This window comes from Helianthus annuus, chromosome 10 (genome assembly GCF_002127325.2).
Source record: "Helianthus annuus cultivar XRQ/B chromosome 10, HanXRQr2.0-SUNRISE, whole genome shotgun sequence".
NCBI classification, from domain to species: domain Eukaryota; kingdom Viridiplantae; phylum Streptophyta; class Magnoliopsida; order Asterales; family Asteraceae; genus Helianthus; species Helianthus annuus.
The window spans coordinates 141,645,764-141,717,852 of record NC_035442.2 but is presented as its reverse complement, the minus strand read 5'-3'; the positions used below and the strand labels follow the sequence as shown (position 1 = coordinate 141,717,852).

Here is a 72,089-nt window from a genome sequence, read left to right as displayed (position 1 = left end):
CCGATGCTGAACCAGCTGAGACCGCTGCAGCAACTGCTGTTTGAGCAGTTGTGGAGGAGACGTTTCCTTCCCAGAGGTCGTTAAACGATGGGAAGGTATTTGTAGGAGCGGCTGTTGTGGGTTCCGTGACTTGGAAGAAACAGGTTTAGCAAAATGACTTGAGTGAATCCGAGGGGATGGCGCCACTGAAGACTCAAGAACCAGTCTGTCCGACCTGGTTAAAGTTATAACTTCAGATGATCAAGCAATGAACCTGCAAGATCACAAGGAAACAACACACCGTTAGCCTCGTCACAGGGAGGGGGGCCTCTCTGTGACCAAGCTCGGGCGTGAGAATAAGTACTTGTGAGGAGAAAGTAGGTCAGGGAGAGAGAGAGGAGAGTTTAGAGAGAGAAAGTAGCAGTTACTCGTTTTTGGAGGTTTAAGTAGGGTATTTATAGTCTTTGAGTGTGCTGATGTGGCAAGTTAGTTAGGGTCGGACCAGTCACTGTCATGGCGGTTATACTCGTTTTTGGAGGTTTAAGTAGGTTTAAGTAGGGTATTTATAGTCTTAAGGTGGGGAGGATGTAACAACTGCCACTAAAATCAATAGTTAGGACAATAACTAGTCAATAAGAAAACCCTAATTGAGACACCCAAGTAAATCTGCACTAGCCCTAAAATTTTCAGAATGATCAAAATCAGGATCAGGGCCCCTAAAACTCGAGGGGGGCAAACCCTAGTTGATAATAATCTAAAATAAAACGTTGCACACTTCTGATTGGCCAATTGTTTTGATTCACCCAAGCTAGTCCCGAGCCTAGGCAGCCTATATTTAGACTGCTTAGCTTACAGACCGTAAAGGGTTAGGCTTACGGTCCGTAAGGAAGTCCCAAAACTTGCTATAAATAGCCGACATTGGCACCTAGCTTCTGGTGTTAAAACGTTGCACAAACCTTCTATGAACGTTGAGTTATTCCGAAATCAGTCTAAACACACACACGATCACGAGGTGCTGCCGCAATCAGGGTAATAACTCGATCGCTATTACGATTCAACGTCCGATCGATTATAACTATCCAACGATTGTCCGAGTGCTGCTTACATTGAGCTTGTACTTTGTTATTCATTGTGATTTCAACTTGAATATTTGAGTGCTGTTCGAATTCGGACTATGCTCTGTCATTCGTTGTGAATCCATTGGATTATTAAGTATCGCACTTGATAATAGTTGTGAGGGTTTAATCTCGTGAATTGACGTAACTGCTGAATTAGTTACTAATCCCGTTTGTGTGTGCATTGTTATTTAAATTAGGTTAACAGGCTAATCAGTAAAGCTTATACTCTGCTCGTAAATCTGCAAAGTGAGTCATTCTCTTTTTATCAACTGTTTTACAAAACTCCAAGTTATTTTCAAAGTTATAATTACAGGGATTAAGTCTATGTAATCACCAAATTACAGCCGGTATGTGGGGTTTTGTATACATTACTTATTTCCCGTCACACTTGGACAAACGGGTGGCCAAGGGGTGATCTGACCACAGTCACAGACACCATTGGACAAATGGGCTAGCCAATGGATGGTCGAGTGACAAATACTGTGGGTAGTTGGTTTGATATCAGAAACATTGTAATTCCCCTTAATACTGTAGATTATAACAAATGTGTCGTTTTCAGTAAACTGAATGATTCACTCAGTATTTCCCCGCTGACAAAACCTTTTTCAAACATGTTTCAGGTGATCTGGTATGAGCAAAGAAAAGTGCCGTGGAGCACTCTCAGCTTAGAAAAGTGGCTCAATGTAAATAAATAAATGAACATGTTTTGAAAATAAAGATTTCCCTGAAAAATCACATTATTGTAAATTTCGGGAATTTATCCCTAAGTTATGAAACGAGCAGTTTATATTATTGAAAGATCCTGGGACTTCCGCTGTCGCCTAAATTAAGTACCACGGGATTCCTGTCCCGCGGCTCCTAAAACGGGTCAAACCGGGTCGGGGGCCGTGAAAGGAAAAAGGTGGTATCAGAGCCACGGTTTTAAGCTTACTAATTAAGCTCACTATTCTAATTGATTTAAGCCTATTACAATTAGAAAAATGTTTATTTATCATTCTGTGAATATATGTGCATTAACTTATTAATTGTTAAAATTACAGTATGGGTAAACAAAAGATTTCTGCTATCTACCGCAAATTAGATAGTACACCCAAAGAACAGGGAACCTCTTCTTCCAAATCTCCCACCAATTTAGAAGAAGGAATCTTTGTCCGTAAGGCAAATTATGAAAACCCACTTACACCGGAGAAAAGGAATTCAATCCTTAGAAAAGGTCAAGAGAAAAAGAAACCCCGAACCAAGAGACTGAGGTTTAATCCAGAAATTCAGGAAATTAGCAATAATCCACCAGAGGAAAATAACTTAGATGAAAAATGGGCAAATCTGTATCTGCTCGCTACTGTAGCAGAAAATGCAAATCTTTAAACTCTAAATCTAGAAATAAGTACTTCCCAGTAAATAAATAAATAAGATCTGAGTGTGTTCTGTTTGCTGTTATGTTGTACAAATTGGGGTACAATAAAAATGTTTATTTGTTAAGCTTTGTTCCAAAGTTTTAACTTAACATTTTGTGCATTTTGCATATATGCTGTACAGCATGAATGAGATGTTGGAAGCATTTCAGAACCTCAACCTCTATCCTGTGCCAATTGAAGTCTCCCACAACTTCACTGGTTACATTGCTGACATAGAGGAACCTCTGGAATTCCAAGCTCCCCCGCTGGAAAACGCAAAACCTAAAAAGAAGAGAAGATATGTAGGGTGGCGAAAGGTGCGCCGAAGGAAACCTAGGAGACTCCCTAAAATAGAAAATCCTGTGAGTGTGAGCAAGGGAAAAGAAATAGAAACCGGAGAAAGTTCCAAGCCAACAGAAATAAGGATAGACCTAAAGCAAAAGGGAATAGAGATCGGAGAAAGCTCTAAACAGTCTGAGGAAATCACATTCCAGGACGAAATAGACCGCCTACTGGATAATTGTGATGTTCTAGAGCCTATCAATGATAATCTCTTCTCTTATCCTGCTACAGCCCAATTCCCAATAAACCTAGGACCAGCTATTCCAGACCCACTAGTTCACACCCGACCATTAGGCCAAATGGAGGAATGGTGGACCAATGACTGGCAATTCCAAAATATAGTTTATAGTCCCTATAGTTTTCTCCCACAGTTTGATCCAGAACCTATCCCTAATCCGCCAATGAGCTATGAAAATTTAGCTGAACTACGTCAGTTTGGTGAAGAACTGATAGGCACCGGGAATAGGATTCGGGAAATGTGGGAGCAGATTTCTTGGAAGTACGACGAGAGGGAGCGTCGTTACTGAAACTGCCAGTGAACCAAAAGATAGGAGGGGTTTGGAGAAGTTTGTTTGTATTATAACTAATATAGTAAAACTGATTATGTAAAATGGGCAATAAAACACTGTAAAATAAAAAGTGTGTATTGAAGCAGGTATAATATATAAAACAAAACAGAAGGCGAGGCATCGACAATTTTGGCTATGTTTGCATGATATACTGATCTATGTGTTTATCTGTGATTTTGTTGTCAATAATTAGACACTAATAATTCCTATTAATACTAATTAGCAGATGGAAAACGCTAATAGTGAACCAGTTAATGAAGTAAATCAGTCTGAGCAAAATCAGGAAGATCAATATATAACTAGACAAGATATTGAGCACTTTATTGCTCAAGGGATAGCCAATGCTATTCCAGAAATTGTGGCTGCTGTTCAGAAACCTGCTGAACCACAATTAATTCCTAGTAAACGTATTCCGGAAGATAACGGCAGTAACAGCATAAATGGAGGCGGCAATCATCACGATCATGATCCGCAACAGGCCGCACTCCCTAAGAGAATGAAAGCTGCAACGCCTGGTTGCACTTACAAAGAATTTCTTGCCTGTAAACCCGCAGAATTTGCAGGTAATGAAGGGGCAACTGCAACACTGCGTTGGTTAGAGAAAACCGAAGCAGTAATTACAATAAGTAAATGTGTTGAGGAAGATCAAGTGATGTATGCATCAAACTTGTTCAAAGAAGGCACGTTAGAATGGTGGAACACGGTGCTACAAGCAAAAGGAAGAAGGGTGGCCTATGCGATGAATTGGGAAGAATTTAAGAGTCTTGTCGAAAGAAAATTCTGTCCCGAATACGAGAAGGAACAAATGGCAAACAAGTTCCTGAGTCATCGTATGTTAGGAGTAGACTGTCGAGGATATACTTCGACATTCTTCGAATATGCGAGAGTGGTACCTTCCCTGGCTTCGCCAGAACCGGTACTCATTTCCCGTTATATTTGGGGATTAATTGGAGAAATCCGTAACATCGTTAAAGCTGCGAGACCACGCACGATTGACGATGCTGTGGAATTAGCTAATACCTTAACCGATGAACTAGTCCGCACCCGAGAAGAAGATCGCAAGAAGGAATTGGCTCAGAAGATTACCCAAGGATGTCGTGTGGGTAATAATAGCAATAAATTCAAGAAAAGAGGAACCGGGCAATACTCGTCACTTCCTTTCTGCAGAAATTGCAAAAAGAAACACTATGGACAGTGCAATATATTTTGCAACTTCTGCAAGGCGAAAGGACATCGGGAAGAAGACTGCAGAAGGAAAACTAGAGTCTGTTATAACTGCAGAGAAACAGGACATTTCCAGTCTGAATGTCCTAAGTTAGCTAAACCAGCAGATGGTAGAGCTAAAACGACTGAAGGAACTACTAAGAAAAATGCACGAGCATTCCAGCTGACCACTCAAGAAGCCGAACTCATTCCAGACGTGATAGCGGGTACGTTCTTAGTGCATAACGTCTATGCAAAAGTATTATTTGATTCTGGTGCAAACCAAAGTTTCATTAATACTGCATTCTGCCAAGCTCTTAACTTACCTCTAATTACCCTTAGGCAGATCTTTACTGTTGAAACGGCAGATGGAAATTCTGTCAACATAGACAAGGTTTTGCAAAAAGGAAAGATAGAATTATTAGGCCATAAGTTTTCTGCAAACCTGTTACCTATGAATTTAGCCGGATTCGATGTGGTATTAGGAATGGATTGGTTAGTCACCAACCATGCTCGAATCCTGTGTGATAAGAATTCCGTAGAAATCCGTACCCCCACAGGAGAAGTAATTCTAATCACAGGAGATAGACCTCGAAAGCCACTGAAATTCATTTCAGTAATGAAATTGGCTAGTTATTCAAGGAAACAAGAAATGGTGTATATGATTTCTGTAATCATTAACACTAAAAGTAAGGAACTCCAGGACATCCCTATAGTTTCAGAATACCCAGATGTTTTTCCAGAAGAATTACCTGGGTTACCACCGGTTAGGGAAGTAGAGTTTAGAATTCATTTAATTCCAGGTACTACACCGATAGCTAAGACACCTTATCGATTAGCACCTACCGAAATGCTAGAATTGAAAAATCAATTAGATGAATTACTAAGCAAAGGATTTATACAACCTAGTTCATCCCCTTGGGGTGCACCAGTGTTGTTTGTGAAAAAGAAAGATGGATCAATGAGAATGTGTATCGATTATAGGGAATTGAATAAGGTTACAATTAAGAATCGATACCCATTACCTAGGATTGATGATCTTTTTGATCAATTGCAAGGAGCTAGGTATTTCTCTAAGATAGAGTTAAGATCTGGATATCACCAGCTGAAAGTGCAAGAAGAGGACATACCTAAAACTGCTTTCAGAACTAGGTATGGTCATTATGAGTTTACAGTCATGCCCTTTGGATTAACAAATGCTCCAGCTGCATTTATGGACATGATGAATAGGATCTGTAAACCATACTTGGATAAATTTGTGATCGTTTTCATTGACGATATACTCATTTATTCCGAAAGTCAGGAGGAACATTGTGAGCATTTACATGCACTCTTAACTTTGTTAAGAAAGGAAAAGCTTTATGCCAAATTCTCGAAGTGTGAATTCTGGCTACAAGAAGTGCAATTTTTAGGTCATATGGTGAATCACGAAGGAATTCACAATCCTGCTAAAATAGAAGCAATCACGAATTGGAAATCTCCACGAACGGTTATGGAAGTTAGAAGTTTTCTAGGCTTAGCCGGATACTATAGACGATTTATTAAAGATTTCTCTAGGATAGCTGTACCTTTAACTAAGTTAACCTGTAAAGCCGTTAAGTTTGAATGGGGATCTAGACAAGAGGAAGCTTTTAGGATTCTAAAGCACAAATTAACGAATGCTCCAATTTTAGCTTTACCCGAAGGAACCAAGGATTTTGAAGTATACTGTGATGCTTCAAAATTAGGATATGGATGTGTGTTGATGCAACGCAAAAAGGTAATTGCGTATGCCTCTAGGCAATTGAAAAAGCACGAAGAAAATTATATGACTCATGACCTAGAATTAGGAGCCATAATTTTTGCCCTTAAAATTTGGAGACATTATCTGTATGGAAGTAAATTTACTATCTATACGGACCATAAGAGTTTAAGGTATATATTTGGGCAAAAAGAGCTAAACATGAGGCAAAGAAGGTGGATGGAAATCCTAAGTGATTACGACTGTGATATTCAATATCACGAAGCAAAGGCAAACGTAGTCGTAGACGCCTTAAGTCGTAAGTATCATGAAAAGCAAAAGCGAGTCCGTGCTCTTAGGTTAAATCTACAATTAGATTTAATGGAACAAATAAAGGAAGTTCAGGAAACGGCAATCAAGGACGATGCCGAAGGAATGAAAGGTTACCTAAAGGAATTAGAACAAGGAAAAGATGGAATTTGGAGATTCCACAAGAAACGAATTTGGGTACCTAAGCAAGGAGAATTAAGAAATAAGATTTTAGAAGAATCTCATAAATCTAGGTATACTCTACATCCAGGAAATAATAAGATGTACCAAGATTTAAGAAATAATTTTTGGTGGATAGGAATGAAAAAGGATATAGCCGAATACGTATCTAAGTGTCTAACCTGTTCACAAGTTAAAGCCGAACATCAGAAACCTTCAGGACTATTACAACAGTTAGAAATGCCTGTATGGAAATGGGAACTCATAACAATGGACTTTGTTACTAAGTTACCAAAACCAGAAAAGGTAATGATGCTATTTGGGTAATTGTGGATCGATTAACCAAATCAGCTCATTTTCTACCAATGAAGGAAACCTTTAGCATGGAAAGGTTAGCCAAGTTGTATGTAGATGAAGTAGTATCCTTACATGGAGTCCCACTCTCCATTGTATCGGATAGAGATAGTCGTTTCACTTCCCATTTCTGGACAAGTTTCCAAGAAGCAATGGGAACTCGACTTAATTTAAGTACTGCATATCATCCTCAAACAGACGGACAAAGTGAAAGAACGATACAAACCCTGGAAGACATGCTCCGAGCATGTGTAATTGACTTTGGTGGTAATTGGGATAGCCATTTACCATTAATTGAATTCTCCTATAACAATAGTTATCATTCGAGCATCGAAGCTGCTCCATTCGAAGCACTGTATGGACGCAAGTGCAGAACTCCCGTTTGCTGGGCAGAAATAGGAGAAAGTCAGTTATCAGGTCCAGAGATTGTACAAGAGACTACAGATGTAACACCCCCAAAATACCACCTGCGGGAACTCCACGAGGCGTGTTACGCATCAGAGTCTGAGCCACCAATCACATTGAACCAACGATAAATATTTAAATAAAACATGTCGTTAATTACCAATAGAAAATGTCAAACGTAATATTAATTCCCAAGAGTTGTATAGCGGAAGCATGTTGTAAATCGTTTAACAACTGTTTCATAATAATACTCAAAACCAATGTATCGAATATAGGTTAATCCAAGAGCCTCGATCCATGACCACTCCAGCACTCCAGATAGCAAGTCCATATCACGAATTCTAACGACCTGCAAGCATGCAGATAAGTGTGTCCGACGACGCTGGTGAGTTCAAAGTTTTATTTACGTGTGATGTTACCAAATGTCTGTTAAGCCGATTCGACGTCATGATACGATGTTGCTTATAACATGCTAGATACCCTAGGGAGTGTGCCCATATGTATCCAGGGAGTGTGCCCCTTAATAACCTGGAAGTGTCCAGACCCCAATGCCCCTAACCAAGCATTGGTAATGATGCCCAGATAATTATTGATTCCATGTTCAATAATCAAAACCCAATTTAAATGTTTACCCAAGGTTCCCTTCCAATGTTTACTAGTTGTCCCAAACCACCGGGACGCATGCTTGAGAAAGGCAGTGAACTCACCTTGGTTTGCTCGGTAAGATACATAAAAGGTTCTTGAATTAAGGGTGGTTAACCACGTCCTAACAGGGTTACCATACAAGTCAGGTTAGGCTCAAGTAAGGCACGTACGGTTACACAGAGTTAACACGTTACAAACACGTACAGATCATGGCAACACTTAACAGTCAAGCAATACAAGTTAACAATCATAACCTATCCCAACTTGTACGATTTAAATAAGCCCATAGTTCCTGGCCCAACATGTTGTGCGATCCACAACATAAACCGGCCCAACATATAATTAAGCCCATCATAAAAATACCCGGCTCAGCTAATAACATGTAAATGCTTTGTGCGATCCAACAGCCTTGTACGATACAAACAGTTGTGCGATCCGAACAGTTGTGTGATTATGATTTGGGCTGTTCAGCCCAAATGACGTATCAAGTTCACTATCAGTGTGTGGCCCAACATCTTGTGCGATCAGCACCCGCTTGTGCGATCCACAAGATGTTGTGCGATCATGCTTAACTAAATCATCTTGTGCGTTATAACAACCCTCGGTAAAACCGACATCCTCATAATAATTCTGATACCCTAATATATCTTGAAATATATCTATGTGTCTCTATATGTACCCCGTATGTGAAAACCGAGCCCTCGAACTAGATTATATTATATAAAACAAATAAAAACAATAAAAGTTAAGTTGAGGCGGGCCGCATAGACCTCACCTCAACCTAACGCGGGCCGCGCGAGTAGTAACCAGGATTTGCCAAAACCTTAAGCCCAAGCGGGCCGCGTACATGGTGGATTAAGTCCATGCGGGCCGCGAGTGTCCGGAATTGTGGCGTGACCCGGAGCGGCCACGTGTCCAACGCGTGTCGAGCCTAGGGGGATGACCCAGCTAAGCTACGCCATTGACTTAAGTCAATGCGGGCCGCGTATACCCAGCCCAAATCCCAGGCGGGCCGCGTGGGGACGCGATTTCAGCAATATAAATAGGAGGCATCGGGCCTTCAGTCTGCTCGCTCAAATCTTTTCTTTCTTTCTTAATTTCTGAGTAGTGTACACTATACCCGGATATTATACCCCCTAAAATAGCGAGGTACTGCTACGATGTAAGTATTATAACCCCTGGAGACGTATTAGATACGCTGCCCGATTGATCTAGGGTTCCGTAACGGCTGTCGTGGTTTTGCCCGACGTAGTCGTTGGAATGCCGTCTCGGGGAGGGTATTGCTAATGTTAAATTGGGTTATTATACTAACACACGTGCATTTGTGTAAATTATAGATATTCACCAGGAAATCATAAAGGAAAACCCTAAAATAGCAATGTGAGTAATCTCCTTTTTGTTAACAGTTTTTACAAAAACCTTAACCTTTTTACAATGCAATTTAGCAGTGATTGAGTCTTTGTAATTCTACAATTACTGCCGGTATGTTGGGGTTTTGTATACAAAATTGGAGTAACGTTACCATTGGACGAAGAGTTAGCCAATGTGTAATATGACCCTCAGTCAGACTTGACACTACTGAATGAGTAATTGGGTAGATATAAACATTGTAATCGCCCTCAATACTGTTTAAGTTGAATTAATAATTCTTGATTAAACTGAGATCATTCACCAGTATTTTCCACTGACAAAACCTTTTTAAAACGCGTTTCAGGTAACAAAATGTGAAAGCCAAATAGAAGCCAGCTGGACAGCACTGAAGGCTTGGAAAAGTGGCAATAAAAATTACCTAAATAAAAGAAAGCGTTTTATTTCAATAAAGTGGGATTTATCCCTGTAATTCAGTTTGTAATAAAAACTTGGGTTTTTCCCATGTGGTTGATATTATAAAATAAGGTGGTTTACTCTGATTTAAATATTTCCTAACTACGGTCCTGATGAAAAATTCCGCTGCCAAATTGGATAAATAAACGTGATACCACCGCAACTGGCTCACGGCCGCCCGTTCCCGGGAACTAGGGATCGGGGGCTGTGACAGGAGGTGGTATCAGAGCTATGCCACTGATTCAGCCACAGAAGTGTTCTGCTGACATCAAAATTCAAAGTGTTAGTAAATAAATTATGGAAATACGTGTATAATTGTATTTCTTGCTCTGTGTTATCTGACTATTTGTTAGTTTACAGTATGAGTGACCAAGGACCTTCTGACGCCTATCGTCAACTGTCTGGTTCGCCTAGGAGCGAAGGCACCTCCTCTTCTCAGCCTGCCCTCTCAGGGTATTCTGCTGACACAGAAGAAGGGATCTTTGTGTTTAAGGCTCAGTCTGAAGAGCCATTTACTCAGAAAAAGAGGGGATGGTTCAGTAGGGGAGCGCACGAGCGTAGGAAAAGAATGAAAAAGTTGCAGGAACAGCGAGTGTTAGCCGCAGCAAAAAGAGAAACTGATGCTTATAATCAGGATATGCTCAATAGGGGTATCGCTAATATCCACATTTTAGCAACCACTGCTGCTGATCCAAACCTGGAACAAATGCTAGCACCCCAACCACAAAATCCTGATCAACCCATGGAAATAGAAAACCAGATAGAAATGCCTGATTTCAACCCAGAGGAAATACCTAGGGTACCTGCACCCAATCCCCTAGACCCAGATAATTACGACCCCTGGTGGAACGAGGTTAGGGATTATGTGCAACAAAACCCAATTCAGGAAAATGTGCCGATGCCAAATTTAGGAGCTTACCCAGGGTTAGATCCACAAGATCCCTACAATATTACTGATGCTTATGTTAGGGAAATCTTAGAAAATCCATACCCTTACCAGGCTCCGTATCAGGCACCCGCACCACAAATTCCAAACCCAATCCTAGAACCTGCACCCCCAATGAGTGCAGAAAATGTCCAAGAACTTAGGACTTTTGGGGAGGAAATTTTAGAAAGCAGTGATCGTATGCGACAGGTGGGAGAACGCCTCGTATGGAAATACGATGAGCGTAATATGGATTTTTGGATGAATCCATATCAGTGAAGGTGATGGTAGAAACAGTAATAATAATAATAATAAAATAATATATGTGTGTATGTGTTAGAAAAAAAAAAAAAAAAAAAAACTACGGATGCATACTACTAGTATGGTAGCTTTACATTTCAGTCGGTACTGTAATTTTTAAATTTCTGTACTGTTGTGTATCGATGCATAGTATATAAAAAGAGTAAAAGTCGCAATGTTCGACGCTTTTGGTTAAAAAGTGCGTGTTATGTGATTGGTTATATACAAATATTATTTGTGATATTAATATTTGGGAAATGTTTAAAATTCAGATGGCCGACGCGGGAAATCAAGAAAATCTGAATAACGATAACCAGAGTAACAATAACGTGGTTAACGAGAATCTGAACAACGATAACAACGGAAACCAAATGGATAATAGTGCCATTCAGCATATTGTGGCACAGGGAATTATAGATGCAATGCCCTTTATTATTCAAACTGTTCAAGAAGCGAATAATAAAAGTAAGCATAGCAGTAAGCGACCAACTGAACCAGAAAACAGCGTGAACAATGAACTTGTACTTCAAGCGCCCATTCCTAAAAGAAGAAGAACCATTCCACATGGTTGTTCTTACAAAGAATTCTGGTCCTGCAAGCCAATAGAATTCTCGGGCAATGAAGGACCCATTGCAACTTTACGCTGGATAGAGAAAACTGAGGCAGTTCTGAAAATAAGCAAGTGTGCTGAAGAAGATAAAATAATGTTTGCCTCAAATCTATTTAAGAATGCAGCCCTAGAATGGTGGAACACTATTCTCCAAACCAGAGGAAGTAATAGGGTTTATAACATAGAGTGGGAGGAATTTAAGAACATGGTAGAAAGGAAATTCTGCCCTCCCAATGAAAAAGAACAAATAGCAAATAAATTTCTAAATCTTAGAATGACCGGGGTAGACAGTAAAGGTTACACTACCACATTCTTTGAATATGCTAGGATAGTGCCAAACCTTGCATCACCTGAACCGGTATTAATTTCCCGTTACATCTGGGGATTAATTGGAGAAATTAGACATGTAGTCAAGGCAGCTAGACCTCAAACCATAGAAGAAGCTGTAGAACTAGCTAATACCTTGACTGATGAACTAGTAAGAACTAGGGAAGAAGATCAGAGGAGAAATTTATCCCAAAGGCTTACTCAAGAATTCCGTTCTAGGAATTTCAACCGTAGGAATGTAGGTTCTACATCTGCACCTTATTGCAAGTATTGCAAAAGGAAGCATTCTGGAAAATGCCCCATATACTGCAATTTCTGCAAAATCTCAGGTCACAAGGAAGAAGATTGCAGGAGGAAAGCTAATAGCAGGGTCTGCTTCAATTGTGGGGAACCAGGTCATATCAAAACAAACTGCCCAAAATTGACCCCAGCTGCAAACAACAAGAACCCTAGAAATGCTAGAGCATTTGTTTTAACTGCAGACGAAGCCAAGCTAATTCCAGACGTCATTGCTGGTACGTTTTTAGTTAATGATATTTTTGCTAAAGTATTATTTGACTCTGGTGCAAACCAAAGTTTTATTAATACTTCGTTTTGCAAACTCCTAAATAAATCATTAACTAAACTACCACAAGAATGTCTAGTAGAAACCGCAAATGGAGAAACTGTTAGGATTTCTGAAATCTTGCAAGGGGCAAGAATAGAAATTTTTAATCAAAAATTTATGGCAAACCTTTACCCAATGAATCTGGCTGGATTTGATGTTGTGCTAGGAATGGATTGGTTAATAGCCAATAAAGCCAGTATTTTATGTGATCAAAAGACAATTCAATTAAAATCACCAAGAGGTGAAAAGATTTCAATTAAAGGAGATAAACCCTTTAGATCCACAAAATTCATCTCTGTGATGAAAACTGCAAGTTGTATAAGAAAAGGATCTATAGTGTATTTGATTTCTATAATCACTAACACTAAAGGAAAAGAATTAAAAGAAATCCCAGTAGTATCCCAATTTTCAGATGTCTTTCCAGAAGAATTACCAGGATTGCCGCCAGACAGGGAAGTTGAATTTAGAATCCATCTGCTACCTGGAACAACACCAATTGCCAAAGCACCTTACCGTTTGGCACCCGCCGAAATGCAAGAACTAAAGAAACAATTGGATGAATTGTTGGAGAAAGGATTCATACAGCCAAGTTCATCGCCATGGGGAGCACCGATATTATTTGTCAAAAAGAAGGACGGATCAATGCGTATGTGCATTGACTACCATGAATTGAACAAAGTCACGATTAAGAATCGGTACCCATTACCAAGAATCGATGATTTGTTTGATCAACTTCAAGGAGCTCGATTTTTCTCTAAGATCGATTTAAGATCAGGATATCATCAATTAAAGGTACAGGAAAAGGATATTCCTAAAACCGCATTTAGAACAAGGTACGGTCATTATGAATTTACTGTCATGCCATTCGGTTTAACCAATGCCCCAGCCGCATTTATGGACATGATGAACCGAATATGTAAGCCATATTTGGATAAATTCATAATTGTCTTCATAGATGATATTCTAATTTACTCCAAAAGTAAAGAAGAGCATGCAAAGCACTTGCACTTACTTTTAAGCTTGTTAAGAAAAGAAAAGCTTTATGCTAAGTTTTCGAAGTGTGAGTTTTGGTTAGAACAGGTACAATTTCTCGGACATTTAGTGAATTACGAAGGAATTCATGTAGACCCAGCAAAGATAGAGGCAATCACGAAATGGAAAACCCCTGAATCACCAACTGAGGTTAGAAGTTTCTTAGGATTGGCCGGTTATTATAGAAGATTTATTCGAGATTTTTCTAGGATAGCCATTCCTTTAACTAAGTTAACCTGTAAATCTGTTAGATTTGAATGGGGACCAAAACAAGAAGAAGCTTTTAGAATCCTTAAGCAAAGATTAACCCATGCACCTATATTAGCATTACCAGAAGGAAATGAAGATTTTGTAATTTACTGTGATGCTTCTAAATTAGGTTATGGATGTGTATTGATGCAACGTCAAAAGGTTATAGCTTACGCCTCTAGACAACTTAAGAGTCATGAAGGAAATTATTCAACCCATGATTTAGAATTAGGAGCTATAATTTTTGCCCTTAAGATTTAGAGACATTATCTTTATGGTAGTAAGTTTACCATATTCACAGATCATAAAAGTTTAAGATATGTTTTCGGGCAAAAAGAGTTGAACATGAGACAAAGACGTTGGATGGAATTGCTTAACGATTACGACTGTGATATTCAGTATCATGCAGGAAAAGCCAATGTAGTGGCTGATGCTTTAAGCCGAAAATATTATGAAAAGCCAAAAAGGGTACGTTCTCTTAAATTAAATCTGCAAGTAGATTTAAATGAACAAATTAGAGAAGCACAAGAATCAGTAATCAAGGAAGATACTGAAAAAATTAAAAGGAATGATTAAGGAACTAGAACAAGGAATGGATGGGATTTGGAGATTTCATAAAAAGAGAATGTGGATACCTAAATTAGGAAACTTACGTCACCGTATATTAGAAGAAGCTCATAAATCTAAATATACGATGCATCCAGGAAGTGATAAAATGTACCAGGATTTAAGGAAAAATTTCTGGTGGATAGGAATGAAAAAGGATGTAGCAGCATATGTTTCTAAATGTTTAACTTGCTCCCAAGTTAAAGCTGAACATCAGAAACCCTCAGGTTTGTTACAACAATTAAAAATGCCAGTCTGGAAATGGGAATTGATAACAATGGATTTTGTTACTAAATTACCCAAAACAAGAAAGGGTAATGATACAATCTGGGTGATTGTAGATAGGTTGACCAAATCAGCTCATTTCTTACCAATGAAAGAAACCTTTAGTATGGAACAATTAGCCAAATTATATGTAAATGAAATCGTTTCTTTACATGGCATTCCTTTATCAATTGTTTCTGATAGAGATAGTCGTTTTACTTCTCATTTTTGGTCAAGTTTTCAAAGAGCAATGGGAACCAGGCTAAATCTAAGCACCGCTTATCATCCTCAAACAGACGGACAAAGTGAAAGAACAATTCAGACAATGGAAGATATGCTTAGAGCTTGTGTAATTGACTTTGGAGGTAATTGGGACGAACACTTACCTTTGATAGAATTTTCTTATAATAACAGTTATCACACGAGTATCAACGCTGCACCATTCGAAGCACTTTATGGAAGAAAGTGCAGAACCCCAGTCTGTTGGGCGGAAATTGGAGAAAAACAATTATCTGGACCTGAAGTAGTACAAGAAACAACTGATAAAATCATTCAAGTCAAGGAACGACTGAAAACAGCACGTGATCGACAAAAGAGTTATGCCGACAACAGACGCAAACCATTAGAATTTCAAGTGGGAGATAAAGTATTATTGAAAGTCTCTCCCTGGAAAGGAGTGGTAAGATTCATCAAGAGAGGAAAGCTTAGTCCCAGGTATATTGGACCTTTCAAAATCCTTAAAAGAATAGGACCGGTAGCCTATCAGCTACAACTGCCAGAGGAAATGGCAGGAATACATGATGTATTTCATGTATCTAATCTTAAAAAGTGTTTAGCTGATGAATCACTCGTAGTACCTCTTAAGGATATAGAGGTTAATAAACAACTCAAGTTTATAGAAAAGCCTCTACAAATTGAAGATAGGAAAATTAAGAATCTCAAGCATAAAAGACTAGTGCTGGTCAAAGTAAAATGGGACTCCAAAAGAGGACCCGAGTATACGTGGGAGCTTGAGTCAGAAATGAAAAAGAAATATCCACACTTGTTCCAGTAGATCTCGAGGACGAGCTCTAAAACAAGGTGGGGAGGATATAACAACCCTCGGTAAAACCGACATCCTCATAATAATTCTGATACCCTAATATATCTTGAAATATATCTATGTGTCTCTATATGTACCCCGTATGTGAAAACCGAGCCCTCGAACTAGATTATATTATATAAAACAAATAAAAACAATAAAAGTTAAGTTGAGGCGGGCCGCATAGACCTCACCTCAACCTAACGCGGGCCGCGCGAGTAGTAACCAGGATTTGCCAAAACCTTAAGCCCAAGCGGGCCGCGTACATGGTGGATTAAGTCCATGCGGGCCGCGAGTGTCCGGAATTGTGGCGTGACCCGGAGCGGCCACGTGTCCAACGCGTGTTGAGCCTAGGGGGATGACCCAGCTAAGCTACGCCATTGACTTAAGTCAATGCGGGCCGCGTAGACCCAGCCCAAATCCCAGGCGGGCCGCGTGGGGACGCGATTTCAGCAATATAAATAGGAGGCATCGGGCCTTCAGTCTGCTCGCTCAAATCTTTTCTTTCTTTCTTAATTTCTGAGTAGTGTACACTATACCCGGATATTATACCCCCTAAAATAGCGAGGTACTGCTACGATGTAAGTATTATAACCCCTGGAGACGTATTAGATACGCTGCCCGATTGATCTAGGGTTCCGTAACGGCTGTCGTGGTTTTGCCCGACGTAGTCGTTGGAATGCCGTCTCGGGGAGGGTATTGCTAATGTTAAATTGGGTTATTATACTAACACACGTGCATTTGTGTAAATTATAGATATTCACCAGGAAATCATAAAGGAAAACCCTAAAATAGCAATGTGAGTAATCTCCTTTTTGTTAACAGTTTTTACAAAAACCTTAACCTTTTTACAATGCAATTTAGCAGTGATTGAGTCTTTGTAATTCTACAATTACTGCCGGTATGTTGGGGTTTTGTATACAAAATTGGAGTAACGTTACCATTGGACGAAGAGTTAGCCAATGTGTAATATGACCCTCAGTCAGACTTGACACTACTGAATGAGTAATTGGGTAGATATAAACATTGTAATCGCCCTCAATACTGTTTAAGTTGAATTAATAATTCTTGATTAAACTGAGATCATTCACCAGTATTTTCCACTGACAAAACCTTTTTAAAACGCGTTTCAGGTAACAAAATGTGAAAGCCAAATAGAAGCCAGCTGGACAGCACTGAAGGCTTGGAAAAGTGGCAATAAAAATTACCTAAATAAAAGAAAGCGTTTTATTTCAATAAAGTGGGATTTATCCCTGTAATTCAGTTTGTAATAAAAACTTGGGTTTTTCCCATGTGGTTGATATTATAAAATAAGGTGGTTTACTCTGATTTAAATATTTCCTAACTACGGTCCTGATGAAAAATTCCGCTGCCAAATTGGATAAATAAACGTGATACCACCGCAACTGGCTCACGGCCGCCCGTTCCCGGGAACTAGGGATCGGGGGCTGTGACATGCGTCCGGCTTGTGCGACCAGATCAGGTCTTGTATGACCTGACCTTGTGCGACCGACTGACTTGTGTGATTGGGGCTCTTGTGCGATCAAAGCCCCTTGTGCGATCCGTTTAAACATCCGATAATCTTGTTATTCGGTTACAATTACAATCAATTCGTTTGACCCAATTGACAGTTTCCAAACTTATCATTTATCAATTAACAACTTCTATTCTAGCAATGATCGATCAAAACAGGTTGTTACAACCAATTCACATAAACCCTAATCAAAGCATGAACACTAAGCTATCGATTCACATGAACATGTGGCCGATTATATCAACATAACCTGATACACTAGCACATCAACAAGCTAACAATCCGAATCATATAACATAACAACTGATTATCATCTATTCGGTTCTTAATTGTAACATCCGATTCACTTAAACATACTCACATAAACATCATTGTTCATCATCTAAGCAACACGTAATCATTAAATGGAATCATAACATCACCTAATAATGAAACACTAACCGGTTAAGAAAAGAGAATGATCCGAACAAGGGACTGATCTTCGATGGAACGGGTGTGCTTGCCGTCGGGTTCCAAAGCAAAACGAGAGAGAGAAAGAGAAGAAGTTTAGGGTTTCGTGTGTGTGTGTTGTGCTTTGCAACAAATGAGGAACAACTCCATCATGGTGTGTGTTGTACGAATAAGGGAGGTGGGCCGGACCCCTCAATGGGCCGCCCTTAGGATCCGATTACAAGGATGTGGCCCAAATGGCCTTGTGCGTTCAAGTAAGTGTTGTGCGTTCGTGAGTCTTGCGCGGTCGGATCATGTTGTGCGTTTGGGCCATTCTATACATACATATATTACATTACACAAAACACAACATCATAACGTTTAATAATCATAATAGTTCACATAAGCACGTATCGTTATACAAGGTAGGTTCGAATTACGAGTTGTCACAGTATCCCCAACTAAAAGAAATTTCGTCCCGAAATTTGGTACGCACTCGCTGAGAAAGCTAGGTAAGTTATATCGTTCACTAGTTGCATCAACATTAGGTTTGCTAGGTTTTGTCTTGTCTTTGGGGAACAAATGTGGATACTTGAGTTCCATCTGATCCTCGCGTTCCCACGTGAACTCTGGGCCACGCCTTGAGTTCCAACGAACTCTCACAATCGGTATACGGCTGTGTTTACGAACTTTAACTTCCCGATCCATAATTTCAATTGGTTCTTCGACAAACTGCAATTTGTCGTCTATCTTCAGCTCTTGGAATGGTACAACTAGTGTTTCATCAGCCAAACACTTCTTTAACTGCGATACGTGAAACACATCATGGACATTACCCAACTCAGCAGGTAATTCCAACCTGTAGGCCACCTTTCCAATTCGTTCCAAAATTTTGAATGGCCCCACATAACGAGGGTTTAGTTTGCCGCGTTTCCCAAAACGCACCACACCCTTCCACGGTGAGACCTTTAACATGATTCGATCATTAACTTCGAATTCCAACGGTTTACTACGCTTGTCAGCGTAGCTTTTCTGGCGGTCGCGAGCTGCGGCCATACGGTTCCGTATCTGAACAATATTTTCCGATGTTTCAAGCACAAGCTCAGGACATGTGATCTGACTATCACCCACCTCAAGCCAACAGAGGGGTGAACGGCATTTCCGTCCGTACAGCGCTTCGAATGGAGCTGCCTGTATACTAGTATGATAGCTGTTGTTGTAGGAGAATTCTATCAACGGCAAGTGTTTCTCCCACCCTTTCCCAAAATCAAGTACGCATGCCCGAAGCATATCTTCAAGTGTCTGGATGGTGCGCTCGCTTTGACCATCTGTCTGCGGGTGGTAAGCGGTACTCATGTCGAGTCGTGAACCGAACGACTTATGCATTGATTGCCAAAGATCAGAAGTGAAACGCGGATCTCGATCTGAGATGATAGAAGTTGGCACCCCGTGCCTAGAAACTACTTCCTTAAGGTAGATTGCTGCCAATTGCGAAAACTTGTCTGTTTCTTTGATTGCCAGAAAATGTGCTGATTTCGTGAGGCGATCAACAATCACCCAAATGGTATCGTTTCCAGCCTGAGTTCTGGGTAGTCCTGTTACAAAATCCATGGCGATCTGTTCCCACTTCCATGTGGGTATCTCTGGTTGCTGAAGTAGACCCGAGGGCTTTTGATGCTCTGCTTTGACTTTAGCACAAGTCAAACATTTGCTGACGTAGGTTGCTATGTGAGCTTTCATGCTGGGCCACCAGTAGGTAGTTTTCAAGTCGTGGTACATCTTATCTGATCCAGGATGTACAGAGTAACGTGACTTATGTGCCTCCTCCATTACAAGTTCTCGTAAGCTGCCAAAGAGTGGGACCCAGATGCATCCGGTTACGTAGTAACCACCGTCTCCCTTTCGTTCTAGTCGTTGCCTCGAGCCGCGTAAAGCTTCAGCTCGGACGTTCTCTGGTTTCAACGCTTCCACCTGAGCGTCTCGTATCTGAGAAGGAAGATTGGACTGGATCGTGATTTGCAATGCTCGTACACGCCTAGGTGCGTTATCCTTTCTGCTGAGGGCGTCAGCTACGACGTTCGCCTTGCCCGGATGATACTTGATGGCACATTCATAATCATTCAATAGCTCAACCCATCGTCGTTGTCGCATATTCAATTCTTTCTGGTCGAAGATATGCTGAAGACTCCTATGGTCGGTGTAGATGGTGCATTTGGTATCGTACAGATAGTGCCTCCAGATCTTCAACGCAAATACCACCGCTCCTAACTCCAAGTCGTGTGTCGTGTAGTTTTTCTCGTGAATCTTCAACTGTCGCGAGGCATAGGCTATCACCTTCTCGCGTTGCATCAACACGCATCCGAGGCCCTGAATCGATGCATCACAATAGACCACAAAATCTTCGATACCCTCTGGTAAAGACAAGATCGGTGCACTGCAAAGTTTCTGTTTTAGAACTTGGAAAGCCTCTTCCTGCTTCGTTCCCCAAAAGTACGCCGTGTTCTTCTGTGTCAGCGAGGTGAGGGGTTGCGCGATTTTCGAGAAATCTTTAATAAACCTCCGATAATATCCTGCGAGACCAAGAAATTGTCGCACCTCGGAGGGAGTCTTTGGTGCCGCCCAATTCTTAACCGCATCTACTTTTGCAGGATCCACATGTATCCCTTTTTCGTTAACAACGTGGCCAAGGAAATGTACTTCTCGAATCCAAAAATCGCACTTAGAAAACTTCGCATACAGCTGCTCCCTTCTCAAAAGTTCCAAGATGAGACGTAGGTGACGCTCGTGGTCCTCCTTGTTCTTTGAATAAACCAAGATGTCGTCAATAAACACTATAACAAACTCGTCGAGACATGGCTTACATACGCGGTTCATGAGATCCATGAAGACCGCTGGTGCATTTGTCAACCCAAACGGCATAACCAAAAACTCGTAGTGTCCGTAGCGCGTTCGAAAAGCAGTCTTGGGAACATCTTCCTCCCTAACCCGCACCTGATGATAACCCGATCTTAAGTCGATCTTTGAATAGAAACTTGACCCTTGCAACTGGTCAAACAAGTCGTCGATGCGTGGTAACGGATAGCGGTTCTTAATGGTTACCTTGTTGAGCTCTCGATAATCGATACACATACGGAATGACCCGTCTTTCTTCTTTACAAACAGAACTGGGGTTCCCCAAGGCGAAGAACTGGGTCGAATGAAACCTCTATCCAACAATTCCTGTAGCTGGTTAGACAATTCCTGTAACTCCCCAGGTGCTAGCCGGTAAGGAGCTCGAGCAATAGGAGCCGCTCCCGGTGCAAGATCAACCTGAAACTCTACTTGACGGTGAGGAGGTAACCCTGGTAGCTCCTCTGGAAACACATCAGTGAATTCTCGCACCACTGGTAGATCCTCGATCTTTCTCTCTTCAGACTGAGCATTAGTAACTAATGCTAGCATTGCAGGATACCCTTTTTGTAAATACTGCTGCGCACGCATGGCCGAGATAATACCAACCATCGTCCCACTACGATGTCCTTGAACTGATAATGACTCCCCATCTGGGAGAGGAATACGCACAACTTTTTCCTTACACAAAATTTCCGCTTGGTGCTTAGACAACCAATCCATGCCTACTACTATATCGAAACTACCGAGCGTAACGGGAAGAAGGTCAATATCAAACACCTGACCCACGAGATCTAGTTTGCACCCGAAAAGGACATTCGAGGCCTCTATCGTCTTACCATCTGCTAGTTTTACTACTTGTTTAACTTCTAAAGGTGTTGGGGTTATCCCCAATCGTCGACTAAATTCTAGGGACACATAACTCCAATCGGCACCAGAATCAAATAACACAAAATCAATATGATTGTTTACAGGAAACGTACCGATGACAACATTGCCGTCATTCCTAGCATCCCCTGCCCCAAGCTGGAACACTCTGCCTCGGGCACCATTACCCCCATTGTTGCCATTATTGTTGTTGTTCCCAGCATTGTTGTTATTCGGGTGGTTGTTGTCGTTAGTGTTCTGGTGTAGCTTAGGGCAATCCCGCTTAAAGTGACCCTCGTCACCACACTGATAGCACCCCTTCCTGAAGCCCTGATTCTGCTGGGGTGGTTGTCCCTGCTATCTCTGGTTCTGCAGGTTCTGTTGCTGCTGGAGTTTGGGCTGTGGGGCCCTACAATCCCTGGCCTCATGGCCCGCTTTACCACACCTGTTACATGTCCGACCACACGGCCCGAAATGATGATAGCCACACTTGTTACACCGTGGCTTCCTTCCCGCATACTGACCCTGACTTTGGCTACCCCCTTGGCCTTGATTGACAGAAGACGACTGGCCGATGCTGCGATTGCTATAGTTGTCTGGCCTTTTCGGAGTCTGACCCGCACTAGATGCTTTGTCGTAATCGTTCCACTTCCGCTTGTTATCATTAGCGGACGCAGTGGCAGTGGGTGCAGCAGTAGTAGTGGTTGAAACACGCGGTGGTAACGAGTTACTCTCTACTTCTTGATCCACAATCTTGTGGGTCAAACGGACAATCTGTGTCAAATCATTGAGATGTGCTGCTGTAACCAGACTTTTCACACGCGGAGGCAGCCCCTTGATAAACAACTCGATCCTCCGAGACATGGGCCGTGACAAGTTCGGACACATGTCAGCCAATTCATACGATCGCTTCACATATGCCTCGACTTCAGATCCTACCATCTTCAAGTAATAATACTCGTTTTCCAACTTCTGGACCTCATCCCGAGGACAATACTCCTCCCTGATTAGTTCTTTAAAGTCATCCCAAGTCGTGGCATTCGCTGCCTCGATGCCCAACAACTGCACCTGGGCATTCCACCAAGTTAGGGCACCATCCGCCAGGGTACCCGCAACATATTTCACCCTGTCCCCAGCGGGACAGTTACAGATAGCAAACACGGACTCTGCTTTCTCAAACCATCTCAGAAGCCCCACGGCCCCTTCAGTCCCGGTGAAGGTCTGTGGCTTACAGTCCATAAACATTTTGAACGTACACGCAGGCTGGTTGGGTTGAGGTTGCACTTGCTGACCTAAAGGATGAAAGGAAGCACATTATAGAAGTGAAAAGACGTGTACGCGATATAAGAGTAGGGAGTACTTGGTTCATTCCGTACCAGCTTGATAGGCTGCTAAAGCCTCAGCCACACGGGTGTTGATTAGATCAGTCAACTCAGCCTGAGTCATGTTGATGTTGCCACGTCCGTGTCCCCGTCCACTCATGATTCTATAGTTGGAAATGGACCGATTCAGGAAATCGAAACGAGATGGAAGTCAAGTATCATACTGATATCTACGTACTACCAAGTTCACACATAGTAAGGCAGAATTCTTCTCACGCTCGATAAGCCTCACTGGGACTTGCATGCACCCCACGTTATTATTAAGTGTGCACCCATAATAATAAGGCAATTTGCATGCTTATCTCAGTGCCTCTTATCTTGCGCTCGAAGTTTCCCCCGTTCAAACAACACAACGGATGGTATCACAGGTCTATGATTCACATGGGTCGAAGAGTAGTGTCACATTATCAAGTCGCTATGGTGTTTAATGTTTCAGTTCGTATATGTTGTGAGTGTGTGACTGCTAAGCAAATAATGTATAAAGTGAGAGAGACGAACCTTGCAATCGGGAGCTGAGTGTCATGATCGATTTTCGAAGGTGTTCGGTTATAGTCTGGTTTTACAAAACGTTTTAAAACCTAGTTCACTATAACCAGTGGCTCTGATACCAAACTGTAACACCCCCAAAATACCACCTGCGGGAACTCCGCGAGGCGTGTTACGCATCAGAGTCTGAGCCACCAATCACATTGAACCAACGATAAATATTTAAATAAAACATGTCGTTAATTACCAATAGAAAATGTCAAACATAATATTAATTCCCAAGAGTTGTATAGCGGAAGCATGTTGTAAATCGTTTAACAACTGTTTCATAATAATACTCAATACCAATGTATCGAATATAGGTTAATCCAAGAGCCTCGATCCATGACCACTCCAGCACTCCAGATAGCAAGTCCATATCACGAATTCTAACGACCTGCAAGCATGCAGACAAGTGTGTCAGACGACGCTGGTGAGTTCAAAGTTTTATTTACGTGTGATGTTACCAAATGTCTGTTAAGCCGATTCGACGTCATGATATGATGTTGCTTATAACATGCTAGATACCCTAGGGAGTGTGCCCATATGTATCCGGGGAGTGTGCCCCTTAATAACCTGGAAGTGTCCAGACCCCAATGCCCCTAACCAAGCATTGGTAATGATGCCCAGATAATTATTGATTCCATGTTCAATAATCAAAACCCAATTTAAATGTTTACCCAAGGTTCCCTTCCAATGTTTACTAGTTGTCCCAAACCACCGGGACGCATGCTTGAGAAAGGCAGTGAACTCACCTTGGTTTGCTCGGTAAGATATACAAAAGGTTCTTGAATTAAGGGTGGTTAACCACGTCCTAACAGGGTTACCATACAAGTCAGGTTAGGCTCAAGTAAGGCACGTACGGTTACACAGAGTTAACACGTTACAAACACGTACAGATCATGGCAACACTTAACAGTCAAGCAATACAAGTTAACAGTCATAACCTACCCAACTTGTACGATTTAAATAAGCCCATAGTTCCTGGCCCAACATGTTGTGCGATCCACAACATAAACCGGCCCAACATATAATTAAGCCCATCATAAAAATACCCGGCCCAGCTAATAACATGTAAATGCTTTGTGCGATCCAACAGCCTTGTACGATACAAATAGTTGTGCGATCCGAACAGTTGTGTGATTATGATTTGGGCTGTTCGGCCCAAATGACGTATCAAGTTCACTATCAGTGTGTGGCCCAACATCTTGTGCGATCAGCACCCGCTTGTGCGATCCACAAGATGTTGTGCGATCATGCTTAACTAAATCATCTTGTGCGTCCGGCTTGTGCGACCAGATCAGGTCTTGTATGACCTGACCTTGTGCGACCGACTGACTTGTATGATTGGGGCTCTTGTGCGATCAAAGCCCCTTGTGCGATCCGTTTAAACATCCGATAATCTTGTTATTCGGTTACAATTACAATCAATTCGTTTGACCCAACTGACAGTTTCCAAACTTATCATTTATCAATTAACAACTTCTATTCTAGCAATGATCGATCAAAACAGGTTGTTACAACCAATTCACATAAACCCTAATCAAAGCATGAACACTAAGCTATCGATTCACATGAACATGTGGCCGATTATATCAACATAACCCGATACACTAGCATATCAACAAGCTAACAATCCGAATCATATAACATAACAACTGATTATCATCTATTCGGTTCTTAATTGTAACATCTGATTCACTTAAACATACTCACATAAACATCATTGTTCATCATCTAAGCAACACTTAATCATTAAATGGAATCATAACATCAACTAATAATGAAACACTAACCGGTTAAGAAACACTAACCGGTTAAGAAAAGAGAATGATCCGAACAAGGGACTGATCTTCGATGGAACGGGTGTACTTGCCGTCGGGTTCCAAAGCAAAACGAGAGAGAGAAAGAGAAGAAGTTTAGGGTTTCGTGTGTGTGTTGTGCTTTGCAACAAATGAGGAACAACTCCCTCATGGTGTGTGTTGTACGAATAAGGGAGGTGGGCCGGACCCCTCAATGGGCCGCCCTTAGGATCCGATTACAAGGATGTGGCCCAAATGGCCTTGTGCGTTCAAGTAAGTGTTGTGGGTTCGTGAGTCTTGCGCGGTCGGATCATGTTGTGCGTTTGGGCCATTCTATACATACATACATTACATTACACAAAACATAACATCATAACGTTTAATAATCATAATAGTTCACATAAGCACATATCGTTATACAAGGTAGGTTCGAATTAAGAGTTGTCACAACAGACAAAATAACTCAAATCAAGGAAAGATTGAAGACAGCTAGAGATCGTCAGAAGAGCTATGCAGACAATCGCCGCAAGCCGTTAGAATTCCAAGTCGGAGACAAAGTACTACTAAAGGTATCTCCTTGGAAAGGAGTAGTACGATTTGGTAAGAAAGGAAAACTGAGTCCAAGATATGTTGGACCATTCCCAGTAATCCAACGAATAGGACCAGTAGCTTATCGTTTACAACTACCAGAAGAGTTAGCTGGAGTACATGATGTGTTTCATGTATCCAATCTCAAGAAATGTCTATCAGACGAATCCCTGGTAGTACCTCTTCAAGATATAGAGGTAAATGAAAAGCTGAAATTTGTAGAGAAACCCCTACAAATAGAAGATCGGAAGATTAAGTTTCTCAAACACAAACGACTAGTGCTAGTAAAAGTCAAATGGGAATCCAAGAGAAGACCAGAATATACTTGGGAACTGGAATCAGAGATGAAGCGAAAGTACCCTCATCTATTTCAGTAAATCTCGAGGACGAGATTTTTCTTAAGGTGGGGAGGATGTAACAACTGCCACTAAAATCAATAGTTAGGACAATAATTAGTCAATAAGAAAACCCTAATTGAGACACCCAAGTAAATCTGCACTAGCCCTAAAATTTTCAGAATGATCAAAATCAGGATCAGGGCCCCTAAAACTCGAGGGGGGCAAACCCTAGTTGATAATAATCTAAAATAAAACGTTGCACACTTCTGATTGGCCAATTGTTTTGATTCACCCAAGCTAGTCCCGAGCCTAGGCAGCCTATATTTAGACTGCTTAGCTTACGGACCGTAAAGGGTTAGGCTTATGGTCCGTAAGGAAGTCCCAAAACTTGCTATAAATAGCCGACATTGGCACTTAGCTTCTGGTGTTAAAACGTTGCACAAACCTTCTGTGAACGTTGAGTTATTCCGAAATCAGTCTAAACACACACACGATCACGAGGTGCTGCCGCAATCAGGGTAATAACTCGATCGCTATTACGATTCAACGTCCGATTGATTATAACTATCCAACGATTGTCCGAGTGCTGCTTACATTGAGCTTGTACTTTGTTATTCATTGTGATTTCAACTTGAATATTTGAGTGCTGTTCGAATTCGGACTATGCTCTGTCATTCGTTGTGAATCCATTGGATTATTAAGTATCGCACTTGATAATAGTTGTGAGGGTTTAATCTCGTGAATTGACGTAACTGCTGAATTAGTTACTAATCCCGTTTGTGTGTGCATTGTTATTTAAATTAGGTTAACAGGCTAATCAGTAAAGCTTATACTCTGCTCGTAAATCTGCAAAGTGAGTCATTCTCTTTTTATCAACTCTTTTACAAAACTCCAAGTTATTTTCAAAGTTATAATTACAGGGATTAAGTCTATGTAATCACCAAATTACAGCCGGTATGTGGGGTTTTGTATACATTACTTATTTCCCGTCACACTTGGACAAACGGGTGGCCAAGGGGTGATCTGACCACAGTCACAGACACCATTGGACAAATGGGCTAGCCAATGGATGGTCGAGTGACAAATACTGTGGGTAGTTGGTTTGATATCAGAAACATTGTAATTCCCCTTAATACTGTAGATTATAACCAATGTGTCGTTTTCAGTAAACTGAATGATTCACTCAGTATTTCCCCGCTAACAAAACCTTTTTCAAACATGTTTCAGGTGATCTGGTATGAGCAAAGAAAAGTGCCGTGGAGCACTCTCAGCTTAGAAAAGTGGCTCAATGTAAATAAATAAATGAACATGTTTTGAAAATAAAGATTTCCCTGAAAAATCACATTATTGTAAATTTCGGGAATTTATCCCTAAGTTATGAAACGAGCAGTTTAAATTATTGAAAGATCCTGTTTTAAAAAGACTTCCGTTGTCGCCTAAATTAAGTACCACGGGATTCCTGTCCCGCGGCTCCTGAAACGGGTCAAACCGGGTCGGGGGCCGTGACAGTGGTGGATGCCATAAAAATCTGTTCCGGTCCTCTCGTAAACTCTCCTAATCGACACCGAATCGCACCTCTAGTAAACCGTCCCATTTTTTATCACACCAACCCCCTAAAAACCTGTTCTGGTACTACATAAATGGCATCGTATAGTGAAGCTCTAGCGCAGGTGGTCGGAGATTCTTGAACAGGGTGGTGGTGGTGGGGTGGACGGCAACGGTGGATGGTGGTGTGGGTAGGTAGTCGTCGGCGGTTCATGAATAGAGTTGGTTGGTGGTGGTGTGTGGTGGATGGTGGTGGACTGGGGTGGGTAGTGGTGGTGGTAAGTGAGAGAGAGACGGGGATGAAAAGATTTTTTTAAAGTAATTAGTAATAAGACCAAATTGCCATTGAGTGATCAGATTTAACTGAAAATATAAACCGGGTTAGGTCTAAAGAACATAACGTGCAAGATTTTAAAACATAAAGTACAAAATTCATCAATTTTGAACATAAAGGACACCGCCTGAAAATGGTATAAAGATAAAGGACAATCTTGAAATTCACTCAATATAAAACTATAATTCGTATTTAAAAAGAAAAGGGTAAATTACTTTTTAAGTCCCTGTGTTTTATGGGTTTTAACTAGTTGAGTTCAAAAGCAAAAAGTTTAACGACCTGAGTCCCCATAAGCATTTTCTTTAACCATTTGAGTCCAAATTTCTAACCCAGTTAGAATTTTATTGTTAAGTTTTGTTAAATGACCAAATTACCCCTATAAAATACATGTGATGGAAAGCACCATTGAATCAAATAAAAGGTATGCAAGATTCATATCAACAGAAACATGATCATTCATATGCTCTTTAAAAACAAGAAAATTACTATAAAACATAAAAATTCATACAACAGCAACATGATCATTCGTAGCAAGGAGAGAACATAAGGATGCACAAAATTTTCCGACGAGTTAAACGCCACCACTTTCGCTTTCATCGGACTGAAACTTTTTGTGGTCTGCCTGGGTCGTTTGAACTTTTTGTCGGAAAGTCGGTTTACTTTGCCATCGACATGGAGAGTGTCCATTGGCGATCTGAAAACAGTGAAACCTGGCACGGCGGATCATCTAACACCACCAGAACCCATCCCTGCTCTCCCTTGTTTTTGTGATTGAACCGAAAAGAATAAAAATTAGAACTCTGTTGCACCAACTGGTAGTAAAAAAACATGATCAGATGTTGTTGTGATTGAACCTAAAAGAATAAAAATTGGGTTATGATTAGCTGAAAAGTAGTGGGTTGGTTAATGATGGGAAATGACCATTGCTCAGTCGGTTAATGTAAAAGAGGAGAAAGGATTGAACGACTGTGGTTACAAAAGGATTGAACGGCTGTTGTTACACACAGCAGATTTGGAACAACAGCCACCATGGAGCCCTTTCCCATTGGCGAAGCTCCCCCCCCCCCCCCCCCCATTTTTCCGAAACCGGGGGGTGGGGGGAAACGTATATATCTAAAAAATTTCTATACGAAAGTACTATTCATAACACTACGCGCCGGAAAGTTCGGTGGGTCGGACGCCCCCTCGGACTAAGCCTAAGCTGCGCCCCTGCCCTTTCCAATCCGTTCCAGTTCAATCTGAAACGATGTTTACGAAACTGAGCGACAAATAGAAAAACGTCGGAAGTGAAACACCATTGTTTGGTTATGAAGATGATAGTGAGGTTGTTATGGAAATTGGAATTTGAGTTGAATATGGTTGAAAAGATGTCTGGGTTTGTTGATCCATTTGGTGAAGATGATGATATGATTTTTAAATAATAATAATAATAATAATAATAATAATAATAATAATAATAATAAATAATAATAATTATTATTGTTATTTATTATTATATATTCTTTTTCTTCTTATTATTATTATTATATTCTTTTTCTTTTTAAGTCTCTGTATTTTATGTGTTTTATAGGGGTAATTTGGTCATTTAACAAAACTTAACAACAAAATTCTAACTAGGTTAGAAATTTGGACTCAAACGGTTAAAGAAAATGTTTATGGGGACTCAGGTCGTTAAACTTTTTACTTTTAAACTCAACTAGTTAAAATCCATAAAATACATGGACTCAAAAAATAATTTATCAAAAAAAAAAAAAAAAAAAAACAGCATGACACCAATAAAACTGATATGACACTCTTTCTCAATTATATGACAGTCAAAACTTGAGATTAAACTATAGATCAAATTCCCTTGGCAGGCAGGAGAGGAGACCTAACTTCCTATATAAAATTTTAATTTCGAATCTTGATCTTGAAGATGTTATATATAAATCATAAATGAAAGTATCCTGGTGGCATTAGAATAAACGTGACATGTGGACTATGTGTGGGTGGGTCTTCGTGTCAATAGTAGGCGAGTAGTCATCCATCCGCTACCATATTACTTACCTCTCTCTTCCGATCACAAAAATCAACAATCACCCATGGCAGGTCGAGATATTCTCCACAAGATGAAGGTAACAACTCAAATCATTCATTCCTTGTTTCATTCTCTCTTTTCACATGCAATTTTAGTCCTAATCAACTTGATTCATTTGTACTTGATATATATACTTTCCCATTTTCTCAACGTTCTGTCTAATCTAATCAACTGTTTTGTATGATATTTGCAACTTTTTTCATATACGATTAGTCAGTTTGATAAGCTTTAGAATAGGATGGTTTAGTTGCACCATACGTGTTTGAGATTGGATAATGGTGTGTTTCTATACTGGCGGTATAAATGAGCCAAGTTGAGCCCGGCTCGTTTTAGGCTTGAGTTCGGCTCATTTAACTTAGCTCTCGGCTCATTCAAAGCTTCATTTCTAAACCTCGAGCTCAACTCATTTAGAGCTTCGTTTCTAAACCGCTTGGCTCGTCTATTATTTATTGTTTATTCAATTGTTTTATTAAATATTTTTTAACACGTATTAATGTTATAGTTATACCTTACAACTTTGTATAATGTATAAGTTGTAACTTCCTATAATGTATAACTAGAATTACCCTATATATCATGTTAGATGAAAGGCAAATGTTTCTCACATGACCACGAGCCTATGTGTAATACCGAGAAAAAAAAACTAAGTCGATCTCTGACTCACACGTTGCGACAAATCTATCAAACGGGAAAAATAGACGCGTTGCGATTGACATGTCAAACAAAAAAAGTAGATGAAAAAACGTTGAACCCCACACGCACGTTGCGGCGTGTTAACTCGGAAATTTAGAACGAAACATTAAATGAAGAACTTATGAAAGATGAAAAGTATATAAGAGACTAAAGTTGAAAGTAAAAAAAAATGTTGAGATTAAATTGCAAAAGATGAAAAGGTTTGGGTTGAAAGTAAAAAAAATTAAAGGGGTTAAATTGCAAAAGATGAAAACTTTTGAATTAGAAGTGAAAATCAAAGGGGTTAAAATACCAAAGATTGAAACTTTGTTAAATTGCTAAAGATTGAAACTTTAAAGTTAAAAAAGAAATCAATTTCACATTATGAAAACAAAAGAGATAAATAGATTTAGTTAAATTGATGTTTATTATATTATGGGGAGGGTTATCTTGAGAACGCTAAATATTGCAAGAACCGTGAGAACGAATGAGAAAAACAATCAAAACCAATTTTTTTAATACAAACCTTATTCTAATTAAAATACATCATCAAAAAAGAATTCACATCATCAAATAATTCATTTTTCCTCTCAAAATCACTCTTACTAGATTTTTTACACATGTGTAAATATAACAAATTTACACATGGGTAAATGACAAACTTACACATGTGTAAATTTTCGTTATTTACGAATTCATGTAAATTTAAACGTGTAAATTTAATTTCTAACATTGTATTCGAATAATAATAAGTGAAAAAAATTTGAATTTGAATTGTTTTTGACCAAGTTCTCGTGGTTTTTTTTATTTGTTCCCACGGTTCTCGCGATATTTAGCGTTCTCATTTACACCCTCGCCTATTATTATTATTATTATTTAATAAAAGAGATAAGTAAAAAAAAATAAGGGTGAGAAATTACCAGAGAATGACACGTGTCCAAAAAGGATTTGTGTTTATTAGTATAGAAAGATATATCTTAATTAACTTAATTAATTTATCATCATTTTGTATATAGTGATAATTATCATATAAATATGTATTTTATATTTTTATTTTAACGGCAAATTTCTTTTAAATCGGTCTATGGACTTGAATCCAAAACTTCTCCCTCCCAAGGTGTTTAAAGACTTTGTCTTTGCCAACAGATCACCATCCAATTGGTAATATGTATTTAATATATTAAATGAGAATTACATAAATAAAAAGCTCGTTTAAGCTCGCTCGATATGTGAAGCATGAGCTCGAACTCGTTTGTTAAACAAGCCTAATAGAAGCTCGTTTAAGCTTGGCTTGGCTTATTACTTCACACAATCACACCCTGGTTTCGAGATTAAAACCGCCATTTCTTAAACAGGAAAAGGTTTGTCTATCATCAACAACATCGTCAGCATCTTCAGCTGAAACTGGAAAAGGAAAGAGCAAGATTTCGAAACATGTAACACACGGGTATCATTTAGTTAAGGGAAAATCACACCATGATATGGAAGATTATGTATTCGCAGAGTTCAAAAACGTTGATGATAACGAGCTTGGATTGTTTGCTATATTTGACGGTCACTTAAGTCATGAAGTTCCTGATTATCTCCGTTCGCATTTATTCGAAAACATTTTAAACGAGGCAAGACCCTTTTTACCCTTCTCATAATGTCAAACATGTAATCAGATTGTATCATTCTTACCTTCTTTGTTTGCCTGCAAGCAGCCTGATTTCTGGAGGAAAACCGAGGATGCAATCAGACGGGCGTATCGTGTAACTGATAAAACAATCCTGGATAAAGCAGTTGATTTAGGTAAAGGAGGTTCAACTGCAGTTACTGCCATTTTAATAAACTGTAAAAAGCTTGTAGTCGCGAATGTTGGCGATTCACGGGCTGTGATATGCAAAAACGGTGTGGCGAAACAGTTATCAGTTGACCATGAACCTAGTAAGGAAAAAGAGCTAGTTGAGAACAGAGGAGGTTTTGTATCCAGAATGCCAGGTAGACCCTTAAACCCTTAACCCTACACCCTAAATCAGATATCACAGCCAATTATAATTTTATGATAGGTGATGTGCCACGTGTTGACGGGCAGTTGGCGGTAGCAAGAGCTTTTGGTGACAAGAACTTGAAGGAGCACCTGAGTTCTGAACCGGATGTATATATGGAGATGATAGATGATGACACCGAGTTCATAATATTGGCAAGCGATGGCGTGTGGAAGGTTTTTCTCATAAAAAACTTGAAGACGTGTTTCTTTTTTTTTTTTTGTTTTTTTTTAAATCATAATGTCGGGTTTGTTTGTTTGTTTAGGTTATGTCGAATCAGGAGGCTGTGGATTGCATCAAGAATGTGAAGGATGCAAAGGCAGCTGCAAAGCGACTGACCGAAGAGGCACTGGCAAAGAAGAGTAGTGATGATATATCCTGCATTGTTGTAAGCTTCTTTTGATATCTTTTACTTTCACAACTTTTCGGTGTAGGTTTAGATATGTTGTATACTTTTATGGTGTATCTTTCTTAAACACACTAAGATAAAAAAAAAATATGTTAAATAAGTAGGCTTTGACCATATCTTTATATGAAACATATTTAATAAAAGATGTGTATGTCATTGTGGAAACGAAGATTGAAGTTCGACTCATTAGATGACACGACACAACACAATACATGTTTGGTTCTATGGTCGATTTTACAACACAGTCGTGTATTGACCATGCTATTTATGTGCATAATGCTTACTTTCCTTTAATACGTGATTTTTCCCAACCCTACACAAGACCGTGCATTATTCCTCCTAACACATCTGTTATTTAAAGAATTCCTGGCGTCTATAATTTATAGGGATCATAAATATCGTTCACCAAAAATGTATTAGATGTGAAAGTTGATGGAAATTGAAGATGTTAAAAATGAAGATATTAGACAAAAGACTTGTCTAAACTATATATGATCCGGATGATTGGCGAAATCAGTAAAAGATTCATTTTACAAGTTACGTGACCACCTAGAAAAGATTCATAGGATAAGTTATGTGACCAACAAGAAGAAAACAAAAAACTATTTAAAAATTTATCAAGTAAAATGCACGGATAGTCCCTGTGGTTTGGTGAAATTTCACCTTTAGTCCCAAGCTTTTTAAAATTACACTCTTAGTCCCTGTGGTTTGACAATTTGTTACTCGGATAGTCCCCAAAGCGGATGGAGGTTAGTTTTTCTGGTTAAGTGGGTGTGAAATGACAAGGAGTCAAGGACTATCCAAGTAACAACTTGTCAAACCACGGGGACTATCTGAGTAACAACTTGTCAAACCACAGGGACTATCCGAGTAACCTTCTTCCGCTTTAGGGACTATCAGAGTAACAACCTGTCAAACCACAGGGACTGCCTGAGTAACAACTTGTCAAACCACAGGGACTATCCGAGTAACCTTCATCCGCTTTAGCGACTATCAGAGTAACAACCTGTCAAACCACAGGGACTAAGAGTGTAATTCTGAAAAATTTGGGATTAAAGATGAAATTTTACCAAACCAAGGGACTATCCGTGTATTTTACTCAAATTTATTGGGTAAGTATTGTGACCACCAAGAACAAAACAAAAATTATTTTGTCTCAAAATCATTTTTTTTGAACAGCGGGCAAAATTTATTGATCTTATAAGAAATCAAGAAAAAATTATTGGATAAGGGTTGTCTCTCTCTCTCTTTTTTTATTTTTTTCTAAATGATGAACTTCATTAGGGTGGACGGGGTGTACGCGGGGAGTGGGTGCGGTGAGGGTTGTCCCCGATCGGGAACACCGCCGCCATCAATGCGGGGACCCGAATCGGGGGGTGGTTTAGGCATGGAGTCACCGAGTGAATTTGCACGAGAAAAGAGGAACGGTCAAAAAGCAACGGTCCGATTTAAAAAAAAAAAATTCACTTTTTTTAAACTTATATAAATAACCATCTCATTCACTCCATTTTTTTATACTCAAACCATATCATTCTCACACATTTTTATACTCTCCAACCACACCCACTTCACTTTTTATTTTTTATACTCTCAAACCACACCCCCTTCACACCGAGCAATGGAGAACCAACCCCGCGAGGCCAAGAAAAAAACTAAGGGACGGGTCTCGAAACCGTCTCGTGATGGTTCGAGCGGTGCAAATGCTCAACCACAACCCCCTTTCGGATACACTTCACAACCCCCGCTTTTTTCCAACAACCTTCACACCCCTCGTTTTACAACACCCAACAACCCAATTTCGGCTATTTTCAAAATTTGTTATCAATGGACGCTCCTCCTCAATCCCCCGCCTTCGACCCATATGGTTTTCCTTCCCCACAAGTTCCATCTACACGAGGAAATGTCGAACGTCCTCTACCTGTTTACGACGACGAGGACGATGAGGTAGTGCCCGAAACTCAAAATTTGGGCGACGAGGACGAGGACGATGAATATAATGTGGATGAAGACGCGGGCAACGAAGAAGATGATGCTCGGGATAAAAAGGGGAAAATGGTGAGCGAAAAATGGACAAAGGACCAAGAACAAGCGTTGGCGAAGGCGTGGGTACATTGTTCTACCAACAAAAAAAAGGGCAATCAACAAAACCGGGAAAGTTTTTGGCGTAAGATTTTAGAGCATTTTAACAAAACTGTCGGTGGAAGTAACCGGACCGTTCATCAAGTACGGTCTAAATGGAACCCGATGATGACGAAAATAAACTTTTTCAACGGCCTATACCAACAAGCGGTAAAAATTATATTTTTTAACATTGTATATTTTTAATTTTTTTTTCTAAGTTCATATTTTTTTATAACATGTAGGATCGCACACGAGGAAGCGGATGTAAGGATCTTGACGTGATGAAAGTCGTGTTAAAAGAATTTAAAGATAGATTTCCGAACGGTTTTCAACACATCAAGGCGTGGGAGGTCGTTCGAAGACACGAGAAATGGGCCCAAGTCCCATTGATGGGTGAGGAAGGTGAAGGTTCGGCACATAAAAGAAAGCCCGTTGACGTGGACCCTTCGATACCGGATATGAACGAAGACCCCTCGCCACAAAGACCACAACGGCGAGACAAGCGTCAAGCTACATCGTCCGAGGGAAGCTCGGCCGAGTTGGCGGCACAATTCAAAGTGTACACCGCCATGAAAGAAGCGAAGCAAGCGGTAGAATTGGAGGCGATCGAATTGAGGAAAAAAAGAGAGTCGGAGGCTCGCGAGCTCATATCGGAACAACGCGAGACGATGAAAAACTACAATTACGATCGAGATATGAAAACATTCCTTAAGCCGCACGACGATGTTCCGCCAAGTATGTTGCCGTTCATCCTCGCCCGAAAGCGCGAAATCGCTAACAAGTACGGGTGGCCATGCGATTTCTAAAATTTTAATTTTCTAGTTTTAATGTAATTTTTATTTTCTACTTTGAATGTGTTTTTTATTTTCTAGTTTGAATGTATTTTTTTTAAATTTAATGAAATGTCTTTTATTTAATTTATAAACATGCATAATTTTACAAAAAAAAAAAAAAAAAAAAAAAATCGAACTCACCTAAGAGGGGAGTGCCGCCATAAAAAAGGGGTATTAGGGGAGTATTAGAGGGGAGTTGACGTGGCACTATTTGGTTGGTTATGTGTAAGAGAGGGGACTCACCTCTTAGGTGAGCACCCCTTACACCCTTAGAAAAATAGAGAACTAACAAGGAGCTAGAACCTGCCCAAACACAATCTTACGGACACATAAGGGAACCAAAACTTGAAATTACACATCCTATGTTTTATCCACATGAAAGTTGTGCCTTTAATCTTCTTTCATTAACCTATTTTGATGGACAATATTTATGTTGTTGAGAACTGTCTCGTATCTGGCCCATTGTGTGCACTGCACGATCTTCTTTGTAGTTGAGACCTGGATCAAGCCTTTGTGTAGCTCGAATAATTAATCCCGATTTGAAAAGGTGAAGAAAGGCGGGATATTACACCACTTACTCACCAGATGCCAAACTGTATGTATATATCATGCAACATTAGTTTAACATGACATTTCTTTTGGAGAGAGCATCCACCGTGGGTATCCGACCAATCTCAGCCCTACACACAAAAACGTTGAATTTAATAGGCACAGGTCTACTCCATTGTAAGAGTGATTCACTGGCAAAGTGCATCGAGCATTGCACAACGGCGCAAAGATTTCACAAAGAATGCGTGTTTAAGAGTGTGTTTGAATCAACAATGTTTTGCCATTTTCATCCTTACCTTGTGACATTTCACAAAGAATGTGTGTTTAAGAGTGTGTGTTTGAATCAACAATGTTTTGCCATTTTCATCCTTACCTTGTGACAAAATAGCTCGTTTAACATCCATTTTTTCTCAAAAATATTTGATATAAATTTTATCGTTCGCTTTTCTGGACACGTAATTTTAGAACAACTATATCCATAAATAAGTTTAACAGCTTAATTGTTTTGTCATTTTTGTATAGTTTGTGAAAAGAAAAACTCTCCTGTATATATTGATCTTTATCTAGGGTTGTAAACAAATTGATTTAGGTTCATTAAGCTTTTATTAGACAAACTAAAGGTTCACGATCACATAACCAAACAAAATTTCGTCTTTGTTTGTTAAGGAAATGATTTTGTTCGCGTTCGGTCATTAATTTCATAAATGAACACAAAGAACAAACATCAGCAAACACAAACGGAGTTGTATGAACAAAAAAAAAATAATAATAAACGTTTATAATCCCATGCATTAGATATAGTCACCCAAAATAAATATAAAGTATTAACATACTTATCTGAAATACTTGGAAATAGTAATCACAAAATAAGGTTATCCAAAATAATGTCTCCAACTAAAACGCGTGGAACTTGGAAGCCGACGCGAGGTAGGAAAAAGGGAAGAGACGCATAAACTGTTGGATATAATGTTCAATTGTCGATTAAAATTCAACGTTACCGTCAAGGTACGACCCAAAGAGTTACACTTTGGGCAATGAACATTTCACGGTGTTTTAATCGTTAATCACTGGATCACGAAATAATAAGCGTAATAAAAGAAACTGGTAATTATTCAGAATAATTACGATGAGCCAGATTAATATTATAATTAATTTGTTAATTATAATAAATTATATATATTGTTAATTATTTAGATAATTAAAAAGAGAGATACTTGTTTTAATTATGAGATAATTATGGTGGAGTTGTGATTAGATTACAATTCCTAATCCTTTATATCTTTAAATAAAAGAATTCCTCCATAACTATCTTTTAGAGATATACGGCAAGTGTGATTCCATAGGGATATATGGAATTCATATAATAGGATTACTAAATAAAAAAAAGGGTATACGGAACTTTTAGTTGGGTAAAAGATTGCATGCTTTTCAAAAGGTTCATATATACTTTCATTGAAGTTCAAAACGATACAGAAAAGATAGGATACGAACTTCAATTTTCTTGGCCGTCGCAAATAGAAAAAGAAGAGAAAAAGGAGCTTCTAATTGATGCTAATTCTTTAAGTTCGTGTTTCTTCAATTACGCAAAAAGGTAAGTAAAGTTTATGAACTTTATTTTTCTTTAGTTTAAAGGTTTCGTTTGAAATCGTTTCAAACGAACAAATTCGATTTCGTGGTCAACGATCATCTAGCGAGATCGTTCGTTGAACCAAGGTGTCTGTCTTGGATGTCACGATTCTTTAATTTTATTATAACCTATTTTGATTGTAAAGAGATCACTGGTGGGAACGGTTTAGAACCGAACCTCGTGTACATGTTTTCCGCTGCGTTCAGTTTGTTTGACAAATTGACTAAAAATTATTTTCCAATAGTTACACGAAATTCCCAACAGTGGTATCAGAGCCACCTTACAAATCAAAGTAGGCTAATTTTATTATAGTGTCTGTAGATCTATAAAATAGTTAAAGGATTGCATGCTTAAAATCGAGCAGATTTGGCATAGGATCCTGTCACGTATAATAGTTATAGGCAAGTTTTATTAAGGCCAAACATGAACACTTGTCAAAGTTCTCTTTGACAAAATACTTGGCCTTATCCTATTTTGTTTAGCTTAATGATCGTACGATGCAAATCCGGGTTAAGATTTTTTTTTTGATAACACGCGTACTAAGTTAGTTTTTGGAGCTACACGCGTTAGATTAAGAAAATATTAAATATTAAAATAATGATTTTAATATCATCAAACTTAATTAAGAATTGTAATCGTAAAATTTTTTATTTTGAAAATAAAGTTACAAAAAAAAAGGTTTCGTGTGACTTTTAGTTTACAGTATTTAAAGTAAGTTTAGATTTTCTTTATATTAAAGTTTTTTTATTTATTGGATTGGATCCAAGATTAAGTGGGAGCACAAAAGGGTTTGTGCTACACTTAATGGGCTCGGTTCACGTTCTTAGGCTCGAACGAACCGAACATATTCTGAACCCGGAATTGCATATTTATTTATTTTGCGTTTTGCCATGAGATGTTTATTACGCCATAAAATTAATAACTAATACACGATCATTAAAACGACATTTTTAATAAAAGGTTTATTAAGTATTGGATAGGTAATTAAAATAAACAGTTTATTTTAAAATACAAAAATCAAAATTGGTTTTACAAAATTAAAAGTTAATTTGAAAACCGTAATTAATAAAAGTTATTAATTAAAATAAATTTACGACACGACCAATTTAGATTAAATAGGGTATTTAAAATTAATCGGTCGAGTGATTGAAAGGTGTTTCAAGTCGTCACAAATTAAAACGTAAAATTGATTTTTACAAAGGAATTGTATAGCCTATGTTCATGCCATAGGCCGTACAAGTATTTTAAAACGACCCGAACTGGTAATTTTAAAATATAACCCAAATTAAAATCGATATTCTACGCCACCCTAAATTAAGAACACCCGAACTGATATATCCGAACCCCTGGTGCTAGTGTTTACCCTGCATCCAGGCCTACGGTTTTGGTTAGGGGTAGTTCCGCGATTTCCATGCTTACATGGGCCGGGTTACAGTTCTGATTTGAGGACAAATATCACTTTTGCGACACGAGAGCGAATGTTAATGTTTACCCTGCATTCGTCTTCTACGGTTGTGAAAGTGGGCGTAGTTGGGGTTAACGTACCAATGCTTGACAACACTCGTCATGCAACCCCAAACCGAGAATTGTGTAGATGACACAATTGGTGATCGTCACCTACCCTTCAATCTATGCCAGTGAAGAGTGCTAAGTCCATTCACTGAGTTATGGGGAGATGGGATCTCATCCTAATTCCTAAAATTTTGTATATCTTGGGTCAAAATTGAATTAGGTTAATGCATGAAAATTACTAATAAAATTTTCTTCTAAATTCTACAGATGTCTACAAACAATTCTGATAACACCAAATTCTCGCTTAAGTCCATCCTTGAAAATGCTAAACTTGATAATTCTAACTTCATGGATTGGTACCGCAACCTGAAAATTGTTCTCAGGGCGGAGAAAAAGGCTTATGTCCTTAAAGGACCAATTCCTGAAGCACCTGCTGCTAATACGGGTCCAGCCCGCAGGACATGGGAAAAACATGTTGATGATTCCCAATATGTGACATGTCTTATGCTTGCTATGATGATTCCAGAACTTCAGAAGAATCTGGAAAACTTAGGCGCATATGAGATGAGTGAGCAGCTGAAAAACATGTTTCAGCAGCAAGCTCGTCATGAGTGTTTTGAGGTGATGAGATCTCTCATTACATGTCGCATGCAGGAAGGTACTTCGGTCAGTGCTCACGTACTGAAAATGAAGTCTTTCGTTGATCAACTGGAGCGTCTGAACGCACCCCTTAGTAATGAGTTAGCTACGGATGTGATCCTTAACTCGCTACCCAATTCATATCATCAGTTCGTAATGAACTATAACATGAATGGGTGGGAAAGAACGATCCCAGAGTTGCATCAGATGCTAAAAACTGCTGAGACAAACATCCCAACTAAGGGCAATCCAGTGCTGGCGATCAGGGAAGGAAGAATTACCAAGAAGAAGCAATCCAAGGGAAAAGGCAAGGCGAGTAAGCAAGACAAGGGCAAAGGCAAAAAGGTTGCCACTCCGAAGGCAAAGCCTCATAAAGATGCCAAGTGTTTTCACTGTGATGAGATCGGGCATTAGAAGAGGAATTGTCCCAAGTACCTGGCTGAGTTGAAGCTTAAGAAGCTGCAGATTGGAGAATCCTCAGGTATACATGTTATTGATCTACTTTCCTTTTCGAGCAAATCTTGGGTGTTTGACACTGGATGTGGTTTTCACATTTGTAATGATTTGCAGGGACTAAAAAGGATTAGGAAGCTGAAGCAGGGTGACTTAGAGCTGCACGTTGGGAACGGGCAGAATGTTGCTGTGAAGGCAGTTGGAGAATTTATTCTTGAATTACCTTCTGGATTGTTTATTTCTTTAGACAATGTTTTTTATGTTCCTAGTTTGACTAAGAATATTGTTTCTGTTTCTGCTTTAAGAGAACAAGGTTTTAATTATGCTTTTGATATTGTTAATGGTAGCATTTCTGCATTTTTAAATGGTGTGTTCTATTTTGAGGCTAAGCCTCACAATGGTGTCTATGAAATAGATACTTCTAACAATAGATCAAATAATATAGTATGCTCTCTTTCCTCTAAACGTGTTAAAACTAGCTTTAATCAAGCATATCGTTGGCATTGTCGTCTTGGCCATATTAACATTAATCGCATGAGGAAGCTCCAGACCGCAGGGATTCTAGAATCCACGGTTCAGGAGACTTATGATTTATGCGAATGTTGTCTAAGTGGCAAGATGACTAAGCCCCCTTTTACCGGAACTAGTGAAAGGGCCAAAGACCTGTTAGGACTCATACATACTGATGTATGTGGTCCATTCAGGACTATGTCAAGGAATGGGGAAAGATACTTCGTTACATTTACTGATGATTATAGTAGATATGGATATGTTTATCTTATGAAGTTTAAACATGAAACCTTTGAAAAGTTCAAAGAATTCCAAAATGAAGTACAGAATCAACTAGGGAAAACGATTAAGGCACTTCGATCCGATCGAGGTGGTGAATACATTAATCAAGAGTTTGATGAACATCTCAAGAAGTGTGGGATTATATCCCAACTAACTCCACCCGGAACACCACAACTCAATGGTGTGTCTGAGAGGAGAAATCGAACCTTATTAGATATGGTTCGATCAATAATGTGTCGTACAAACTTACCACACTCCTTTTGGAGTTATGCTCTTGAAACTGCTACACGTCTTGTGAATATTGCTCCTACTAAAAAGGTAGAAAAGACACCATATGAGATGTGGCATGGTAAACCACCTAAAGTCTCTTACCTTCGCATATGGGGATGTAACGCTTATGTTACCAGTGAGTCTTCGGACAAACTTGATCCTCGTGGTGAAAAGGTTGTTTTCATTGGATATGCATATCCGGTTGGTTATTATTTCTATAATCCTGCTGAAAATAGAGTTTTCACTAAGCGTCGAGGAACATTCCTAGAGGATGAGCTTATGGCGCGAGGAATTGGAGATAATCTTGTGGATCTTGAGGAAATTCGAGAACCACAAATTAATCAACCAATAGTCGAATCTGCCTCTCAACAAAATATTGTTGAACCTGAACCTGAGAGGATTCAGGAATCTGATGTAACACTAGGCGTCCGCAGAAGTACGAGGGATCGTCATGAACCTAATCGGTATTCACCTGATAGGTACGTCTTGATAATAGATCAAGAAGAGCCCTCAACCTACAAAGCTGCGATTTCAGGTAACGAATCTGAAAAATGGCTCGAAGCCATGGGCGTCGAGATGCAATCCATGTATGACAACCAAGTATGGGATTTGGTTGAACTTCCTCCCGAATGTCGGAGTGTAGAAAGTAAATGGGTTTTCAAGTTGAAAACAGACATGGATGGAAATGTGCAAACCTATAAGGCTCGGTTGGTTGCTAAAGTATTTACTCAGACTCAAGGAGTTGATTATGAGGAAACCTTCTCGCCAGTAGCCATGCTTAAGTCTATTAGGATTCTACTTGCCATAGCCGCGTATTATGACTATGAGATATGGCAAATGGATGTCAAAACCGCGTTCCTAAATGGACACCTTACAGAAGATGTCTATATGGAGCAGCCTGAAGGTTTTGTAGATCCTAAGAATCCAAAGAAAGTTTGCAAGTTGAATAAATCCATTTATGGATTGAAACAAGCATCTCGAAGCTAGAATCTTCGTTTTGATCAGAAAATCAAACAATTTGGTTTTATCAAAAACGAAGATGAGCCATGTGTTTACAAGAAGGCAAGTGGGAGTTCTATTACTTTTCTGATCCTGTATGTAGATGACATACTTCTCATTGGAAACGATATCCCAATGCTGCAGGATGTTAAATCCTTGCTTGGTAAATGTTTCTCAATGAAGGATCATGGAGAAGCTGCTTATATTCTAGGAATAAAGATTTATAGAGATAGATCTAAGCGGCTACTTGGACTTAGTCAAAGTACGTATATCGATAAGGTCATTCGGCGCTTTTCGATGCAAGATTCCAAGAAGGGTCTCTTGCCAATGGCAAGTGGAACCGTACTGAATAGTCATCAGTGTCCCAAATTGGACAAAGATAAAGAGGATATGAAAAAGGTTCCATATGCCTCTGCTATTGGTTCCATCATGTATGCCATGTTATGTACTAGACCGGACGTATCGTTTGCTCTGAGTTTGACTAGCAGATATCAACAGAATCCTGGTAAAAGTCACTGGATTGCTATGAAAAATATCCTAAAGTACTTAAAAAGAACTAAGGATATGTTTCTGATATTTGGCGGTTTGGAAGAAGAGCTGAAAGTAAAATGTTACACTGACGCAAGCTTCCAAACGGATCGTGACGATTCACGATCTCAGACAGGCTATGTTTTTACTTTAAATGGTGGTGCTATAACTTGGAAGAGTTCTAAGCAAAGCGTGGTGGCCCAGTCGACCACTGAATCAGAATATATAGCGGCTTCAGAAGCTGCTAAGGAGGCTGTTTGGATGAAAAAGTTCATTGCTGATCTCGAAGTTATACCAAGCATACAGAAGCCTATCGAGATATTTTGCGACAATACAGGTGCAATTGCTCAGGCAAAGGAACCAAGGTCGCATCACAGCACGAAGCATATTCTCAGAAAATTCCACTACATACGGGAAGTTTTGGAAAGAGGAGACATCGTAGTAGAGAAAATTGATACTGATCAGAATCTAGCGGACCCGTTTACTAAGCCTATACCTCAAGTGAAACACGAGAAGCATGCAGATAGTATAGGTCTTAGATATGCTAGACAGTGGGTTTGATTTTGTAATTTAGTAATTTGGTGCATTTTGAACTGTAAACAATATTTTATGTTTATTTGAATTTAATGGTTGAATGTCTTTTAAACTATTATATTTGTGTTCAAATATTAGTACGTTAGGTATCTATGAATATTGTATTCTAAAATGTCCGTAGTCTATCAGATTCGTGAGAACCAATCTGGTAAAAGACTATTGTGAATTAGATGGTTGATCCATATAATGGATACTCAAAGTGTTGAGAACCATATTCACTGATATGATTAGTTGAACATATTGGGCGTAACTCGTTTCAAAATGATCTTCATGGATCTTAGTCATAAGACGTTTTGAATAGGTACGATCATTGTATCCTTAGACCTGCGGTACATACTAGAACTAACTTAAATGAATGGTTGCTCTTTGATTCTATCTAACGCTGTACGTAACTGGCAGTAATAAGGATAGTTTTGGGAATGATCTGAAGTTTAGTGGGAGTTGTTTGTAGCCAAAGGGATCTATACTTCTATACTTAGAAGAAGAACACTCTGGCGCCTTTCGTTGATTTGAACTGGTGTTGAACGCGTGGCCACGCTCGAACTAATAATAGTTTGATAAACCACTTCAAATCAAGAACGAAATTAGAAATGGTTGAATAATATATGAGAATGAATTGGATCCATGTCTCTTGTTCAACAAGTGTTCAATACAGAGGGATAAATGAGTCGATAACCAGGGCTATAGTATTTGCATAACCAAAGGTTTGATTAGTGCAAAGAATTAGTTGACATAAATTTGTCATACCTTACCGGGGGCAATATGATGCAGCTAGGCACCCACTATTGTCTACATTGAAACTTAATCGGCCAATCGACCAAGTGGGAGATTGTTGGATATAATGTTCAATTGTCGATTAAAATTCAACGTTACCGTCAAGGTACGACCCAAAGAGTTACACTTTGGGCAACGAACATTTCACGGTGTTTTAATCGTTAATCACTGGATCACGAAATAATAAGCGTAATAAAAGAAACTGGTAATTATTCAGAATAATTACGATGAACCAGATTAATATTATAATTAATTTGTTAATTATAATAAATTATATATATTGTTAATTATTTAGATAATTAAAAAGAGAGATACTTGTTTTAATTATGAGATAATTATGGTGGAGTTGTGATTAGATTACAATTCCTAATCCTTTATATTTTTAAATAAAAGAATTCCTCCATAACTATCTTTTAGAGATATACGGCAAGTGTGATTCCATAGGGATATATGGAATTCATATAATAGGATTACTAAATAAAAAAAAAAGGGTATACGGAACTTTTAGTTGGGTAAAAGATTGCATGCTTTTCAAAAGGTTCATATATACTTTCATTGAAGTTCAAAACGATACAGAAAAGATAGGATACGAACTTCAATTTTCTTGGCCGTCGCAAATAGAAAAAGAAGAGAAAAAGGAGCTTCTAACTGATGCTAATTCTTTAAGTTCGTGTTTCTTCAATTACGCAAAAAGGTAAGTAAAGTTTATGAACTTTATTTTTCTTTAGTTTAAAGGTTTCGTTTGAAATCGTTTCAAACGAACAAATTCGATTTCGTGGTCAACGATCATCTAGCGAGATCGTTCGTTGAACCAAGGTGTCTGTCTTGGATGTCACGATTCTTTAATTTTATTATAACCTATTTTGATTGTAAAGAGATCACTGGTGGGAACGGTTTAGAACCGAACCTCGTGTACATGTTTTCTGCTGCGTTCAGTTTGTTTGACAAATTGACTAAAAATTATTTTCCAATAGTTACACGAAATTCCCAACATAAACAACATGAGAACTAGAGCTTCTAGTTTAAATGTAAGAGTAATAAACCGAAAAAAAAACCTAAACAATTTTATAAGTTTAAACCTTAAGCATAAAAAATATAAAATATAAGTTTTTTAATAACTAAACATAAACGAATGTAAACGAACAAACATTAACGAATACAAAATAATGTAAACGACCAGAAATATTTTAATAAACACAATACTAAACGTTTACAAATACAATTAAACGATAATAACTTACGTTTATGTTCCTATGTTAATTTACTAGATTTACCACCCGCCGCAATACGGCGGGGGATTCAATAGTTATATATCATGTTAGATGAAAGGCAAATGTTTCTCACATGACCACGAGACTGTGTGTAAAACCGAGAAAAAAATAACTAAGTCGATCTCTGACTCGCACGTTGCGACAAACCTATAAAACGGGGAAAAATAGACGCACTGCGACGGACATGTCAAACAGGAAAAAATAGATGAAAAACGTTTAAAGGAAAATGTTTCTCACATGACCACGAGCCTGTTTGTAAAACCGAGAAAAAAATAACTAAGTCGATCTCTGACTCGTACGTTGCGACAAACCTATAAAAAGGGGAAAAATAGACGCGCTGCGACGGACATGTCAAACAGGAAAAAATAGATGAAAAACGTTTAAAGGCAAATGTTTCTCACATGACCACGAGCCTGTGTGTAAAACCGAGAAAAAAAATAACTAAGTCGATCTCTGACTCGCACGTTGCGACAAACCTAGGGGAAAAATAGACGCGCTGCGACGGACATGTCAATCAGGAAAAAATAGATGAAAAACGTTGAACCCCATACACACGTTGTGACGTGTTAAGTCGGAAATTTAGAACGACACGTTAAACAGAGAACTTATGAAAGATGAAATGTATATAAAAGACTAAAGTTGAAAGTAAAAAAAATGTTGAGATTAAATTGCAAAAGATGAAAAGCTTTGGATTGAAAGTAAAAAAAAATTAAAGGGGTTAAATTGCAAAAGATGAAAACTTTTGAATTAGAAGTGAAAAATCAAATTAATCAAAGGGGTTAAAATACCAAAGATCGAAACTTTAGACTTAAAATGCCAAAGATTGAAACTTTAGAGTTAAAAAGTAAAAAAAAAATGTTGAGATTAAATTGCAAAAGATGAAAAGTTTTGGGTTGAAAGTAAAAAAAATTAAAGGGGTTAAATTGCAAAAGATGAAAACTTTTGAGTTAGAAGTGAAAAATCAAATTAATCAAATGGGTTAAAATACCAAAGATCGAAACTTTAGACTTAAAATGCCAAAGATTTAAACTTTAGAGTTAAAAAAGAAATCATTTAAACAAAAGAGATAAATAAATTTAGTTAAATTGATGTTTAATATTATTATTATTTAATAAAGAGATAAATAAAAAACTAAGGGTGAGAAATTACCAGAGAATGACACGTGTCCAAAAAGGATTTTTATTTATTAGTATAGAATGATTAAATAAACAAACGTAAAGAAACTACTCACCAGCAATATATAGCAATTCCATGAAATTTAAATGCTATTAGAGTCACATTTTTGGTCCAAATATCCACCGACTACAATTAAATGGACCCAATGATGTTACATGTCGTAAGGGGCGAAGTATAATCCTTCGAACTTTTCGTCCAGTAGTGTTATATATGTAGTTTTCGTATAAAAATTTTTGGATATATACGTTTTCAACCCTGGTTTTATAGAAATTTTTTGATACATACGTGTTGGACCCGTAATTCGAGTCAAGCTTGTCACTGCATGTCGCATTATAAAATATAATTCACGACTGTTCCAAAAATAAACAGACAGCCGTGCGCCAAGTGATAAAATCGGAATTCAACAGTGACTTCATGGCGGAATTCAAGGTTGTTGCAGTGATCGGCGCCGGCCAGATGGGCTCCGGCATAGCTCAACTTGCGGCGGTTGCCGGTTCCGATGTCTGGCTCCTCGATAAAGATGCCGGAGCTCTCCACGGCGCCAAGGGTTCTATCTCTAACTCCGTTCAACGTTTTGTCAACAAAGGTCAACTCTCCAAGGTTTCACTCAACCTGTCTTTAAACCCATAAATCCCCAATCTATTGACAATTATTACAATTAGGGTTTGTCTTTAGATCTTTGGAATCAATCTGTTCATATTGATTATTTTAGTTTTATAAAAAGTTGTTATAAATTAGAATATTAATATATGATATATGGATTAAGATGCCTGTTAACTGATAGATTATACAATATTTACTTGACAGGAGGTAGGAATTAAGGCTCTAGAGCGTCTAAAATATACTTCGAATCTCGAAGATCTTCGATATGCAGATATTGTAATAGAAGCCATTGTAGAATCTGAGGATGTGAAGAAGAAACTGTTTGCAGAACTAGATAAAATCGTCAAAGGGTCCGCCATTTTGGCGTCCAATACGAGTTCTATCTCCATTACTCGTCTTGCAACTGCGACAAAACGACCACAGCAGGTGATCGGTATGCATTTCATGAACCCCCCTCCAATCATGAAACTTGTTGAGATAATCCGCGGTGCGGATACGTCGGATGAAACGTTCACCGCTACGAAAACTTTAGCAGAGAGGTCTTAACTGTTTGCTGTTTACTGCTTACTGTCAAATGTGTCTTCTAGAATTATATTTTCGACATGATTTTACTGTTGTGTGTTTAAAACTTAAAATATTACAGGTTTGGCAAGACGGTTGTTTGTTCACGGGATTATGCGGGGTTCATTGTGAACCGGATACTAATGCCAATGATTAACGAAGCTTTTCACGCACTGTATACGGGGGTCGCAACGAAGGAAGATATTGATGCAGGGATGAAGTTAGGGACTAATCAACCGATGGGCCCTCTAGAGCTTGCAGACTTTATCGGGCTTGATGTATGTTTGTCCATTTTGAAAGTTCTACATTCTGGGCTAGGGGATGTTAAATACGCGCCCTGCCCTCTTCTGGTGCAGTATGTCGATGCGGGTCGGCTTGGCAGAAAACGAGGTATTGGAGTTTACAGTTATGTTAAATCACCCAAACAGTCATCTCGTCTTTAAACGTCTTATGAGAACAACTGTTGTAATAGTATGTGTTATAGTATGAGTTTTAAACTTGTTATTGTAAGACTAATGTGAGAAATAAGGTTCTTTAATACACTTGATGGTGTTATTAATGAAAGTCCCTTAAAAGCCCTTTTAATTTTGTATTTAAGTGGCCAAAAGAATGACCCCACAAGTAAGTGAGGAACAGGCTGTGGGTAATTTTTGTTATCCCCACTTTGACTCTGAAAGGGATTGAATTGGAATCCTATAATTGAGCTACATATTTTTTAAATTATAAAAGGGCATTTGTAATGTAAAGTTAGGTAAAAGCTTATGTTAAATAAGTCCCTCATCTGGAAACTTTGAGAATTAGCTAGAGAGGTGTGTGTGTGTGTGTGAAGGAGAGAGAGAGAGAGAGATGAAGTTCTTGTTTCAGTGTCCTTGTTGTTCTTGTTTCTGCTTTATGAAGCCAAAAAAGGGGAAACCAAAGGAGAAAGAAGGCAAGGATGAGAAGAAAACAGAGTGAATGATTTAAAGCATACAGATTTGTGCTGCATTTTCTTGAAATATGATTTTGGTAATTTGGTATTGCTATTAGCAAATGTGTTATGTACTGATGATCTTTGGTTTCACAATAATCAAATAAATGTTAATTTAGCTGGTTCTAGATTCCCTGTTATAAAATAGGTTTCTGGATCTCTTTGGTTTATGTTCTGAATTAAAGATTCTTGTTTTGTTGTTGATTGTGTTGTGCATTCATAATCCATCAAGATAATGTTGTACATTACTGAATTCTTGATCTCAATTGCTTGTGGTTTAGATTTTTTTGCTACTGGTTTTCATCTGATTTGTTTTTCCAAGAGGAACATGTACCTTTTGCTCTTTTAAAGCTTCTTGGACTCTTTATGACATAGTCAAAAGATGCCCATAATTTCTGCCGTAAAAGGGAGTTGAAATTATTAAAAGTGCAATTATGGGTTTTAACCTTTTGTGGAAGAAAAATGGTATAGCTATGTAAAAGTTGATACATTTTTCTTATATTCAGCAAACTATAATTGACCTTTTAAACCCTTGCATAATTTTGGTTTTATTTAAAAAATAAAACATGTAATTCACAAACAGTAAACAAAAATGCCATCCAAAGCAATTTGTGCATGTTAAAGCCTAAAGTCATAGTCCAAGGTTCTCAACTTAGATTAGACACCTTCAATGCTAAGGGCGTTTACAATCCGGTTTTGATTGTTTATAGGTCAAATTGTCATTGTCGGTTTTTAATCTTCTAAACCGAAACAAGTATTTACATTGCATGTATAGCTCAAGAAATCAAAGAACAAGAGTAACTTATCCACAAGCAGAAAACAAACTATTATATATGAAACACAAACAGGAGAATCAAGAAATGTATGTATTATTCATTTGCTCACGAGATGAAACCAATATCAATATCTCCCAGGAAAATCGGTCAGGATATGTATGTAATTTCGCACAAAATCGTACATGAATGATCACATAGGAGAGTCAAGATATGTTTGGAAGATGAACCAAATACTCATTTGCTCACAAGATAAAAGCAATTCCTCTCATTAAAGGGATATTGCTACCGACTTAAACTCAGCCAAACAAGAATCTAATATCTTCTGGCGCTTCCGAAGAGACTCCCTTTCATTCTGAAGAATTTCAATTGCTCCAGGTGCAACAAACATATCCATGAATTTATCATCTCTTACACCAAATAAGTCCAGTCCCAATGCTACCAGAAGACGTTCACGGCTAAAACACAAATATAATATGTAAGTTTCAACATCTATCTGAGTCGGTTTGGTTTTAAGAGGAAAAAAAATGTCATAATAAAATATCGATACCATGGTAATAGAAATCCTGAATTCAAAGCTGCAGTTACACTCCGTTCAACCAAAACTTCACGCATACGTGCAAAATGTTGGGCGGCTAATGAGCATATCTCATTGTGGGTTGATCCTTGTTGCAAACCGTTTTGACTAGCCACATTGCCCAACATTTTGTTTTCACCTAGTATTCTGGGATGGCGTTTTCTTGCTCCATCTTCAATCAAATTTCCATGTTCGTTTGCTGCTGCTTTTAGGAGCTCATAGGTTGTTGCTTCTTGATCCTTCTTACTATTATTATTATTATTATTATTATTATTATTGTTATTTACTGGAGGTATGTTTTCTTGATCTGATAACTCAAGGCATGATGTCTGGTAACCAAAAGTCGAGTTTGGGCCTGGCCCATACAAGAGATCAGTCTCATAGCACACTTGAGAATACGGGCTTGTGATCGAATCCAAGTGTTGTCGAACGAGTTGCTTGCATTGTTTTGCAAGATCTTGTATGAAACAATTGTAAGAACGCCTTAACGCAGCATGAAAACCGACATACCCATCCATATCCCCAGTTTTCTTCCCACCTGTCAATTAAACCACAAAATTTGTATTTTTGTTCAATTATATTCATACAATAATATTAAAGTTCTTACAATCAAGGAGAAGTTCTTGATTCCTCTCCATGGCAAGATCAAACAGGTTTCTTAACACAAAAGCAAGTCGTTCACACGCAATATCAAGAAGCGGTGCAAGCCATGATCTGGCACCCGCACGCGCGATCTCTGCAGCAGCCTCTGCGATTCTCGTTCCACCTCCTCTTCCAGTATGTGCAAGTATTATATTTGTCATCTGTCAAAACGATAAGTCACTCGACTTGTTTATAGCCCAACAAATAATAATTTTCATATCTTATAGAGTAAAATGCCATTTTCGTCCCTGAGGTTTGGCCAGTTTTGCGACTTTCGTCCAAAGCATAGTCACATGGATCGCGGTTCGCTCCGGTACGGGAACGTGGAACGGGATCGCAATTCGCTAGGTCCCTAAAATTCGGTACGATGAGGGGTAGGCTCATTTCGGATCGATCCGGTACGATGTACCATATAATGTGGTACGATGTACGGTACTGGTTAAACTACGTGCTATTTTTATAAATTTATATGTTAAAGGACTAAACATAAACTATTCAAGATAAAGGGAGTTAATGGAGAAATAGCAACTTTTTACTAAACTCTTTGTTATAAATTAGTTCTAAAAGTATAATAAAGGAAACTAGAGGGTGTAAAGTGATAAAAAAGTAAGTTGATTTAAAACCCTAAAAAATAGAACGATGATGAGAGCGCCGCTCTGTACATTCTTTCTCCCTTCTCATCTCCATCTTCCATCAGAGAGATTAAGTTCAGCCAGAGCTTCCGTTGCTCCTGGGAATATTCCGGCAACAACAAAAGCGGTTCATGGCTGCATCTTGGGCAAGGACATGCGGCCAACTTTCCAATTCTGGTTCGGTTCGATGTTCCAACGGATTTTCATACGTGTCTCGAATTATGGAAGATCGCGATCCCAATACCATGTAATACGATTTAATTCCGTAGGTGGGAACGCCAATTTCAACATCGAAATCGCGATCCAGGTCGATCCGGGATCGCGAACGTACCGCGAATGGGATCGTGCGAATTGGATCGTAGATCGTGGGTAACCTAGCGAATTATGTGACTATGGTCCAAAGGTTTGTTTTTTCACAACATCTGGAACCAAAAGATTTGAAATCTTGCCATTTTCATCCGGCTTATTAACTCCATCCATTTTTCTTGTCAGGGATATTTCCCCCGGCTTAACGGAGAAAAATGGATGGAGTTAACGACCCGGATGAAAATGGAAAGATTTCAAACCTTTTGGATCTAGATGCAAAAAAACAAGCATTTGGACGGAAGTCGCAAAACTGACCAAACCTCAGGGACGAAAATGGCATTTTACTTTATTATATTTCAAGTGCATTTATGATTCTACCTTCTGCCTTGAAACAGTAGGGCATTCAACGGAATAAGCAGCCAATCTAAATTCATGCATAACTCTTTCAAAAGCAGCACCACCGTAAAGGCGCATGGTGGAATTCGGCGGTTTTATATTAGAAATTACTCCGGGCCAACTCCCCATACCACATTCTGATTTTTCTTCTTCGGTTGTTTTCCCCCATTGCTCGGGGTCAGGATCTGCCGCTCCGTCTAACAATGCTCCCTGCAGTATTTCAAACAACGATCTCGTTAGTTGAACATACTAAACCGTTGTTCTGGTAGTTACGAATTAATGAATGAATGAATGAATTCATACCACATGGTTGCAGATGGAGGATGCAAACGACATTGAAGATCGTCTGAGGTGAGCCACATCAGAAGTTGCTTGTATTTTGGAGTCCAGGATGTTTAATTGAGCAGTCACTTCACTGCAACGTTGCTCAAGCAAAGCTAACGTTGCGGGTGTAGCTTCTTTGTATTTCTTTTGAAGCTCGGATTCCAAATAATCTCTCAGACGACCAAAACCTATGTGGGATTTGTATGTTTCTTCATCATATCCGCCTTTGACGTTTTCTTTCAGGTGGCGTAAAACATCTGAATCCACTTGAGATATTTGCTTCCTAAATTCATCGTTTGAAACTTCAGTTCGTTCTTTAGGTAGGGCCACGAAGAACGGGTGTGTTTTCTCTCCAAGGTAACCACTTGCACTCAAGTATCGATCCACCTCCCATCGTTCAGTAAATTCCTTGAGTCGGTTATCAAACTTGGAGACGACAATTAATGTTCTTCGAAAGGTTGGATCAATGTTACGAATGGCATCCAGCCACAAAGACGAGCACCACTCCACGCTACTTTGTTGAAGGAATAAAAGGATGCGATTAGGTGGGCTAGCTAACGATATCACCATTGAGAGAATTTCTTCTGGTGTGCTTTCTGGTTCGCCCTTTTTCGCCTACCAAATGTGGTTATTATTATGAATTATAACTATGTTTGGATACACATGCTCCTTTTCTCAAAAGCATAGTAAAGTTTTGTATAAGTTACCTTGAGAACAAATCCCGGAGTGTCGATAATGGTGAGATTGGGACAATGGGCATACTCGGCTCTCATCACAATCGGTTTAGAAGAGACAGCAGTTTTAGTCTGCTTTAAGAGTGCCTCAGTTCTTGATTTGATGGTATCTGCAATTTCTGCTGATAACACAATAGGCCTGCCATATTCTTCAGAATCTTCCTCCTGACACGTTATTTCAAACTTCAGTATCACTCATACACACAAAAGAAACAACTAAAACTCTTGTTTGAAGGTCAACACAACAAGCTTAATGCATTGTGCGGTGGTTAATTTCTTACCAACTGAAACTCGTTTAACGCTAACGTAATAGTATTCAAACATGAGCAGTAGACACAAATAACCGTAGCGTGGTCTATACTTTCAAATTACAATACTAAACCCTAACTAAGCAACAAAATCAAATCTATATGATTCAATGGTCATGTATACACAAAAATGAAACAACTAAAACTCTTGTTATATTCCAAATTTGAAACTCTTTTTACACTAACAGAATAATATCCAAATATGAGCAATAATCACACAAAAATGCTGATCCTGATCATATTTCTTCTAAATCCAAACCCTAACTACACATTCTCTAAATGATCAATAACATTCAGGAACTATAAACCCTAACTAAACAGCAACAAATTCAAACGAATATGAGCAAGTAAAAGAACAATTGACCTGAAACCGGCACCGAGGATCAAGAGCGGTAGGATCATGGACCATCTGGAGTATGAGTGGGCGGCGGGTGCCCATTTCGACCTCGCGTACATTGAATCGGAAACCAAGAAGAGCTTCTAGAAGCGAGCTTTTACCGTCCGATTGACCTCCGAGTGCAACGATCTCAGGAATAGGAAGCTTTTCTCCGAATGCGACGACGGCAGACTGAAGGCGGTTGTAGGCTTCGAATCGGGACTTGGAGAAAGAAGAAGAGTCAGTGGTTTCGTGGTGGTTTGTTGACACCGGAGAAGAAGATGAAAATGTATCGTTGGTTGTGTATGCAGCTGGTGGTTTCATGAAGGCGACGGAGGCCGCCATTGTAGGTTGAGCGAGTTGCAGAGAGAGAGAGAGAGAGTAGAGAGAGAGAGAGAGAGAGAGAGTTAGTTTGAAAAAAGGCGGTGGCAGTTATGGAGGAACCAACCGTTTTGGTAAAAATATATCTGTTAAAAAAATTGGGGATGATTGGTCTAAATTTTTATACAAAATATTTGTCTCATAAAAATATTTATCGTGTTTTCTTTTTCTGGTATTCTTTTTGTTTTTCTTTAGAGTTAATTACTGTTTTCGTCCCTGTGGTTTGTCAAAAATCACTATTTCAGCCCATTAGTTTAAAAATTACGATTTCAGTCCCTGTTGTTTCACTTTCGTAACCATTTCAGTCCACCTCGTAACCATTTCAGTCCATGTACTTAACAGAATAATGGATTGAAATGGTTACGAAAGTGAAACCACAGGGACTGAAATGGTTACGGAAATGAAACCACAGGGACTGAAATCGCAATTTTTAAACTAATGGACTGAAATAGTGATTTTTGACAAACTACAGGAACGAAAACAGTAATTAACTCTTTTCTTTAACAACAAACTAAGAATCTTCTAATCTATTCAGAGGCGGATCTAGAGTCAAATAGGGGGTTCCCAGGAACCCGTTCTGTTTGTAATTTATAGTGTAAAAGCATATAGAAAATTCTGAAGGAACTCTTTAGTTTTTTATAAGGGAACCTATAACTAGTTTTGTTTGTTGCTCCACTGGCAAGGCATGTGGTGTATAAGTTTGAGGTTCCAAGTTCGATTCTAGTCTGTGCATTTTGTTTCTTTTTTTTTTTTTTTGTTTTCCTTTTCCCTTTTCCCCCCTTAAAAACGAATTTAGGAATTAAAAACACAACGTCCTCTGATTTTATGTTTTAATTTGTTGATTTTAAGATTCAATATGTTAGGTTTATCTTTATGGGCACACATATAAATACATTACACTTATTATTGGCTTTCATTATCGCCAGAAATTAGAGGAGGCAATCTTGACCCAAAGTCTTCCAAGTGGGTCATTTTGGGTTGCTTTTAAAATTATATGGGTTGGTTTGGGTAAGATATTTTAACTAAATGGGTCACAATGGGTCACTTGAAATTCCATCTTGTTATTTTCGGGTCAAAGCGGGTCGACAACATTAAAGAAATGGGTCGATGTGGGTTAGTGTCTTAAAGAACAAGGGTAGGTTTCGGATCGGAATGGGTTTCGAGCCGGCACAAGTATTCGCACGAGATGGTTTACGGAACGAAACGAAATGGGTTTTGGATCGGAACGGGTTCAATTCAAATTGAGTTTCGGGCCGAGACGGGTTTCGGCACGACGCAGGTTTTGGATCGGAACGGGGTCGGTTCGGGTCGGGTTTCGGGCCCACACGGGTTTCTGCACGGGACGGTTTCGGATCGCAACGGGTTTTGGGCCGACACGAGTTTCCGCACGAGACGAGTTTCGGGTCGGGACAAGTTTCGTACCGTTTCGACCCGTACCGTTATGACGCGTACCGTTTCCACGCGAATCGTTTCGATGCGAATCGCTTCGACTCGTACCGTTTCGACGCGTACCCTTTCGACGCAAACTGTTTCTACGCGAACAGTTTGACCCGTATCGTTTCGCCCAGTACCGTTTTGAATCGAACCGTTTCGACCTGTACCGTTTCAACCAGTACCGTTTCGAATCGAACCGTTTCGACCAGAACTTTTTAGAATTGAACCATCTTCAAAAAAAAGTAGGAACCGAATGTTTATATAGAAAACGATATGTTTAGTCTGCACATGCACAAAGGCAAAAATATAAAATCAAATACGTACACACATTGTCTTATTCGTTCTTTTGTAGTTTTCAACTCACAAAAATTATTATGCAACGATTAATACGTTACAGTTACTTTTATGTAATTTGTCATAATTTTCACCATGGCTTAGGCTATAAGCATGGGTATGGGGACGTGGGTTGGGTTGTGATTGTCCACGTGGGATGTGGGTTTAAGCAGTATCGTTTCAACCCGTACCGTTTCGAGCAATATCGTTTTGAATCGAACCGTTTCGACCCGTGGCGTTTCAACCAGTACCGTTTTGAACCGAACCGTTTCGACGCGAACCGTTTCGACGCGTGCCGTTTCGACGCGAGCCGTTTCGACGCGTGCCGTTTCGACGCGTGCCGTTTCGACGCGAACCATTTCGACCCGTGCCGTTTCGACCAGTATCGTTTCGAACCGAACAAAATTGCCCCTTGATGTATAATCTCTTTAAAAAACGAACAAAATTGCCCCTTGATATACAATCTCTTTTAAAAAAAAAACATTTTAAACCAACCCGACCCGAAACCCGTTCCGACCCGAAACCCGTTTCGACCCGAACCCGTTTCGACCCGAACCCATTTCGGCCCGAACCCGTTTTGACCCGAACCAAAACAACCCATTTTTTAATTGACCCGTTTTGACCCGAACCCATTTTGACCCGAACCCGTTTTGACCCATGACCCGACCCGACCCAACCCGACCCGTTTGCCAGCTCTACCAGAAATGAATATCTAAATGGTGTTCAGTTTGAAGTCAATTTTCTTGTGTCTTTTGATTTGAAATGAATTATGCTATGAAATATAATTTGTATTGAAAATACTTTTAACATAGATAGTCAATCTTTTTGAGTCGAGGTCAAATTGATCTTGAGTTCTCATTGAGCCGGGCTCCAGCCCTGCACCATGAAGGCACACAAAGGAGTCAGGGTGAAATCAAGCTTAGCCAAAAGTACTCAAATGATCTAATTCTAGGGTCAACTCTTCCTAACGAACCATTCTATATATCATATATGAGACGAATCTGAAATTTATAAATAAATTTTGATGAAATGAATGAAGGTTATGATTAACCTAGAAGATGTTCAATACAAGTTTAACTTTTGATGAAACATATTATAACAAACATTTACGGCTTTTGGTACCAAGTGAAAGTCCTTAACAAAACAAAAGGTTACAAAACCATTAATATTAGTCAAAACATGATCCAGGAACCAATGTTGCTATGACAAATCAAACTGGTTCGAGCTACAAATTTCCGTGTCTTAACAGTTCAAACCACAAAGTGAGTCTAATTTCGTCTTGTGCCATAATGTTTAATGATCGATAAAGATGCATCTCACTTGACAAGTACCATGTGGAGACGGGATGTAGAACTATAGGTTTGAACCTCGTAAGGAACAACTGTAGGTATGTTTTCGTTATTCGTAAATACCATCTTATTTTAATTACGTGCTTTCATTATTGTATCGTATTTTTATTATGTGATGAACCTTATCTGACCCGAATTTTTTTATGTTTGGACATATGAAATTGAAACACTTAAAAAAGTGAACCCATTGAAAAAATTCCTAGATCCGCCACTGAATCTATTTTTTTAACTATCAAATACCAACACCTGCATTTTATAGGATTTGAACTCTTTACTTTTAGGATGACTGTTCATATAATACTCTAGACAAATCTGTGAGTTGAGATCCTGAATATGCTATTCCATCGGGGACAAACTATATTAACGATACACGAGAGTGGATGTTAAAGCTCATTTAAATTGTATTGGTAGAATACAATTTAAAAGGCATGAATGTTTAAACCAAAATGTTGATGAATGTAAAAAAGATGATCAAAACAATAAGGTGTTGTTTGTTTTTTTTAGAAAAGTACTTTAGAACCTCTTTTGTCTTCTCTAAGCAGACCACGCGCAGACATAGGGGTCTGCAGCTTGTTTGATTTTTAGAAGAGGTTTCATTAAAATACATCTGCTCCACCTCTGTCTCGCACAGAGCTTGGCCGAAGTCTTCCAACCTCTTCTTAAAACATATCTTCTTCTCAAAACACCAAACTCCAACCCTAAAATCCTTCTATCTGCGACCTCCACCACAGCCGCCCCCACACCTCCATCTCCGGCGCAGCCCAACCCCACCGCGACCACCACCGTCTTTGCCCCACCCCACCTCGTCAACCACCTTCGCAGCCCCACCCCACCTCGTCCGCTACAGTCGCAGCCCCACTCACCTCCTTGTCGAACTCCACAGCCGAGAACTCCGCACCCCCACCACCTCGAGAACTCCGACGTCTCCCGCACATCTCCAGCCGCACCCCCACCACCTCGAGAACTCCAGGTATGAAATTAGGGTTTTTTTTTGTGAAATTTCATCTTCTGTTCTCGTTCTCTCTCTCGATGTTCTCTGATTTCGCCGCTGCCACTGTTACCGGTGTCGGAGAAGACGACCGGAGCTTCTCCGGTGACTGTGTTGTAGAAAGGGAGAAGGGGGAAACAGGTGGGTGCAGTGGGTGTTCGTCGGAGGACAAAAAGGAAGCCGGTAACCGGCATCACTCCGGTTGCCGGAGCCGGAGAGGAGAGGCGAGATGAGAGCAGGTGGTTGTTTGGTTGTGTGTTTGGGGTTTCTAGTGAACAAAAATGAGGGAAGAGGGAGACTGGTCGTCTGAGGTGGTGGTGGATGGTTGTGGTGGTGGTGGTAAATCAGCAGAGAGAGAGAGAGAGAAGTGTGGTGTGAGTTGTGTGTGTTAGAAGAGTTTTTGTATATAAAAAAAAAAAAAAAACCCTTTTCTCCTTGCAGACTGCAGACATTTGGTCTACCTCTTCTGCTGCAGATGCGGTCTACAGACTGCAGACCTTTTCCTGCAGAAAAAACAAACAACACCTTAGGTTCAAAGTTTAAAAAGACCACATTTGAGGGACCTACATTGTTATTGTGACAAAGTTTATTTCTTTGAAAGGGGTTTTGATAGTACGGTTCGAGGAAATGAATGAAATAATCAATTTACAAAATAAAATAATATTTAAAAAAGTTAATATCTTTTTAGCAACCCTTAACTTTAATTGTTGAGTTAAATGTCATTTTAGTCCATGTGGTTTGGGTCATTTTGTTAGTTTAGTCTAAATATTTTATTTTTCGTCAGTGGGTCCAAAAAGGTTTCACCGTTGCCATTTTAGTCCACTGGGTTAACTTTATTCATTTTTTCTGTTAACGATAAGGGCAATTCGGTCATTTTATATGACTGAATTGCCCTTTTAGTTAACAGAGTTACATATAAAATGACTGAATTGCCCTTCTCGTTAACAGAAAAAATGGATGAAGTTAACCCAGTGGACTAAAATGGCAGCGGTGAAACCTTTTTGGACCCACAGACAAGAAATAAAACCTTTGAACTAAACTGGCATAATTGACCAAACCACAAGGACTAAAATGACATTTAACTCTTAATTCTTTTAACTGATTATATAGTCTGTTGGATATATAATGATTTTTGAAGAACTAATCTCTTTCATCACCTATATAATCACAGTTAATAACATAAAGAATATATGTAACTTAACTTATAAGTATGTTATAATCATAGTTTTATTTCGATTAAACCTAATATAAAATATGGATATTAAATACATGGAGTATAAGGGTTAGGTTCATTTGTGAACAACTCCCTTGATTGTGAACACTAGTGAACTAATTCTAGCCCTTAATTATCAATACACAAGTATAAACACAAGTGTAAATCAATGGCCAGGATTTGATGATAAAAATACAATAGTGAATGTTACGATTAGATGATGTAAATCAATGGTCAGGATTTGTTCACTCAGTTCACAAATACACTAGTGTTCACTCTAGAACCTCATCCTGTGTTATAAAGTATATAATAAAAGCTAAAACGGTTTGAAAAATTTTAAACCGACCAACCGGAAGTTAAAGAAAAAAACCAAGCAGCCAAATTGATGACCGGTTTAGGCGATTTCACAGTTTGAAACCAAACCGTGAACACCCCTGTCCTTAGATATCAGTTCTCGGCTTGCACTCGGTTCACAACTATAAGGTGATCAAGGTGTGTTGGAGAAAAGGTAGAGTGTTTGAGCCTTCCTACAATATCAGTGCGAGTACGTAGATTTTTATTCTAAATGAAGTCTACACCAAAATTGTTCGGGTAAAGGATACAAATATTTAAATTGTTTGATATCTATTATGATATGTAAATCATGTGTGATCATCATATGCATATTAGAGATCATGTGCAGTAACTGATAACACTTGCAAGTGTGCGTAGTGACGGATCTAGGATTTTTTTTCCTATATGGGTTTCCTTTTTTCGTTGATCAAATTTCACACAACCAAACATTAAAAATTTCGGGTCGGGTCAGGTCAAAATTCTCACAACCAACATATCTTTATGTTCCGTTAGCCATCCACACCTCAAGTTTGTGAGAGTTGAGTTTTCATGGTCATCTATTTGTGAAACTTAGTGTGCATAAGATAAATACTTTTTGTTAATGAAAATGAACTTAAATTTATTATCCGCTTTGAGGCTCTAAAAAGCTTGAGACGACCTGAATTAAGGATATATTTCTACAGCCGTTTCATCCCATATCTATTGCCTCAAGGCTCAAAGAGGTTGGTCCGTTGGTCTGATCAACTTCGGCCTACAAGGACTCACAACCCACTTTCACTAAGCCTATGAATCATCTTGAGTTTGTGAATTTGTTCAGCAAACACGTTCCACAGTTGGCCCAGCCCATATCATCTGCCTCAAATAGGGTGGACCTGGTGGTCTGCATCAACCTTGTGTTTGTTCTTTGTGAACCAGATGCAAAGTAACGGATCCTGTTGCCACCAACTTGACTGACATGACGAAATTAGGGGCGTGCACAATTGGGTTTGGTTTTTGGGTGAAACCGTAACCGAAGGTTCGGTTTTCAGATTTTGAAAACATTTCGGTTGCGGTTTTTTCTATTTTAGCAACGGTTCGATTCGTTTTTTCAGTTTTTGAAACAAATTACGTAAGATTCAAAACTAAAAGTTGTATAATTCAAGGTTTAAGAATTTTTCTTAAATGTTTACATTTAAATTAATATATTTACTCTTTTTAATTAATATTGTTTACACAAACCTAACATTCTAATTTATTTTAATTGTTTCTCCAAAGTCTTTATTAAGATGTTTTCTTTTATAATACTTTGAAAATCACACAATTTTTAGGGTTAACTTTGTAGAATAGTAACCAAGTTTCAAGAGTGTTCTAATTAGGTCACACATAATTTTTTTGTTCCAATTAGGTTATTCAAGTTTCATTTGATGTTTCAATCCTAGATATTTTACCTAAATAGAAGGTCATCCATCCTATATGGCATTTATTTAAGTTTTTTATTTAAAAAAATTTGTTGACATGACACATAAATGCCAAATGGATTAGAAAAAAAAATGCGAAATAGGTTTAATTTTTTTTTAAATTGTAGAAAAGTTAAAAAAAATGCGAAAAAAATTAAAAAATGTGATTTTTTTCAAAATATCTAAAAAGTTATAAATGAAGATAAACAACTAAGGATAAATTTCAACGATTTGTAATATTTGATCCTTTTGGGTTTTGATTTTGTTTTGATTTGTTATATTTCTTTTTTTTATTCCATGTCATCATGTTTTTTTTTAAAAGTTAAATAAATACCATGTAGGACTATGACCTGCTATTCAGGTAAAATCTCTAACATTAGAACACCAAAATAAAGTAGAATGATCTAATTGGAACAATAAATTTTATCAGTGACCTAATTGGAACACTCCTAAAACTTCATTACTATTCTGTGGCATATTCCTTAATTTTTATGTTAAATTTTGTTATTTCTTGTAAACAATGGATAAATCATTTCAATGATAAATGAACATGTTAACATTCTTATTATAAATATTTAACAATTAAGTATAAAAAATAATAATTTTTAGCAGCATGGGTTAAACACTTAAACAACTTAAAAATAAAAATATATTGATTTGACCTATATTATAACTTATCGGTTCAGTTCGGTTCGGTTATTATAGGTTATTGAAAATGATTATCCGAAAACCGAACCGAAATTTTCGGTTATTAAAAATCCGAAAACCGAACCGTCAGTTTTTGTTTCGGTTATTTCGGTTCGGATTTTTCAGTTATTTCGGTTTTCTGCTCACCCCTAGTCGAAATGATGTGATCCTACTTACTCGTCGGCACCAACTCACTCCATCTCGAGGAACCATGTTTCTATCGATCAGAGAACCTCATCAGTAGTAACTAGTTCGCACCGATCAAAGTCATCCATCGGTAATGTCCAGGTTCTTACCGCTAAGGTTGTTGCCATAAGTACCAACTACTTCTAAGTGACGAGTGAGGATACAACCCACTCGAATCATACAACATTATATTGTGAATGTTATTAAGTGCATTGTCAAGACATATTCTTTCATGCTCAAAAAGACAAAGACCATCACTATTCTTTTTTTTTTTTTTTTGAACGGCAAATTTGGATCACTGACAAACCACTGGAGTATCATCGTGTCACCAGCGAAACCACCCGATCATATTCATCTCCACTAGCCTATACACCAATTCAGGAGGAAACTATTCTTAATCAACAATAACATTAAGCTGGTTAACTTGGATTGTTGATCCGAGAAATTAGCGCCAACTTATTAGGTGTTTGTTGTTAGATATTGATCATTATTTTGGATTTATTATTCCTTGTCGTTAGTTGTTGAAGAATTTAGTTTTTTCAGATTTTATTAAATATAAATAGAAATATATTGATGCCATATGACGTGAGTCGTCTATAACATCTCGTCTTCTCCAATGACATCAACGCTAATGGTACTTATTAATCACTGGCAACTTAGAAATCTTCCATATGATAGAAACGGTCATTCAGTGTATAGTAATAAACACAAGGAATATTGTATTTTAATAATTCCATCTATACCTTGTTAGCCGCCAACAGTTCCAACTTAAAAAATAACCACTGGCAGTACCAACTATTAACATATTGGCCTCCAATGGACCCTAACTAGCAGAACCCTAACGCCGTTAATATCCGATCGCCAGAAAAACGTTTTTGGCCAGAAAAAGGTTCCTAAAGTTCCGATCTAAGGTTACAAAGAAGTTTGATATGAAAATGTTGAGTTTTCCGGCCAAAAAGTTGAGTTTTCCGGCCAAAATGAAGTTTTCCGGCAACCTTAATAATTGAGGCTTTTACTAAAAAAAAGTTCCTAAAGATCCGTAATAAGGTTACAAAGAGGTTTGTGACGAAAAGGTTGAGTTATCCGGCCAAAAACGTTTTTCCGGCGACTGGAGACTAACGGCGTTAGGGTTACGTTAGTCAGGGTCCATTGAAGGCCAATATGTTAATAGTTGGGACTGCTGATGGTTATTTTTTAAGTTGGGACTGTTGATAGCTAACGACGAATAGTTATAATTATTAAAATCCAATATCAGTAAACACAATGACATTTTTTTAAAACTTTTAAGTGAATATCATTTGTTTAACACCTTATACTTTGATATATCCTCATTCGACATATTATTTATTTGTTATCGTGATAAAATTTATGCTTAAAGTTCAACTAGGTTTAAAGAAGTTCGTCGCGTTGCGGCGAATTTCTTTTGTTATTTAGTATGTGTTTACATGTGTTTCGAAATCACTATGAGCGTGTTGCGAACGTAACAGCTGACAAGAATAAAAAGAAAATGTAGAAAAAAACACTAAAAGATAACCGAAAGAAAACAACCAAAAAAGTTGTATGGTAACGATGTTGTTCGTATGAAACACGTGGTCAGAGATAACCAAATTGTTTTGGGTACCGGTACCAAATTTGCCGAACCGAAAGATCTTAAGTACTAATTCGGTACCGACTTTTGGCGTTTCTGGTACCGGTTCACAACTGTTTTTTACCTTCATATACCGGTACCGTAACCAGTGTTCTGTATCGGTTGGCACCGAGCTCATCCCTACCCCTGAAACTAAAAAAAGAAAAAATTTAAAAGTTGAAGAAAATCAAAAAAAAAAAAAAAGTTGTACGATACCGTTGTTCGTACGGTAACCGTGATCAGGGATGAGCAAATGGTACCGGGTAGCAGCACTGAATTTCCCGAACCAAAAGATTTTCAATATCAATTCGGCACCAACTTTTGGCGTTTTATGTATTAGTGAAGGTTTTACCTTCATGTACTGATATCGAACAGGCCCGTCTAGGTATTTTCGATACCAGTACTAGTTCGATACCGATTGACACCAAACTTATCCCAACCCCTGATATTAGAAAAAGGATTAAAGTTTAAAAGTAAAGAAATTAACTATTATTATAATATTAAAATAATAAAAGTATTAAAAAAAACTATATATTATTATAATATTAAAATCACTATTCATTTCAATTCGTTTAGTAATATATAGTAATAATAATATTAAAATAATAAAAATTAAAAAAACTATATATTATTATAATATTAAAATCACTATGCATTTCAATTCGTTTAGTAATATATCTAATCTAAATACTAATAAAAGACTACAAATAATGTCACATGACATTCCCTTCTTCAAACTCATAAATTTTATTTATATTTGTTTAATATATTTCTTTTAATATTAATAATCAATATATAGATATCACTTATCTTTATCTTTATCCTTATCCTTATCCTTATTTTAATACTAGTGGGGAACCCGCGCGTTGCGGCGGAGTCAACAATTTACAGTGTTGTACTCATTTTCCTTCTGTTTATTAATAGTTGCGGTTTTTTGTGAGGCTCCGAAATACTTAAAAGAATAAAAGCTCATTAATCCTCTATTAAGATTAAAAATGTAATTTAGTTAATGTTTTCAGATTTTTTAACATGATTCTGTTACAAACATGCATATACACAGAACAAACCACAACTTCATAACCAAAATCAAGAGCGTTGGTCAACACAAAACACACCTCCAACTTAAGTCAAAACTGAACTGGGTCAAAAATAAGTCAACATGAAAATGAGACTTGTTTCATAAAAAAAAGTGTAATTGATCAGTGAAAACATTTTCAAAAAATGTAGTGCATAACAACCCAACATACATGAAACCCTCTTAAGAGTCTAAGCTTTAAAAGTACCACGATGTTCTCTTTCGACATGCTCCACAAGCGAGACCGGGTCACGAAACCCTTTGCTACATTTCGGGCACACATCTAACGTCGCTTTCATCACACCGTTCTTCTCATGAACTTTCTCCACGTGATCTATCAAATCTCCAATCTTAGAAAACTTCACAGTACAAGTTGGACACACCTCCACTTGACCACCATTGCTCGTGCCTGTGCTCGTGCTCGTCCTGGTGGTCCCACCCTGACCACGGCTCGGACCACTCCGTTTCGCTATTCCAGCTTCAGCCAATGCCTTAACAGATGACGCCGCCTTGAAAAAAATTGTAGCCCATTTTGACGATGAAGATGTTGATGATGATACGGGCCCTGGTACATGGGTCCCACGTTTTGGTGGTCGGTCTTGTTTGACCCGCCAAAAGGGGAAAGAGGGTTCGGGTTTTTTAGGACCAGGACAGCTGTGGTCGGGTCCAAACCTGTGTTTGAGGCAGTGATCAATGGTGCAGTCGTGACATCTGATTGTATTTGAGAAAGTTTAGGTTTCTTTACAACCGCGAACAGAGCATTTCTTTTTGTTGGTGACTTTGGCATAGTTTGATGGGTCACAATCCGTATTGACATGTGATTCCCATGTGATGTTCGGGTCTTGATCAGGGATTAGATGAACCCCCTTCGCGCAGAGTGGGCATACGACAACAGTTACATCGTTCTTACTGGCATTGGGACATTGATGTGTGCTGTAACCCCGATGTTCTAAACCAAAAACCTGCAGGAATGTTAGTAAGCTTTGAATTAGATTATTATATTCATGGCAAACATTAACATAACTTCTTTAAGTAGGTACATATTAACGCTACTTAAACTCACACACTCGGCCACTCAGGTATTACTTATCTCGAGCATAGAGGTGTCAATTTCAACCCCTTTACCTACAAATGCGTCAATCTGAGACTTAAGGGTGTTCATGCTCCGGTTTTGACTACACATTACATATATATAAAAAATTAAAATAAATAAAAATTTAAACAACCCGCTTGATTTACATTACCAGTTCCAAGTTTTAAACTGTCAGGCGAACGTTAAAGAGCCAAAGCCAAACCATATATATCTCAAACAGCCGGATTGTTTCAGTTGGTTACAACATGAAAACCCCTAATTTGAGGTATGTGTTTATCTCTAACAAGTCAAACTTGTTTAAAAAACACAAAAGTTCAGCAAATCTGCTCGTTCGTTCAAGGTGCAATGGTGATTCTCCCAGCAATTTGGTGAAGGTCTCGACGGCCATTTGAAGTGATCCTTGTTCCACTAAAATACAACAAAACAAAAAATCTAATATATCAAGGTAACACTTGTACACGAGTAAAAAAAAAAAACTGTGATTTGAGAAACTATCATATTCTTAAGCAAAAAGACATAAATTACTGAAAAATGATAGAAAAAAGAGGTAAACCAGATTATTGCAATTACTTAAATCAGCAGATTAAACCAAAATTCAAACAAATTTCAGTTCTTTTTAAAAACATAATTCCAATTATCAATTCCAACACCAAAAAAGGTTCCAATGGGCCCAATTTTAATATGTTCTTTTGTAATTAGGGTTTCAAACATTGGGTACAGTAATAACAAAATCCTAAATAAGAATGTATGGATGTTGAACTAACCATTAAGGCCTCCCAAAGTTTGTCTGTTTGCTGATTCGCAAACGGGTGACGCACACTTAAAACAAGTATCGCCATCCGGGATCTAGTCTGCTGTAAAGGCAAGATAATGGGGGTAGGTTTTAACAGTTATGCTATCACTGTTACTTTTTGCTTCCTAAACATAAATAAAAGTTTAACTTACATAAACAAGCTTATCAACAATAACATGAGTGCAATTCGGACCGTATTTACCGACATTAACAGCTCCGCCATCGAAAACAAAATATTAAGAGATAAATATATCCCCCATTACATACCTGTGCACCGCTAATTTTTGGTCGTTTGTGAAGATTTAAGGTCCAAATCAAAAACACAATGACACTCCCAACAGCAAACTGCACTGTAGTCACGGTTATTGGATTGGGGAAGACTTTCAAAACCTGCAGCGTTGATCACAAGAAAATAAACTGAAGATTGTAAAAGGTTGAATCAAAATCAATCGTGTTAAAAACGTCTCCTTGTTGAGACCACAACCATAATCGAATCCAAGTATTAAACCAAGAATGAGGACTGAGTTAATCATGCTAGACATAACTTGAATTCAGTAATCTTACCTGGTCAGAACCCCAATCGAACAAGAACGCCCTAATCGAACCCTTGTTTGGTCACTGCCCACACTCTTGCTCGTGGTTCTCTCTTTCGATTTCTCTCCTTATGTCTCTCTGTCTCTTCACTTTCTTGGTCAAGAATCGCCACCAGTTGCTTTCAAATTAACCAGTAAATAACCAAATTAAATCCAAAAAATAAACAAAACCAAAACCCTAGCTCAATACAAACACAAGTCCTCAAAAACCCATACAAATTGAACACATATGAAGCGTACGATCCGTAAACGAACAGAAACGACGTGTATGTATGAGGAAAAAGGGGGGAAGAAATGAAAACAAACCGTTGCGTACGGTCTCAATCTCAGCACCGGCGCGACGGCCGACAACCACACCATTGGAGCACCACCATCGTAGTTTGGATTTGATAAGATACAGAGAGTAGGAAGATGAGAAATGAATTGTACTGTCCATTATAATAACCACTATGGCAGTTATAGCCATAAACAAAGAAAGTGAAGAGGTGGCTATAACTGACAATGAATGCTGCATTCAATCCTGTTGCAAAATCTCAGTTTTAGCCCTAAGGCGTCTTAAAAATAAATTCAGATCTCTATTGTAAAGGCTTGTACACTCTTGTATATCTTGCTTCAAAACTTGTACTTATAGTAAAATTACAATCTTGTACATCACTTCTCCTTTTTATAATAATATAGATTAATAAATTCAAATAATAAAATTTTTAACTTTTTTTTTTGTAATTTATGGTGTTGTACCTCATGTATAGGGATTTTTTTTCTTTTTTCATTTCTAACCCAAACTTTTATTCTTTTGCAATTTAGACTCTTTGTTTTTTACTATTAATCTAAAGTTTTTCATCTTTTGCAATTTAACCCAACGCTTTTTAATTTTCAATTTTGGCCCAACATACTTTTCATCATTCCTAAGTTTTTCGTTTCGTTCTATATTTTGCGAGTCAACGCACCACAACGTGTGTGTAGGGTTCAACATTTTTCGTGTATTTTTTCCCGTTTGGCCCGTCGCAACCCATCAATATTTCTCCATTTGACAAGTTTGTCACAACACGCGAGTCCTGGATTGATTTAGTTATTTTTTCTATGTTTTACGTTTCGGTTTAATTTCTCTGCAACGAGCGTGCGTGATTTAAAGATTTTACGTCTGCTTTTCGCTCGGCTTTATTTTTTTCTGTTTTTATTTATTTTGTTTTTACGAGTTTTTCCAATGTTGGTGATTGCTGATAGTTGTATATCATTGGTACTACTTGACACAGTTTTACAACACCGCTGCAACGCGGGGGCTTAATACTAGTAGTAATAATATATAGTAATATACAATAAATTCCATAGTAAGATCTTCTAAATTATTTTTAAATCATATAATTTGACATGTCGTAAAATCGATTGAACAAGCAGACTTAGTTGATAAATAACTGCATTGACGAACCGATATGAGGTTGTGCTTGAGGGGGTGGGCCATTCATTTCGACATTTTCCAAACGTCTAATTGAATGTTTGTTGAAAAACTATTGCATTAGTCACGTCATTATTACAGAAATTCTCATCACTCACGCCGTCTCATAGAGTCATGGTTAGTAGATGTTATCTTCTAGAAGGCTAATTATCGAATTTATTATATATTCTACATAACTAGTGAGATACCTCGTGTGCTCTGTTGGCATTCAATCGTTATTGGTTTGGTTCGCTACAGTACTCGTACAATGCCGGCAATCCTTATTGCAACCGAAAGAGATTATGATATCAACACATATCCTACATCCATTGAAAACCATAAAAACAAATACCGGTCTCGTTTCAGATAATACCGATACCACTACCGATGTTATTTGGTCGAAATTGGTTTGGTTTGTCAGGACACTAGATGGTATTGGTCTGATTCAACACAGTAAGAACTAAAAATCAACTTTTAATGAAACCTAGATAAAAATAAGCATCTCGCAACGTCGTATTGAGAATTTAATAAAGCGTTATATTATATTGTTCAAATAACATTAAGGATAAAACCACATAACTTTATATGAAAAGAAAACTAAACCGAGATACAATGTTAATGACATGTACGTTTGTGCTTCTATCATTTGTACATTACTATTTACAACTCAGCTTTGAGTAAAGCTTATTATGAGACATAGATAAAAAAAAAAAGCATGTCCGAAAGGCATACTCAGATTTTTCTAAAACATCGAATTTTAGAAATTATAAAAGAAAACAACATATGCTGAAAAGTAATTATAAAAATAAAATGATGAAAAACTGAAATTTGGTTCAGTTCGTCAAAGTACTTAATTTCGAACACCAACTCCTTTTTCAACACAACTTTCACTAAACAAAAGTTGTATGGCGTAACCCTAATAATAAGGTCGTGTAACACACAAAAAAAAAAATATTCACGTTTTATATTGATAAAAAACCATAAAAATGAATATCAATATCGGTTCTGATAATACATATACCGGTACCGATGTTTTATGGTCAGTATCAGTTCTCTTAGTCACGATATAGGTACGGTATTAACACCAATTTTATTGGTAACTTTATTAATAAACTTGTTGTAGTTGTAATAAAGTTAAAAAAAGTAACTTTTTTAAAATTTAGAGGTTTATGAGAATTTTATTAAAGTTCAAAAGTACAAAAGTAAACTGATTAAAAAGAGAGAGAAAAACTAAAATTTACGCTAACAAACAAAAGAGTAAAAAAAAAGGGTGTTAATATTAACAAATGGTAAAATCTTATTTTAACATGGTGTATACGGGCCGTATAAGGTTATACGGCCCGTATAGAATAAAATGGACTGACAAAGTCTGTGGAGGCAGCCTTTATCAGTTTATATTAATCTATACAGGTCGTATAACCTTATACGACCCATATACACCATGTTAAAACAATTATGATCGTATATAGCTTTATACGGGCCGTATAATGGTATACAACCGTATAGATAGGATTTCCTTTTTTTGAGTTAATATTCACTCTTTAGGGTTTCGATCTGGCAGTCTATATAGTGTTCAGAACCATCAAATCGAAAGGCTTCTACTATCAAGGAAAATGGGGTTCAGTTTTCTTTTAACTTTGAAACAATTCTCATTTCATTAAAGAGAAAGAAAACTAAGATAAATGACCATTTCGATCTGACAGTCTATTTAGTGTTCAGAACCATCAAATTGAATGGCTTCTGCTATCAGGGAAAACGGGGTTTAGTTTTATTTTTACTTTGAAACAAATCCCATTTCATCAAAGAGAAAGAAAAGTCAGACAAAATGGTTTCAGTTTTCTTTTACTTTTAAATATATCCAACTTCACACATTCGTGTTCGTCAATTGGACATCAATTGATGTTGATGTCCGAGTTTGGTGGTTTGTTTGAGTTTTCTTCTGATAGTGCAAGTCATCTATCATCAGTCGTGCTTGCTAAAAAACTCAATGATTATCAAGAGTCTGAGTGTTGAGATTCATGTTCTTAAGTTCACAATGATTATCAAGAGTCTGAGTGTTCTTTCTCTTTGAATAAATGGCATTTGTTTCAAAGTAAAAAGAACACTGAAACGAGTTGTGGTCCACCATCTTTTTGTGTGGACAAATGAAATTTGGTGTTGAATCATTATTATTGTACAGTTTCAACATTCCTTTTCCTTCAATTTCCAGAACATTTTCCCCAAACAAACATTCTCGATATTAGAACATCGTTTAAGCAAGAATCTAGACTCAGGGAGACCATACGCGACAAGGTGGTGGTTTTCGAGGGAAGAGATTCACAACAACCATATCAATATT

The 72,089-nt window shown here is 38.2% G+C and overlaps 4 protein-coding genes and 1 pseudogene across 4 annotated transcripts; 3 read left to right on the top strand and 2 right to left on the bottom strand.

The window, feature by feature from the left end:
- The first annotated feature begins 30,181 nt into the window (after nt 1–30,181).
- Nucleotides 30,182–33,626, top strand: LOC110885713 (probable protein phosphatase 2C 39). The gene is made up of 5 exons (XM_022133421.2): nt 30,182–30,390; nt 32,381–32,644; nt 32,729–33,005; nt 33,074–33,228; nt 33,318–33,626. Exons 1-5 carry the CDS (start codon nt 30,358–30,360, stop codon nt 33,453–33,455), a joined length of 867 nt encoding a protein of 288 aa, XP_021989113.1. The 5' UTR covers nt 30,182–30,357; the 3' UTR covers nt 33,456–33,626.
- Nucleotides 33,627–35,252: 1,626 nt separating this feature from the next.
- Nucleotides 35,253–36,492, top strand: LOC118483100 (glutathione S-transferase T3-like). Its single transcript, XM_035978657.1, has 2 exons — nt 35,253–35,750; nt 35,825–36,492. The coding sequence occupies exons 1-2, from the start codon at nt 35,286–35,288 to the stop codon at nt 36,386–36,388; spliced, it is 1,029 nt and encodes a 342-aa protein (XP_035834550.1). The 5' UTR covers nt 35,253–35,285; the 3' UTR covers nt 36,389–36,492.
- An 11,455-nt stretch (nt 36,493–47,947) lies between these two features.
- Nucleotides 47,948–49,934, top strand: LOC110885715 (3-hydroxybutyryl-CoA dehydrogenase). The gene is made up of 3 exons (XM_022133424.2): nt 47,948–48,199; nt 48,407–48,741; nt 48,846–49,934. The coding sequence occupies exons 1-3, from the start codon at nt 48,014–48,016 to the stop codon at nt 49,204–49,206; spliced, it is 882 nt and encodes a 293-aa protein (XP_021989116.1). The 5' UTR covers nt 47,948–48,013; the 3' UTR covers nt 49,207–49,934.
- Nucleotides 49,935–50,577: 643 nt separating this feature from the next.
- On the bottom strand, nt 50,578–55,238 carry LOC110885716 (dynamin-related protein 5A). The gene is made up of 7 exons (XM_022133425.2): nt 54,787–55,238; nt 54,088–54,279; nt 53,360–53,995; nt 53,039–53,266; nt 51,688–51,883; nt 51,054–51,618; nt 50,578–50,961 (listed from the first exon to the last, which is right to left on the bottom strand). The coding sequence occupies exons 1-7, from the start codon at nt 55,141–55,143 to the stop codon at nt 50,775–50,777; spliced, it is 2,361 nt and encodes a 786-aa protein (XP_021989117.1). The 5' UTR covers nt 55,144–55,238; the 3' UTR covers nt 50,578–50,774.
- A 10,622-nt stretch (nt 55,239–65,860) lies between these two features.
- On the bottom strand, nt 65,861–68,755 carry LOC110882564 (annotated as a pseudogene).
- Nucleotides 68,756–72,089: the final 3,334 nt, after the last annotated feature.

Coding starts and splice junctions, on each gene's coding strand:
- LOC110885713 (XM_022133421.2), top strand. CDS start 30,358: ATGGCAGGTCGAGATATTCTCCACAAGATGAAG. Junction 30,391..32,380: donor ATATTCTCCACAAGATGAAG/GTAACAACTCAA, acceptor TTTCTTAAACAG/GAAAAGGTTTGTCTATCATC. Junction 33,006..33,073: donor TTTTGTATCCAGAATGCCAG/GTAGACCCTTAA, acceptor ATTTTATGATAG/GTGATGTGCCACGTGTTGAC.
- LOC118483100 (XM_035978657.1), top strand. CDS start 35,286: ATGGACGCTCCTCCTCAATCCCCCGCCTTCGACCCATATGGTTTTCCT. Junction 35,751..35,824: donor ACGGCCTATACCAACAAGCG/GTAAAAATTATA, acceptor TATAACATGTAG/GATCGCACACGAGGAAGCGG.
- LOC110885715 (XM_022133424.2), top strand. CDS start 48,014: ATGGCGGAATTCAAGGTTGTTGCAGTGATCGGCGCCGGCCAGATGGGC. Junction 48,200..48,406: donor ACAAAGGTCAACTCTCCAAG/GTTTCACTCAAC, acceptor TTTACTTGACAG/GAGGTAGGAATTAAGGCTCT. Junction 48,742..48,845: donor ACGAAAACTTTAGCAGAGAG/GTCTTAACTGTT, acceptor AAAATATTACAG/GTTTGGCAAGACGGTTGTTT.
- LOC110885716 (XM_022133425.2), bottom strand. CDS start 55,143: ATGGCGGCCTCCGTCGCCTTCATGAAACCACCAGCTGCATACACAACC. Junction 51,884..53,038: donor CTACTGTTTCAAGGCAGAAG/GTAGAATCATAA, acceptor TCGTTTTGACAG/ATGACAAATATAATACTTGC. Junction 50,962..51,053: donor TCAGGATTTCTATTACCATG/GTATCGATATTT, acceptor TTTGTGTTTTAG/CCGTGAACGTCTTCTGGTAG.